Source organism: Monodon monoceros, unplaced genomic scaffold, assembly GCF_005190385.1.
Source record: "Monodon monoceros isolate NGI ecotype Baffin Bay Population unplaced genomic scaffold, NGI_Narwhal_1 Super_Scaffold_4, whole genome shotgun sequence".
Lineage (NCBI taxonomy): Eukaryota > Metazoa > Chordata > Mammalia > Artiodactyla > Monodontidae > Monodon > Monodon monoceros.
Genome location: NW_021703781.1, coordinates 61,063,868 through 61,135,956, shown reverse-complemented (window position 1 = coordinate 61,135,956; position 72,089 = coordinate 61,063,868).

Below are 72,089 nucleotides of genomic sequence, written 5' to 3'. Positions count from 1 at the left end.
ACCCATGTTCCCTGCATTAGCAGGCGGATTCTTAACCACTGTACCACCAGGGAAGCCCTCACCTGACCTTTTAAATTTTAATAGAATTGGCTTTCTTTAGCAAAACTTTAGCAAACTTATATTTTCCTTTTCTGATCAAGGCTCTGGTCCTGATCAAGAATGCAAATGCAGTGTGGCATGGAAGGCAATTTGCTATTGAGGAAAAAAAGCATAAGATGTGGAGGCAGATGGACTTAGGTTTGAATCTCAGATCTCCTTACTAGCTGTCTTTAATATAGGGAGACTGTCTGCTGTCTGCTTTCTGATGACGCATAGATGGTTGTTTCTCTGTCTGTCCATCCAGGTCTGACACAGTGTTTTAGTGTCTTCAACTTGAGAGGGTTGAACACTTTGTACTTATAAGTCAAGTTCTGGGGAAATAAAGGTGACACATTGATCTATGCCCTTGACTTGAGAGTGATCAAATCTTATATTTCACATGATTAGGTGTGTCCCTGTTGTTCCTATACATATGTATTTATAGAAATTCCTGAAATCTGAATGCCACTATTTAAATCAGGTACGGGTATTTGCAGTAAGATATAAAGGTGTAGTTGTTTGTTTTACATCATCTTTATGTTGGCAAATGTGGAATCTCTAGCAACAAAATGCATAATTTAAGAATAGAAATTAACCCCTTTTTGAAATTGCTAGTACCATCTAGAAAAGATAATTAAATATTGACTCTGGGAATGATTCACATTTTTAGAGTTATGAATAGAGTATAACTGGGCACAAAATACATGGAGTGTCTTCTTTATTTATGATAATAATTGCTAACATTCAGGGAGTACAAACTGTGTGCCAGGGACAAGCCAACAACCTTATATAAATTATCTTATCGACTTTTAATTCTACAGATATTTGCTGAGCACCTAATTTGTTCCAGGCACTGATCAAAAGGTGTGTGTGAAGTGGTACAAAAAGTTATGAACATTCCTATGAGGCAGTAGAAGATCTTTGTCGTCTGATGGCAAAACTGCTGAAGAAGTAAAGGTGAGATGGGAACCTTCTGACTGGGATGGTTGTGAAGGCTCATGGCAAGGGTGATGCTTGCATTGGACCATGAATAGTAATAAGAACTTTAAAAGGGGAGTTTTGGGCTTCCCTGGTGGCACAGTGGTTGAGAGTCGGCCTGCTGATGCAGGGGACACGGGTTCGTGCCCCGGTCTGGGAAGATCCCATATGCTGCGGAGCGGCTGGGCCCATGAGCCATGGCCGCTGAGCCTGTGTGTCTGGAGCCTGTGCTATGCAACGGGAGAGGCCACAGCAGTGAGAGGCCTGCATACCGCAAAAAAATAAATAAAATAAATAAAAATAAAAGGGGAGTTTTGAGATGACTCTAAGTACATGGTAGGCAAAAGAACCACAAGAGCAAGTGTGGAGAGGAAAGAGATTACAATTTCTTAATCTGTGACCTCAATTTTGAATGATTATAGATATATTGCATGCCCAATGAGAAACTGAAAATCTATGCCAAGAAAAAAATCTGTGCTATCCCTTAAAGATTTGATTGCCCTTATTTGCACATTTAAATCTCATCTTGGATGTTGTAGCTTTTTTTCTATTATGACTTCTTTCTCAAACACAGTTTTCAAAAAAAAAAAAAAATAGACTGTCATTTATTTAGTAAACTCTGTCAGAGACATCCTCAGCCAGGCTGCCCAGACTGCCATGTTGCTTATGTCTTTAAATTTATATGCAAATTCTGTGACCTGCCTTTTTGTGTATCTTAATTATTGTCCTATACCTCTAGAAAGTATGGAGACTACACCTTTGTCTCCAGAGGGGAAAATGGACAAAGAGCATCCCTGCAGTGGCCAAAGGTGATGGCCTGAAAGAAGTGTGAGGAGGAGCCAGACTCCTCAGAATATACTGGTTTCTGCAGAGAGGGGGGCTCTACTCAGATCAGATGGATGCAATAGTTAAAACCTTGGCGAGAAACAGAGGTGAAATCCTGCTGTTCAAGGTTTACAGTGAAAGAACAGAGCTTATTTTAAAGTGTAGGTAGGGATAAAAGGACCTGAATGCTCTTACATGAACTTTTACATGTACATAAAAGGTCTCATATCTGTCTGCTGAGATCTGCTGAATGTTTTTATACTACTTAAATCAGTAATGTACCTTTGCACTGTTCGAAATGACTCACTTTTGAAGAATTTTGTCATGTTACTTCAGTTTTATTTTTATCATAGTCCTAAGAGATTAGAAGGACAGATATGATTATTACCTACTTTTTGTGGGAGATGAGACAGGCACCACTGGATTACCTGTGTGATTTACACTTCAGTTGTTGGAGGAAGAGGGGCTAAACCTTAGGACACAGCGTTCCACTGATCCCTGGACTTGCTCAGGCTTTTTCTGCCGTTGGTTTGAGACAGAATTTATGTTTTGGCTGAAGCCTGCACTCCTGTCCATCAGGAACCTCAGTGGTTGGGGAGGAGCATGGAGATTGGGCACAGGAGAACCTATACAAATTACATGTGCTGAGCTTTAGAGTAAGTTGCTTGGTCCAGGTTGATTTGTGGGTCATTATTAGCCTTTAAAAAGGGCATATACCCTGAGAAAATCATAATTCAAAAAGAGTCATGTACCACAATGTTCACTGCAGCTCTATTTACAGTAGCCAGGACATGGAAGCAGCCTAAGTGTCCATCGACAGATGAATGGATAAAAAAGATGTGGCACATATATACAATAGAATATTACTCAGCCATAAAAAGGAATGAAATTGAGCTATTTGTAGTGAGGTGGATGGACCTAGAGTCTGTCATACAGAGTGAAGCAAGTCAGAAAGAGAAAAACAAATACCATATGCTAACACATATATATGGAATCTAAAAAAAAAAAATGGTTCTGAAGAACCTAGGGGCAGGACAGGAATAAAGACGCAGAAGTAGAGAATGGACTTGAGGACATGGGGAGGGGGAAGGGGAAACTGGGATGAAGTAAGAGAGTAGCATTGACACATATACACTACCAGATGTAAAATAGATAGCTAGTGGGAAGCAGCCACATAGCACAGGGAGATCAGCTCAGTGCTTTGTGATCACCTAGACCGGTGGGAAAAGGAGGGTGGAAGGGAGATGCAAGAGAGAGGAGATACGGGAACATATGTATATGTATAGCTGATTCACTTTGTTATATGGCAGAAATTAACACACCATTGTAAAGCAATTATACTCCAATAAAGATGTTAAAAAAAAAAGTGACCATGCACAGCATTGCCAAGATTTACTGCAAGCAAGGTGCCATTGCCTGTTGATACAAAGGTTATTTTAAGTGCCCACCATTGTAAATGAGTCATAAGTGCCTTCTTTTGCACTTGTATCTAATTGAGACAGGGTGGGGGGGTGGAGGGGGTTTTACAGACAAAGCATAGAGGACTTTGCTGAACACTGACAACTCTGCTCCACCCAGATGTGCTATCTACATGGTAACAGAAGCTGACTTTTAACAATAATAAAAATCTCCCGTATCTTTTGAGCAATTCTCTGCAAGCACATTGCAGAATATCACTACGTTATTTAATTGAGACCTCACAACAACCTTGTGAAGTAGGTATTATCTCTGTTCTAATACTGTGGAAACCCGAGGCTCAGAGGAGTTAAGAAAGCTGCCCTAAATTACCTGACCAGTGACACATCCGGGATTTGAGTTATATTCTAACTTTGACACTAAAGTGCTTTCTACTGGATCATGCCGCCCCTGTGTATGGGTTTATTTTGGGGTTCCTTAGAGAAATTTTTAAGTCAGTTCAGAGTGATGGTAGGGAGAAGTCTTGGCATGAGAGGAAAAATCTTAAGTGTGCCCCTTTTCAAGTCACCCTGTTCTCAGGTCCCTGGCCCGTTTTATTCCTTTCATGACCTCCAGTTATCCCTGTGAATGACTCGCATAGTGTCACTAATGTGTATTGTCTCCAGCTTGTTATCCTGGAAGATTTGTGGAAGCTGCCACTTGCTTTCTCCCTGCTGGCTGCTGACCCTAGAGAGGCAGCATGGACACCATGGACACTTGCCTTAAGATAGGGCTACTGAGACATATCAGGTATTTGGCGAACAATATTGGGTTGGCCAAAAAGTTCGTTCAGGTTCTTCCCAGAGCCAAAGGTTTGAGGGTTCTGGTCACCTTCCCTAACTAGAATGACGGAGGATGTGGAACCCAAACTCATGGTCCATCTGATTCAGGGCTTGCCTATTTGGGAAGTAAAAGGTCTTTGGTTTAGTCCTTCACTTCCTACCACTCTCAATTAGAATTATGAAAAGGGCATTTGTCACCCGGACTTGGAAATTCTGTCTCTAATCTCCACCTGACCTGCCCTGTATTTTGCCCAGTGGGTCGAGGGATTTTGAACTGGGCTCTCTTACAACAAAACTACCTTCAGGTAAGATCCTGAGGCCCCTGCTTTTAAGTGACTATCCTTTACCCTTTGAATTGTCTTTGTAACATTCTTGGTAAACAATTGACCGTATAATTGTAGGTCTATATATGAATTTCCTATATTGTTAAAATTATCATTGTTTTTCTTAGGGAAAAACACACCATCTTGAGTCCTTTTGCTTTACAGGAAATCTTAGTTTCATATAATAAATAAACAAACATATAAAGTTTTATTGGAACACAATCCCATTCATTCATTTTTACGTATCATCTGTTTTTGTGATACATGATGCAACAGCAGAGTTGAGTAGTTGTATTGGGTTGGCCAAAAAGTTCGTTCGAGATTTTCCGTATGGAAAACAGAGACCATATCTTCTATCTGACCCTTTACAAGAAAAATTTGTTGACCACTGGTCTAGATCATGGGGAGGAGATTTTTAACCATTCCTTTCATATTTGTCTATGCTGTTTTAAAATTTTTTGCCATGTGTATGTATTCCTTTTGTGATAAAGCTATTAAAACATTTTAAATGATTGTGCTACATACTAAAATGTAGCCTTTGCCCTTGAGGTTGCATATACTGGTGGGAATAGACAGCTATACAAACAGAAAAATTGCAGTTTAGAGTGATAAGTGCCTAATAAGCATAATAAGAATTGTGAAAAGTACTATGAGGACAAAAATGGGTGGGGAGCCGACTAATAATCCTCCTGGGAGAAGGAAGGAATGATTTTATAAGAAATTGGTATTTGAGCTGGCCTTTATTTATCCAGGATTAGGAATTTGCAAAGCAAGGGATGATTGGGAAGAGGAGAGGCTATCTATACCCCGTTTTCCCTCTTTTTTATGAGAATTAGGTCCACCTTAGTGGTTCTTAGTACATGTAACAATATGTGATCGATCATTCTTCCTTTAGACTCTCCTCCATCTCCATGCCATTTGGAACCCAGACTAACAGTCTTTAAATATCATGTTTGATTTCCTTTTTCCTTTTAAGCATCGTGTCTCTGAGTAGACCAAAGAATCTGAGCTCCCAAACAGATAAAGACTCGCCTTAAATCTTAAACATTTGCTCTCTCATCTCTTCACAGTAGAATGTCACTAGCATGGTGTGACAGTTTCTGCTTGATATTTGTGATGTTGCTGCTTCTGCACAAGATGGAAATGGGTGATCCTGTCATCTTCTTGGGCCTGTGGCCTGAATCAGTGTGGCTGTTGGGGTGATCATGACAAGTCGGTTGTCATTTTCTGTTAGTGCGATGTCGCTTCCCTAGGTGGTGTGACGGTATGTGATAGAGGGAATGACATCGCCGTATCCACAGTCACCTTGGTATATACGTGTAAATGTGAGGGATGGTGTACCTAAATTAGGTCAGTGCATAGCTCATGATTGTAACCTCAACAGCTTTCTCAAAGCTCCTCCTAGAGAAAAAAATTAACTCATAGAGGACTTTACATTTTTTTTCCCCAAAGACTCCTGTCCATCTCTTCTTCCTACTATGGATATTTTAGTTTTTTAAAGGTAACTGTACATTAAAAAGTATCATCACTGTGCTGCTTGTAGGATTTTCACAAATGAACACACACACAGTGTAGCCAGCACTCATGTCACTGCAGCGTTCCAGAGGCCCCGCTAATACCCTTCGTAGTCAGTTCCCTCCCCTAGGATAACATTTGATATGACTTCAAATAGCATAGGATGGTTTTAATTGCTTTTTACTTCATATACAGTTTATATAAGTGGAATTCAATTCTATGTCCTTTTTTATATCTGGCTTTTTTAAATTCAGCATTATGTTTTTTAATTTCTTCCAAATTGTATTTATTTGTGAATTACCTGAACTCTGTAATTTGAGATTTATACTCATATGTGTCTTTTTGATGAACATATAAAAAATAAAATGGGGGAGCCATTCAGAGTCCTCTACCCCCACCCTCCCACAGTAAAGTCCTGTAAGTCCTGTCTACCAACAAGTGTCCTAGGGATACTATGAAGTGAGAGGTTTGTTTATTTAATTTGTAATGAATGAGAAATGAAGCCTGCCCCTTCATTGCTGATTTTCTTCTCTCATGTCTTGCCTCCTCAGAGTTATCCTTCATTTAAGCATCTCAGGAGAGAACTTAAGATTGGAATGGGGTCTTGATATGGGAGACTGAGAGGGTATAAGAAATGGTGTATAAAGAGCATAGAGAATATGTGACTGTTTGTTATTTGACCAATGTCTCAGAGCACTGACTTTTTTTTTTTTTTTTTTGCGGTACGCGGGCCTCTCACTGTTGTGGCCTCTCCCGTTGCGGAGCACAGGCTCCAGACGTGCAGGCTCAGCGGCCATGGCTCACGGGCCCAGCCACTCTGCGGCACGTGTGATCTTCCCGGACCGGGGCATGAACCCGTGTCCCCTGCATCAGCAGGCAGACTCTCAACCACTGCGCCACCAGGGAAGCCCAGAGCACTGACTTTTAATGCTCCATTCCCTCTGGAAGTTATGAATGTGGCTAGTGGAAAAACGTAATTAAGAAACCAGCCTGACTACAGAAAACACAGCTTTTGATTGAATTTGGTGGGTTTCTATTAATAGCAATATTCAACTAAAAGTATCAGGGCTATTTAGGTAATGGCAGGGACTTTCTTTCACTGATGGATTATCTGAGGAGGTATTCTTTTCTATTTCAGAATGTATGGTGAGGTTGTTCCTAGAGTTGGCACCTCTGTATCCCCAGCGTCTCTGTCTGCTGAGCCCCTTGCCAATCTAGTATGTGTAGTTGGCTTCCAGCTCAAGTTCATTTCTTCTGAAAAACTGCTGTTTTAGACTCTTGGTGTTGCAGACTTCATGTTGCTGACTTCAGAGCTTCACTGAAAACATCTCTGTGGAATTGCTAATTCATAAGGGCTGGCTGAGTTCATTCCTTCCATAGTGGCTGCTTGTGTGATACATATTTATTCTCTGTATAGATGTAGATATAGCTCTATCTCTATCTCCAAAGGCTCTTTTTGGAAAGGCTTGGCTCCACCAATTTTACCTCATCTCTGGGTTTTGGGTTCCTCATGGTCTATGAGAAGGTAACATGGAGACCAAACCTTAGAGATGTCAACTCGCTTCCTTGAGAAGGGCAGTTACTTTTGTGGAAAGTGATTGTAGACATCAGTAAAATTATATGAGGGAGACTAAAACACCGCATTATAGTAGAGTCAGGATTATCCTATTTATGAGCTCAATTTAATTAATTATTAAAGGCTAAGACATTTAGAGAAAATTTTAACAGCATTCTATTAAGGTCAAAGTGGCTAAGATTCAAGTTTAAATGGTTTTAGCGATTGCGTTGTTTCAAGAAGTCTCTTCCATTTGGGGAGGTAATCTAAGATGTGAAGTGGAGAGGCCTGGGCTAAGGGTCAAAAGACTTATGTCAGGTTCATCCTCTGCTATACACTGGCTCTGAGGTCTGAAACATGGCACTTACATTCCACAAATAAGGAGATAAAAATACCATTTCCCGAGTCAGCTTCCCATAAGCTATGAGAGCATCCGATGGTGTGAGGGCCTGACTCACTGTAGATGTCCAGTGAACTTTTGGTTCAATTGTATATGCCCATCTTCTCAAAGAGAGTTTGTTCAAGAAGTTACTATGAGCCAGGAAGTTTCATGAGATGCTAATGGTCATGATTTGTGAGCGTTGGTCCAGGATATTCTTTTTAGGTAGGGGGAAGATCATCAGTCTTCTGATCTAGAAGATTGGAGTTTTAGCTTTGATTTGTCCTTCATTTGTTGTGAAATTTTGGGGCAAGTCACATAACCTTCCTTGAGTATTCAGTTTCCTCCCCTGGGCTATAAGAATAATACCTTGGACAGTTTACTGCAATTTCTCTGTGTATTTCCTTATCTCTAAAGTAAGCACAGTGATAGTAGCCATCTCAGAAGATCTTCAAGAGACTAACATGATTCAACACCTGGAAATGCTCTAGCAGAGTGCCTGTTGCATGATGCGTGCTCAATAAACGTTAACTGGAATGATTTTCACTTCTTCCTAGAACTCACTTGAATGAAATCACCAATCATGGAAATTGGAATGCTGAGTATGCTGTTAATACAGTGTTAATGCCATGATAGTTATCTGAAGAAAAAAAAAAAAAAGGAAAAGAAAAAAAAAGGAAAACCTGTCTACCTGTCTAATGCTGCCAGTTTTATTTTACTGGAATTTTCTCCTTCTCCTTCTCTTTCTCTCTCTCTCTCTTTTTTTTTCTCGCCATGATGTCCATTTGTGGTAGAGCGGCAACAACAGCAATAACAACTACAGTCGGGGGCCAAACTGCCAGAAACCAAGGATGAGAAAGACTACCCCCCTCCTTGCCCAGTCCTCTTCTGTGCCTCGGGGTTTTCTCTGGCAGGAATGCTTCACATATTTCCTCAAGAGCTGCAGAGCCGGGAGCAGAGCAGTTTTCCTAGAACCAGAGGCAGTAGGCGTCTGCTTCCGTTGCGGCTCATGTTCTCACTCAGCAACCAAGCATGTCTTTATCCTGGCGGAAGTTCAGACGGCCTTTCCCTTCCTGTCTCAGCAGCTCCTGCCCCAGCCTCAGACCCAGTCATGACAAGTATGGCTGCTGCGTGGAGCATGTCTTCTGAGCCCCTCAGAAAATTCAGAGAGCCTCTCAGAGAATAAAGCTTTGGATTGGACTGTGGCTTCGGCTATGACTCTTCTTCTTAGCAAACTGTGGTGCTGGATGAAACAAGATGCAAACTGTAATCCAGTCACAAAGGCCAAAGGTTGAGGAAGAAATTGCCATTTCTCCTTCCTGCTTGCAATTCAAGAGTCTGTCTCCCGAATCCTTGTTAGAGTTATTGGTATCCTGGCTTTATACATATACCCTGGTATTTGAGTGCATATACTGGTGCTCACGGCATTGGTTTGAAGTTAGTGGTTCTGTCACCGTTCTAGCTGTATGACTTGGACATTCAGTTAATCTCTGTGAGTCTCAGCCTTCTCATCTGTATGATGGGAGTAGTCATGTCTGTCCTGCTTACCTGGTCACATAAAATCTCAACTTTGTAAGTTTGGAACCTTAGGGTCCCATACCTGGGTAGGAAGCTTGCCTGTTATTTAACACAGCTTTTGTCTGCTGCAGGTGACCATCCCCTCACCAGCCTCCTGCACAGATGATCCTCCAGCTTCAGACTGAGGTCTGACTGGTGGGGGAGCTGCCCTCCTCAGGAGCTCTGACTGTGAGAAAGTTGTGCCAGGCTGAAATATGAACCCTCCAATAACTTTTACCTGCTGGTTTCTGTTTCATCTCTGGATCCAACAGTACATTTAATCTCAAGGTCTTCTGTATATTGAAGACTACTGTAAAAAAATACAGTCAATTTTTTAAAACTGGGTATGAAGTCATTTTTTCAGTTCCTTTGCCTGCTCTGCCCTTGAGATTCTGATCTGGATTGACTACGTGGAACAGAACATGGTGCCCGGTGTTCCTGAACATTCTCAAGGGTCCTTGTGGCATCGGTTATAAAATTTTTCCTGATGATCCCTAGAAGAAAGTGTGATTATTACTAATGATAGATGTCCCCACACATAGTGGGTCTACTCAAATCCTAGAGCCATAATTGTAAAAGCAGGTTTCTTAACATGTTTTAAATTATTTTAACTTGGAAATAATTTCCCTCTCTATTACCTTGGATTATTTTTTATTCTGAAAAATAATAAAGATTAATTAAAATTTAATAAAAGACCTAGAAAAAAAATCTAAAGAATAAAATGAAAGTTATTTGTAACCCATCTATTTGTAAAAAAATAAAATATTTTTATACCTTACACCTTGGTCATGTTTCCACATATATGATTGTATATTTATGTGTAATTGTTGAAATTATGTAACATGTGGTTATGTGGCTCTGCATTTTGTTTTGCTGTCTTATTGAACATTGTATTGTCTTTCCCCGTGTCATTATCAACTATTCATAAGTATCATCATAATGGTTGCGTCATAATATTCTATTGAATGAATACACTGTAATTTACTCAACCCTCTGTTGTAATCCCTAATTTGTAGCCAATTTCCAGGAGCTTCAGGGCTATTCTTTGAGAAATGGAAATAAGGGAGAAGGCAACACCTCTGGATTCCCACAGCAGGATTTTATTTTCCAAGTGCTGGGGTAATCCCTCCACTCCTCTCTTCCTACGTAGGCAGAGTTAACAGGACATATAGATCAGATCCTGTCAGAGCTGGAAAGCTAAAAAAACAGGTTGATTTGTGCATATGTATTAGTGTGTTGTATCCTCACTTCACAAATTCAAGTTTAAAATGCTATACTGGTGATTTCGGTAATCAACAAGATGTTCGGATTTGTTTCATTTACTGATGCAAACGGGCCCACCAAGGGCTTGAACTGCCTCTTTCCTCTGATATCAAGGATTTTCCCTTGGTCAAGGAAATTGAAGAAATCCAAGTACAGTATCAGGGAATTGCTGTCCTTCAATGTCAGGAAGAAAACTTTTAATGCACTGGAACCCAGAGCTGGAAATCGAAGAATCACAGATTTGTCTCCCATTAATATGATTTGGGACGATGTTAGAGCATAGCTCTGGCAGCAGGAAGGCTCCATTCTCAAATAATCAGCTCAGTCATCTGGGGTCATTATTAAGGGGGCAGTATCCCCACTCCTTTGTAAACTTGCAGAACCAATCACCAAGATAAGGGAATAGGAATCTCTATTGTCTACAAACTTCCCAAATGAATTTTGTTAGGTAAATTTAAGAAATGGATTCTGACCCATACACACAAAAAGGTTTCTAGGCCATCAACTTAGGCTGAAAGAGAATTGTCCTATCCCTACACCTGTATTTCCAACAAGTCGTAACACCTTAGATATTGAGCTTTACTTTGGATTTCATCTTTGGTGATTATCAAGATTACACAACTGGAAAATAGTAGCTGCATAAACCTATAGCAAGGGTGATGGAAGGGGTTTTTTCCAATTAAAACGTTATCATTTTTGAAAGAGGCATCCTACATCTCCCCAAAGGCCCTGCCACTAGTAGAAAACCAGCTGCATTCCTCCATTGGGGCCAATTCCACCCTTGTGGAATGGGTAAAAACTGTGTGTCTTCACCTCTGGGGACTGGCTGGCTTGAGGCAGTAGCATATGGTTGACTGTTGAAACAAATAAAAATAAAACCAAACAAACTTCTGGTTGTTTAGCCCCAGTAGAATTCTCAAAACCTAATACAAAAGGCTAAGCCCAGACAGTTTCACTCCATCCGTGCCTCGCCTCCAGGCCAGGGAAGCATTAACCTTATTTGGCCTGGTCGCTGGGGTGCTTCCAGCACTATTCAGATTTTTCTGATGTCACAGGTTTCTGTTTGTGCAAATGAGAAACTGCAAATTGTGTATCTCATGTGCTTATTAGGAAAGATGAAAAGTCAACCGACCAAGACGATCTCCTGGTGCCAGTAGTGAGGGTGCCCATATCTGATGGGCAGTTCCTCATGGTGCTGGGCTGTGGTGAAGAGGCATGAAAGTTCTATGTTATTCACTTTCCCGTGCTATGATTTCAACAGCCAGGGGAACCAGGTCTTAAAACCTCTAACTTGGGTCCTAACACAGACAAAGATAATAGGTAGGAATTATCTTATGAAAAGCAGGGCAGGAAGATGTTTATGGGAAGCGGAAGTGGGAGAGAGAGATGGCCAGTCTTTTCACATTAAAAAAAATGGGAAGTATGGGTATCCTGAGTCTGCAAGTTGTGGGCTGCTTGAAAATAAGAAAAGTTTCTCTTTTCCTTGTTGGGCCACCTGCAAGGGGCGTTTATGCTTCCTGTTCCCTGAGCACTGTGAGGCTGTTGGATTTCGTGGGTGGGAGATGTAGGCACCTGGTTCCAGCAGAGCAGGCACCACTGTAAACTAGGGTATCCCTCCGTTGAAGTGTTGTCTCCTTCAAAAATGCAGATGGACCTCAAGGCCATTTGTTCATTGTGTATATTTCCTGGAGCATTAAGGAAATGAGAAGCAGGTTTCTTAAGCATCTGCCCATTTCTCCTGTGGAGGAGGATAGAGGCGCAAATGGCCCCTGTGAGTTAACTCTGACTATGCTGGATCCATGAAAAGCCTTTACAAGAGCAGCTGGTCTCTCCCAGAGCCTGGGAGCCAGTCAAGCCCAGAGGGTTATAGGTCTTAAAGACCCTTTAGGTAAAGGGTATAAATGCTGAAGATATGGCAGGCTCAGTGCCCTGGAGCAGGGCCTGAGGGAACAGGTACATGTTCTAAGTAGGAGCAGAACCATGGGTCACAACTAGTGTGGGCACAGCCGGCACAGGACAGACTACAGGGACCCAAAGAGGAGGACAGGAGCCAGTGGGACAAAAATTCCAGAGGCAGAGCAAAGTAGGTGCTCCTAAGTCTCATAAAAAGCAAATGACTGTTGGAAGTTGCAAGGGCAGGCCTAGCAAGGAGGGTGGGGCACAGAATAAGAGGTCTCTTTCGATCTGAGTAGCCATTTGTTTCATCCCAAGAGCCTTTGTGTACTTCATCAGGCAGGGATACCGTTTGGAGCTTAGGGCACCTTTGGGCCTTACATGTGGTATTAAATAAAAGCATCCATGAGGGATGAGGGCTTCCCTGTCCTGAAGGAAGCACAGCTTGGGATTCCCCTCCTGGAAGCCCCACAGATGATGGCAGAGCAAAGACTGCTGTCTCCCTGGAGTCTGTTCTTAATGTTTGTGACCACAGTGTCCCACTGTGTCCCTCACACGCAGGAGTCTTTCAGGAAAGTTTTGCTCAGTGGATGCTGGGTCTGTCCCCTCTGTCCTTCTGAGTAAAGTGCTCAGAAAAGAATATGAAAAGTTGGGCATCAGGAAGCTCTTAACGAGGACCAGACCCACCTCCAAAGGGCATTGACATATTGCAACATTTTTTTTTTTTTAATATGCCTTGGGGAAAAAAAGGAAGAAAGTTAACATCTGACTCTTGATATCCTCTAATTTTTCTTTCCTTCCTCCTGAAATGTTTTGGGGAGTTTCATACTAAAAGTGGCAACATAACAGCAACTAAAATACTTATTCCATATTTTCTTGCAAACTTTTTGCTCCTATTTTTCTTTTGTGATTGTTGAGTATGATCCAAGCATAAAATGACTACACCAATTGAATGCTCACTCAGGACTGAAAATTTGGATGGGGGCAGCCCCTTGGAAACCTTGTAACTCTGGCCAGTGGCGGAAAAAGAGTCCGTGCTCCCATGTGATGGTGATTACTCACGATGGCCTGGATCTCATGACACTGTGTCTGATCAGTAAACACAAAAGAAGGGCTGTGCTTCCTCTCAGGCATCTCTCTGCCCACAGTGCCGTCCCCCATTGTCAGACGAACTGGTCTCAAGCCCTGGAGGCTGTGCCTGTTGGAGAATTTGCCATTGATGGGGCTTTTGTGGCAGAAGTTTTGCAGGCGAAACGCACCTCCCCAATCTGCCCTAACTTGAGGAGAAAACTCTGGCATCATCTCCTCAATCTGCCTGGCTTAACTGATTGCAAACCTTGTTTTCCTTTCTTATAGCACTTTTTTTTTTTTTTGCTGATTATAAAAGCAATATGTACTTGATATAATAAATATTAAGCAACATAAATTATACAAATCTAACATGACCATTACCCATTAAGCTGCCACTTATGGATAATCACCATTAACTAGTACATATTCTTCCAGTTATCTTTTGAGGCTTTCAGGAACATACAGAATGACTGCATGTGTATTTATAAAATAATGTTTAAACACACAAACATACAGAGATCATACAATGTATATTATACACTTTGCCTTTTTTTCATTGGCAATAGATTTGAGTCATTTTTTCCTATCCATCCATGCAAATCTACCTCATCCTTTCTTTTTAAGTAATAGATCTTATTTTTCAGTTTTAGAGTCATAGAAAAATTGAGCAGAAAGAACAGAGTACCCAGGTAACCACTCTGCTCCTCATGTACACAGCCTCCCCTGCATTCATCATCCCACAACATAGTGGTACATTTGTTATAATCCATGAACAAACATTAACACACCATTATCAACCATAGTTTACACTAGGAATCATTCATTGTGTTGTACATTCTGTGGGTTTTGATAAATGTATAATGACATATACTCACTATTATAGCATCATACAGAGTAGTTTCTCTGCCCTAAAGATCCCCTATGCTCCACCTCTTCATCCCTTCTTATCATAAACTCTTGACAACCACTGACCTTTTAATTTCTTCATAGTTTTGCCCTTGCCAGAGTGTCATATAGTTGGAATTGTACATTATGTAGTCTTACCAATTGGCACCTTTCAGTTTGCAATGTACATTTAAGTATCCTCCATGCCTTAATATGGCTTGATAGCTCATTTATTTTCAGTGCTGAATAATATTCCATTGTACAGATGTACCACAGTTTACTTGTCTATTCACCTACTGAAGGACATCTCCCTTGCTTCCACATTTTGGAAATCATGGATAAGGGTGCTATAAACATTTGTGTGCAGGTTTTTGTGTGGACCTGATTTTTCAGCTCAGTTGGGTAAATACCAAGGCATGTGAGGGCTGAACTATATTATAAAATACATACAGTTTTGTAAAAACACAAAATGCCAAACTTTCTTTCACAGCGAATTGAGCCTTTTATGAATCTTCCTTTGGTGATGTATCTAAAAAGTCATTTCCAAACTCAGTCATTTAGATTTTCTCCTAGGAATTTTATAGTTTTGTGTTTTACATTTAGGTCTATGATCCATTTTGAGTTAATTTTTATGAAAGGTGTAAGGTGTCATGTGGATTTGCAGTTGTCCCAGCCTCATTTGTTGGGAGACTCCTGTTTCCCTGGAATGGCCTTTGCTCCTTTGTCAAAGATCGGTTGACTCTTATGTGTGTGAATCTACTTCTGGACTCTGTATTTTTTCCCATTGATCTATTTGTTTAAACTTTTGCCAGTACCACACTGCCTTGATTATAGTAGCTTTGTAGAAACTCTTGAAGTCAAGTAGTGTCAATCCTCCAACTTTTTCTTTTCCTTCAATATTGTGTCAGCGATTCTGGTCTCTAGCCTCTCCGCATAAACTTTAGGATCAATGCATTGATGTCCACAACATAACGTGCTGGGATTTTGACTGGGATTGCATTGAATCTATAGATCAAATCAGAAAGAACTGACATCTTAACACTGTTGAGTCCTCCTATTCATGAATGTGGATTATCTCTCTGTTGAGTTTTCCTTTGATTTCTTTCAACAGAGTTTTGTAATTTTCCTTATATAGCTCTTTAAACGTGTTTTGTTCAATTTATACCTATTTCTTTTTTTTTTGGATGCTAATGTTACCTCATCCTGTTTAATGGCTGCAAACTAGACTATTATATGGATGTGTTTAAGAACCCTCATTCATTCTTAAGTGCATCTTTACTTTTTTTTAATATTTATTTATTTATTTGGCCCTGCTGTGTCTTTGTTGCGGCATGTGGGGTCTTCAGTTGCGGCCTGCAAACTCTTAGTTGCAGCATGTGGGATCTAGTTTCCTGATCAGGGATTGAACCCGGGCTCCCTGCATTGAGAGCACGAAGTCTTAGCCACTGGACCAGCAGGGAAGTCCCAAGTGCCTCTTTAATTTGGATGATTTTAAAAAATGAACAAACAAAAGCATAGTTCATTCACCATCCACCACCAAATCAGAGATGGTGATACATTACTTTGTCAAGCTGGAGGCCCAGATAATAAAGGAAACCAATCTATATTTATCACGCAGGGTGACAGTTGTCAAGTATACCAGCATAAATAGCAGCAAACTAGATTGTATGAAGTGGGTAAGCCTACTCTAAAATAAGTACTTAAAAAAAACTTAGCCTGGTATATAGATAGATAGACAGATAATGTGTGTGTATGTGTGTGTGTGTGTTTCTAAGAACCACTGATTCAAAATAGCATAGTGGAATCTTAACATTCTTCTACAATAATTCTCAGGTTACATTTGTAACCAAGACAGGGAAACCTAAAACTGTGTTTCACAACAGTAGTCTAAATTTTGACCCATTAGAGACCATTTCAGGATACCTTTGATTTATACTTGCTTAGATCTCTAATGTACTTCATAAGGTTAGACTGTAAAGGAGGCTTTTCCTTGAACATTTAGGAAGAGTTTTAATTTATTATTTGTCTGGTGTCCCCTTTAAAAGTCTGGAAACCTCCTCTTTAGGATTTAGGCAGTTGTCTCCATCATATCCTGAAGGCTTTTCTGTCCCACCTGCTCAGGAAATGTGAGCCCTGAGTTGTAGCTGATTTGGGGTTTAGACAGACTAACTCAAGTGTGATGGCAACTCTACTGTTTATTCACCAGACTGTTAAGCCTGTCATTTCCCAAGGCAGCCTACAGAGCAAAGTTTTATTTAATTGTTCAAGCACAAGAAATAAAAATATCCAAGTCCTCTGCTTGTCTGAAGCTTTTTTCCTGGACCTTGTCATCAGCTATTGTTTAAGTTAGAGAGAAATAAACTTGTTGAGATGGCCCCATGAAGACTAAGACCACAATAAAATTGTAATACACAAGATCTCAAAAAAGATGGTTTGGAGATAAAAATGTGACATGTGAGAAATGTTCTTCCTTACTTTTATGTATATATTCGAAAAAAATATTTAGAGAAAACGATCAATAGGCTAAAATTACAAAATAAATCCAGGTGAACAGACCCTATATCTTTGACTAGCTACTTTATCCTTAAAGATTTATTTATAAGACCAGCAATTAGTATGGGTCTAGCACTAACAGTACAGTCTTCTAACAACTGTCAGTCATTCTCATCAGATTGATTCAGAATGAGGAATTTAGACAGGCTGATTTAAAAGAAAGTGGATGAACCTAGAGTCTGTCATACAGAGTGAAGTAACCCAGAAAGAGAAAAACAAATATATTAATGCATATATATGGAATATAGAAAGATGGTACAGATGAACGTATTTGTAGGGCAGGAATAGAGACGCAGACATAGAGAACAGATGTGTGGACATGGGGTGGGGGGAAGAGGGGGTGGGATGAATTGGGAGATCAGGATTGACATATATACACTACCATGTATAAAATAAATAGCTAGTGGGAACATGCTATAATATAAAGCACAGGAAGCTCTGCTCGGTGCTCTCTGACAACCTAGATGGGGGGGATTGGGGGGCAGTGGGAAGGAGGTCTAAGAAGGAGAGATGGAGGTATACATGTAGCTGATTCACTTCATTGTACAGCAGAAGCTAACACAACATTGTAAAGCAATTATACTCCAATAAAAACGGGTAGTATGCAAAAAAATAAAGAAAGTGAGACTGTGATCACTGGTCTTAAACATGATCTTAGCCTTGGTGTTCAACAGTTGGTGAGTTTCCAGTTCTTTGGGGGGATCTAAAGGAACTCCCACAATGATCCTATATGAGTGACTTTGATATATTTTTTAGCAATAGTGCTAGCACTTTGGACTTTGTGGATGATGGATGATGTGTTTGAGAGGAAGATGTGTTTCGCTGTTTCCAAAGCCCTACTGTAGTTTGTAATTACAATGATAGTTAAAGGTGTAGATGTTAAGAATTAAATAGGGTGCATCATCTGTAAGGCCACAGATGTCAAGCAGATATGGCTTATGTGTTAGATTGGCAGGATCAGGAGGTGGTAGGCTGAAAAGTGATCACCTAAAGGGAGCAGCAGATGTCTGTCTCCAGCTAAGTGTTACAATATGCTAAAGAGAGCTCAGGGGAAGAGCTGAACATCTTCAGGTTTGTTTTGGGGCTCAGGCAAATGACTTGGTTTGGCCAATAGAACGTTAAAAAGGTATTTATTATTCATGCAGAATCTTGAAAAAACTGCTTTCATCTCCTCTTTTGGAATCCTGCTGCCATGAGTACAAGCTTAGGCTAACCTGCCTGAGGATGGGAGACTGCAAGAGGAAGGAAATGTGTCCTAGACAACCAGCCTTGAGCCAGCTAATTTCTAAACATGAGAGAGCCCAACCAAGATCAGCAGAAACACACAACTGAAGCTGACTGCAGACATGGTGAGTCCAGCCGGGCCTGGCCTAGATCAGCAGAATTGCTTAATCACCTCACAGATTCATGAAAAATAATAAATGTTATTGTTGCACAACACTGAGGTTTTATGGTTGTTGGTTAGACAGCATTGATGTGGCCTCAGATAACTGGTACGCCGGCCCATGGAAGTGGCCAGTAAATTTTAGCTATATGTACTCATGTTTCATTGACTCTAAGGTGCTTAGATGATGATGCCTTCTTGAGTTTTCCAGAAGCTGTCTATAGAAGGTTTTCGCTCAATAGCACTATAATTGCCACCTGGCTGACAGTGACTGTTATATCCATCGATTCTAAGATGCATCTGAATTTCAAAGATGTCAAAATGCAAAAATTCTGCTTATTGTAGAAAACGTGACCAAGACTCCTCAGGATAGTGATGATCTTGAATGTAGCTAAAGCCCAGGTCCTCGGAGCCAGAGCATGTTGTAAAAATGGAGGTAGTCAGCATGATACAATATCAAATCAGAATTTCAGGTTCCTGGAGCACAGGGGGACCTGGGGAGTGTGTGGCAAAAGGCCATCTCCGTTAAAGCAGGTCAGTGCTGTTCTCTTTGACCTCCTGGGTGACCAGAGGAGGAGCAGATTGGGTGACTCATGAATATTCTCCAAGTTGCCTAAACATTGCAGGGACAAAGTCTTCAGAAACAAAGCTTTCTTTCATGCTTGTAGTTTGAAGGTATAAATTACGTCCCCTTAGGTCTCCTAATGCTGAATTAGGATAGTGTTTAATTAAGCTGACTATAAATGATATTTGAACAGCCAGGGTGAGTTTAAATATTACAATTAAAGGCACTTATTTTATCTTTTGCTTTTTATGTTTCCTAAGGGCTTGTATGTTACACAGAGACAAATTAATATTTTATTCCATTATCTCAGTCTTCCTTAGTTTTTAGTAGATTCTGGTAAATGGGGTTAATATTGGACATTTACACCTTTAATGGATGTTTACAAGCATCACAAAAAATCTGTACTTTCATTTCATTGTTAAATATCATTTTGGACCAAAACATTCCCTAGGTTGAGTCCCACCCTTGGCTCCAGGTAATCTTCACCTGCTGACAAAAAATCATATTCTCCTTCAAAAAAACCCAAGACTCTGTAAACACCTTCTCTGAGAGTTACCGCAACAGTCTCCCCAAACTGTTTGAAAAAATGGTGGTGCTACAGGGATCCTGATTGTCCCTTTCATAGCAAAAGCCCTGAAGAAAGCAGTTCTCAGTTGAGAGCAATTAGGATGCTGTAGCTGAGTGCTAAGCTCATTCTGAATGCTTGTTCTGCCAAGGGATTCGTGTTCCTCCCTTGTGTCCGTGTCTAAGAGGGTACCTTTGACATTATTAATTATCAGGCTTGGGAATCAGGCTACTGAATTATTCTTCTTACCTAAAATACAGCTTTGGTTTCCTGCCCAGACCTCTTGTGATTTCCACGGAAGGCAAACCCAAACCTGGCTCCACCATATACCAGGACTGTGACCTTTCCTAAGTTCGCTGGTTCTGAACCTCAGTTTCTTTCTTTTTTAAATGGTTGGCGGTGGTTAGTAATACTGTCTTATAATGTGTGGTGGAATTTAGAAACAGTAAGATACAGCAAGCACCTGTACATAAAGACAAGACATAAAGAGGTTCCTTCCCATCTCCCATCTTTCTTTTCTTCTTTTCTGTTTTTTTTATTCAAATCCCGAATTTCTCTCTCTGGGCCTGGCTACGGATGCCTGCCATCTGCCTGAATGTCCAGATTTGCTCCCTCTCAAATGACACAAGTCTCTGTTCCTCTCATTTGGTGGGAGCTTTCCTTTTTGATGAATTTCCTTCAAGGGACCACCAGCCTAGATTACCACTGCTCATCTTACCCTATGACATAGTTTCTCTATCTCTGAATGTTTGTGTTGCTGACCATTCCAGTGGGCATACTGTGATCTCTTTCCCTCCCCAGGGAAGTCCTGAGACACACTGCCCTCCCCCTTTGCAGCCCTGGACTCAGCAGCAACCAGGTAAGGGAGAGTGTGGATGAGTCGGTGCAGCCTGTCACTATCCCTGGGAATCTTGTTCAAAGAGAACTTGGTATAGAAATTGAGGCACCCGTATCATCTTTATAGAACAACAGTAGCAAAAAGGTGACACTGCTGAGATTGGGGACATTTGTATCCACTAGGATCACTGTAAACACTGACCTCAAGGTCTCTGAAAGGTCATGTGTCAAAACAGAATAAAAGTGAACATCTGTTGAACATTTTCTGTGCCAGACTTTCTTCTAAGTGCTATATATTTATCATTTCATTTAATATGCACAACAGACCCATGATATGGATGGTAAAATAGCTCTATTTTACATTTGTGGAAATTGAGGTTTAGAGAAACTAAGTAAATCACAGAAGGTTCTATAGCTACTGAGTGGCAGAGCCAGTATATAACCTCAGGCAGTGAGACTCCACAGTTCTCTCTGCTTCCCTCCCTCCTGAAGCCATTCTCAGGTGGGCATCGGTCATTTTCAGATTCAAAGAGACTCTCGGGAACTGGATGTGTTGGAGAAGTTCTGGGGAGCTGAGAGGAAAGGGACATCCATGGTTCTGTTATGAAGGGAACTACATTTGCAGCCACAAGTCATCAAATTCGGAACCTAGTTAAGGTTTTAGGTTTCAAGGATCAGTAGAGTTTCAGGTGTACTGTGTCAAGTGTCCAATGGCAGGGGGGGACTAAATTCCTGTAGTCAAGTCTTTGGGCACCAATGAATGAAATATCTTCTGGGTATAAAGGAAAAGACAGGGCCACATTCCCTTCCCGCTCTTGGACTCTACCCTCTGCCCTACGGCATATGGAATTAGAGGACATGCATATATGAGCCAGATCTGATACTAATCACAAGAAACTTCCCTCCTTATTATGTGAACAAATGTATATTAATTTAAAGTGAATCCTCCCAGTGACTGTAAATTAAAGGGCATCAGGAATAGTATATCTTAAAGCAGAAACATAGTATATTCTTGTACTTCAATATCAAAACTACGTTATTTAAAAACATAACCATGCAAGGAGATTTTAAGATGCTTCTGTTTGTCTCTCTTCAGGAAACTTCATCTTTAGCTTTGAATTCTTCGTCTTTGAGGTCATCTAATAGTTTTTCCTTCCTTTTGGCAATGTCAGGGTGTGAAAACTATTTTTTTCAAACACCTGCTTTATTACCTGTAAAAGAAAATGTGCTTTTTACCTTTGAAAAATGAAAATGTATTAGGATGCACATATGCTCAACAGCTCATGCCTCAGAAACTGTTCTTGTTTGAAAGCCCACAGAAATAAACTGTACTTAAAAGGTGGGAGAGAGATTTATTGGAAAAATATCATTAGCTTGGGGATAAGGCAGCAAGAACCTCAACTAAGATTCTACCAAAGCGACAGTATGGTTTATGCATGTCTGAGCTTCAGGCATTCTCTTACTCTTAGTATCATTTAATCAAGGTTCAAAGTCCTAAAAAAGAAGATCCAGTTGACCAAGATTGGGACACCAACCCACATCTTGGCTTTTCCAGGAGATGGAAGAGGAACAATATGGCCTTCTTTGCTCTCATCAGGGGGAGATGGCAGAGGGAGGTTGGGCTTAGGTACTGCCAAGATCCCATACTTTGAAGAATTGCCCAAATAGAAAATGGACATGCTATAGAAACAGAGGTGAAGTGTTGAGTGCTAACCAGCCAGAAACAAACAAATTTTTTTTCTAGAAAACAATGTAAAGACGATATATAATGTGCGTGTATATGTTTGTATCTTGCCTTATATTGCAGGTAGGTTTCTGAAAAGCTTTATTTCTTATTTCCGTTGTAAAAGGGTAACCATTTATTTGTAATAATTTGGGTACTGCATCTTTTCGCAGCTAGTACTGAAAAACGGAGCCTCAGATTGATTTTGTTTAAAAGTTGAACTGACCTGTAATGCCTTTCTCCAAGGGAAAGAGGCAGAATATGTAATTGAGATCCCTTGGGGAAGAGGATTCTGAATTCTGCCAGCAGGAAGCTCCTCTTTTGAATAGATCTTGATGGAAGATTCCATCACGGATCTCATTACTTCAACCAGACAATTATCATTTAGGAACTGAATGTTCTATAATCCCTTTCTCTTTTCTTTTTCTTTGTGTGTATGAGCATGTGAGTGATTTTTCTTTGCAAGATGTATGTGATTTCAACCCTGGCTAGAATGATTGATTTTATCCTCTTCTTTAAGGAATCATGTTTGTTAGTTGAGTGCCTGCTAAGAGCCTCTACATTTTCTTTACAGTCTACTTATGGTGATGAGGCTTTCCTTGAGGGCCACCAGCCCAGGGCACATTTTCTCTTCTCCATAAACCTGGGACACAGAAATCTCATCCTTGGTATCTTGGTTCTCTTGTCCTTTGCTGCAAGTGGATCATGCACCTCCTCCTAGTCCACTGTTTCTGGCAATTCTAGAGGCCTTCTGGTAGGACCTAATCTGACCTGGTACTTAGGGAAATTGATGTTGTTATTTGTTTTTTAGGCACGTAGATTACAAGCATGAAAAATAGCTTCCTTTATGGCTCTCGAGAAAAATCAATAACTGGTAACTGGGATTTTTGTGGGCAACTCTGAGAATCTGCCCTTACGAGCTGACCATCGAATGTGGCTGTAACCAAAGCCCAAAGCCTCCAGCTGGCCTGTAAATCAGAGCCAAGAGACTTAGGGGGCTTCTAGCCCTAGGGAACCCATGCTTAGGGATTTCAAGGCCCAGTCAAATTTTACAGAGTTATAAAACTTGGGGCTGAATTTGCTAAGTTAGCACATTAAAATAAAGACAAAACAAAAAATAAACAAAACACTAAAACCAAACTTCCAGCAGTTAACAATGGATTTCAAAAGGATGCAAGCACATAATCTCCAATGAAAGGATAATCATTTATTTTGGATAAATTTAGTTTTATGAAAAACATGCTCTATTTTCTTATTTTTTCTTATATCTAAAACATGCATCATTGAACCCTTCAATATTATACTCTACAACGAAGATAAATCACACACATTTAACAGTGAGTGAAAGAAGCCAGACATAATATTGCTCATACTTCATAGCTTCATTTATAAAAATGATATAAACAAGTGACATTGACCTCTGCTGACCTGGGTCAAGACAGTGGGTTATCATCAAGGAGTAGATGGAGATTATCTGGAAGGGAATGAGGGTGGGCACATTTCTAGGATATTAGTAATGTTTTGTTTCTTAATCCAGGTGATGTTACATACGTCAATTCATTTTGTGAAAATTCAGCAAGGTTTCCAGTATTTTATATGTATTTTGTGGTATATTCTACTTAAGTTAAAATAAAAAATAAAGGCTATGCCATCAAAGCCCTGTATAGACCAACCTGGCATTTGGAAAGCACTGATCTGGTTTGGTTTCCTTTTTGACAGATGAGGAAACTGAGGACCTGAGAGGGAAACTGTCTGATTCAAAGTCATGAAACAAATTAGTGACCCAAGTGGGCATGGAGCCCAGGCTTCCTCAGCTTAGTCCAGGGTCCTTGCCATGCTGCAGGCTCCTTCATCCTGAGATAATCATTATGCTTGAGGCATCTCTACCAGGCAGGGCCCAACTTAGAGGAGGGTGCATGTTCAGGTGCCTGCACTTGGCAGACACTCATTCTATGCTTATTGACTGAGACCTAGAATGCATATTGCTGTCACTCATCTTCAGCCAGGGAGCTGAGTACTTCTTAATAGATAGCTGTCTCTGTCATACTTTTGGCCATTTTATTATCTAAGAAAAAATTTTCTTCCTTTTTCAAGAAAAACTTCCCTCCTTGAACACTCGAAGCTTTCCAACCATTCTTGTTTTATTTTCTCCTCTCACATTTGCATCACCTGTCTTTTTCTTTCTACTGGGTCCCCCCCACCCTTCTACCTATAGATATGCTCAGTATTCCCCTGTCTTAGAAAATGAGATAAACAAAAGCAAAGCAAAACAAACAAAAGTAGCCCCTTTCTTTGTCCCTGATAGTGATTTATATATATTGGGTATCCATCCTATGTCCACCTGCCAGCCCAGCCCACAGTCAGGCAAGTCCAGCCTCCCTCTCGAATTATTTCTTTACATCTTCAGATTGTTTGAGGGAAATGAGTAATCATTAATTCTTCCTTCTCCGTATTTCCAAGTTTCCCCTCAATCCATGGTTGCCTGGCTTCCACTTGCACAGCTCTGTGGACACTGTTCTTTGGAGTGATGACCGTGTCTCCTTGGTCAGGTGTCCCTATATCCTAATTTTCATCAGATAGTTATAGTGTGTGTCTGTTGTCCTGGAACTCATTTTAGTGGATCCCTGTTTTCAAATTCACAAAAATCTCACAGATTGGAGAATAAATTAAGTGGTCAAGACCACCTCTCCATCACCACATAAATGGTCATTACTAAGTCCTCATTCTCACTGACACGTCACATTGGGTGCATGTGTCTAACACTTTTGAGCATAAGCTTTGACACAGCACTCTGGATCCGTTTCCAGCTCTCTTGTGTAGGAGCTGTGTGATCCTACACAACTTATTTAATCATTCTGGTTCTCAGTTTCTTCATCTGTAAAAAAGAAACTAGTGATAATGTACTTGCATGGGATCAACAAGAAAGGTATTGAAAATGTGTTGTACTGGCACGGTAGTTAGCAGCCAGTAAGTCAGACCAGTTCTCACTCTATCTTCCTTGTTGACTCTTCCTCAGGTTCCCCACAGTGTCTTCTTGTCTCAGGTGATGTTTCTTGAGATCCTCTGTCCTCTCACCCTTTACTCACAGCACACTCACTATGGTTGCCATGTTTAGAGTTTCTGTGTTTGACACTATGCTAGTGCCTTATAGTTAATCTGTGGGCTGAGCAGCCTGACTTCATGGGTTTATAATCCCAACTCTGTCACTCAATAGCTGGATTTATTGGGCTGGCCAAAAAGTTCGTTAGAGTTTTTCCAAAAGATGTAACGGAAAAATCAGAATGAACTTTTTGGCCAGTCCAATACTTGGACAAATTATTTTACCTTTTGTTGTTTCGGCTACTATAATTATAAAATGAGGTTTATAGCCATTATCTAACTTCATAGCTGCTACCTACTTCAAAGCAGTTATTATAAAGATCAGTGAGCTAAGGTGTATATCAAATGCTTAGCACAGTACCTGGAACAGAGCAAGGAACCACAGAATGTAGCTATTGTTATCCTCATACACCAGATTAACTATTTTGGCCCTGCATTCCACCCTTACCGTAGTTCAGATCTTTATTCCTTCATTCTGAACTAGAATAACTTCATAATTAGTTTTCCTGCCTACAACCTGCCCTCCTTCCATCTGCTATCCTTGGGAAATGAGTTGAATTTTCCTGAATCACATTTCTAATCGTGTGATTCTTTGATACTAAGAAATTCTGTGGTTCCCCATTGTGTACTAATTAAATTTCAAACTCTTAAGTCCTGCTATTCAAGCTCTCCCCTATCTAGACCCTACTTATCTTTCAAACATTATTTCTCCTTTGCATACATTGCTGTACCCAGTGGCGCACCCTAAAGGACCCTTTCTCTCCTCCTCATGTCTGACTGCAGGTACCTCATTGGGGACATTGTTTCCATTGTTCCATACATCTCAGTATTCTCCCCTCTGTAAATACCCAATTACTACCATCATTTGAAGTTCAACTCAGATGTCATCTTCATTTTGACTGCCCTGATGTGTCCTCTACCCCTAAAATGGAAGGATTCTCTCCATCCCATGTACTCCTCTGAGGTATTGTCTGCCTCTTTCCAATAGGTGCAACACTTTCTGCTTTGTGTTCTGTCTGAAGACAATTACTTTTCCCCACAAGATCAGTTTGCATCAGTATGTCCAGGGAAGTAGGTGAAGGTAGCTTGATTTAATTAACCCCACTGTTTGCAGGAACTGAACCTTCTGTGGAGGTTACTGCAAAAACCATAAAGGGCTCTAATCCTGCCTTGCAAAAAGGAAATCTGAATTGAGGAGAAAGAGTGCACATACATGAAAATGACTTAAGAACATTCTCAGAGCAGCACATAAACAGGTGCAGATTAATGAAGTGCACATGGAGTTGATCAGTGCTGAGGGGATGCAGAGCAGGGAGAGCTCATAAACCTTGTAGTAAAATGTGTGAAGGCTCTTCAAAGAAGGGGAGTTTTCTGGAGAGAATAGAAAGAAGAAAGGCAAAAGCATTGTCAGAAAAGAGAGGGATAGTTATCCTGGTGGGTAGGAGTGACTGAGCAGGGTGCAGGATGTCTATTTCTTCTACTGCCTGAGGGGCAAGGTGGGCTCTGTATTGGAGAATTTTAGGTCCCAATCAAGGTATGCTCAGGCCCCAACTTAGAACATTGAGGAACTCAATCCTTCAGGCTTAGTGGTACCTTGGAGTCATATAGCTGGGTTATATCTACTTTTACTTACCAAGCATATGATCCTTGGAGTCAGATATGCTGGGTTACATCTTCTTTTACTTACCAGACATATGATCCTGGGCCCATCGTTCCATCTCCTTAAGCTTCAGTTTGTCCATAAGTCTTCAGTACAGCTTGAAGTTCAGAACACAGGATCTGGCAGGAGATTAAATTCTACCTCTCCTAAGTACTGGCTATGTGACCTTGGAAATGTCTCCTAACCTCTCTGCGTTTCTTCATCTTAATGGGATGGCCATGAGGGTAACTGAAATAGTGTACATAAGAGTCTGCCATATCATAAAGATCAATGCATTTTAGGTGATATTATAAACATTATTTATTACATTCTTATGGTCAGTATCTTTATCTATAAAATGGGAAAACTAATAATCATTTGCTGTCTGAGACTAACCAGAAAGATGCATCATCACTGTATTTAATCAATTGTATAATTTTGTGATTAATATCTATCTTCAATGCTAGAATGAAATCCCAAGAATTCAGAGCTTTGTCTATCTTACCTACCACTGGGTGCCTGGTACTAAAGACTGTTTCTAATATATTGTGAACTAATATACAGACAAATAGGAGGGACTAGGGAGAAAAAGTTTTAGTGGTAATTATGGGACATGCACAGCTGGTAGATGGTAGATTTCTATGGACTGATGAATTGTGCAAATTATTTCCAGAATTGTTAGAATGAGGCCATTTGCATTAAATATGCAGAGTATTAGTAATTAAGCTGTAGATTCAAACTTTCTTCAGTCTTTGTTCTTCTTTTTTATTTTTACCTTATTTGCAATAAATTCATGCTCTTGCCCCCATAATTCTCTAACTTTGTCCAATGATGCTTCTAATTTTCTCTTATGGATTTTATCACTTACTATACAATTTGAAAGATTTATGAGCAAAGAATCATCTTGGTTTTAGGAAAGTGCTTACTGTTAGAATTTAAGGCATGGTGTGTCTTCTGACAACTATTATAATTATTGGAAAACCTCAATTAGATTGTGGGAGGGGGGGACATTTCCATAGGGTAAGTTCCACAGGTGAGAGAGAGAGAGAGAGAGAAAACGAATTGAACGAGAAAATCAAAGGGAAAGATGTTTAGTCATTAATCAGCTTAGTTAAACTTGAATTTGTCAACTTGCCATCTTAAAAGTGGCTAATAACTTCATTTGCAAATATTATTTAGCATCTACTACATGCAATGTTGTGAAGTGCTGTACTGGGTAGTGTGGGGATTTAGAGAAAAGAATGGGACACAGTCTCTGCTCTCAGCGTTCTTCTGTCATAGTTGTGGAGGGAAATACGAATCAATAAAACTTGAGTAAGCCTCTGGAGTACCTTGATTTTAGTCCAGAGATGTAGGCCAGGATGTTGAAGGAGTTTAGAAACTAGTCATCTGAGCAATGATGAGAAAACCTCAGAGATACTGTCTTAGAAAGATTAAGTAGGAGCAGACCAGAAGTTTCAAGGACTAAATGGAAGTTACATAGAGGAGTGTCAGATTAATTTCATATGGCTCCAAGAGGAAGGATTAAGATTGATCTATTTATTATCTCATTTATTCATTTATCTATTAAATAATACCAAACATCATCTAAATGCCAGGCATTTTTGTAAGTGCCATAGAGAAAAAAATGCACAAAAGTCTGTACCCTAATGGAGAGGAATGCCCTAAACTAAGGTACAGAGAAGACCAGCTTCAGGAGCTGGACTTCTTCAAGACCAGGGCTTTTAAAAAATGGGTCATCTATGGATAGGGTCGAAAATCTTTCATAGAACTTTCTAATTGTTAATACACAGAAAGCACTTGACACATCCATTTATTGATTTATTCAGCAAATATTGATATTACTATTTACTGTAATCCATGAAACATGCTACCTACGTGTTGTGAACACAAGGTTAAATAAAACAGACAAGGTCTCTGTCTTCATGGAGTTTATATTCTAGATGGAGCTCCGGAGAGACACAATTATACAAATAAACATGACAGTTTCAGGTGATGATACATGTAAAAATTGTGAAGCATAATTTATAATTGTGATTAGGAGAGTCTGAATGGGATATATTAAATTGTATAGTCACTTTGAAGTTGAGTTTCCCCCTTTAGTGATTGCCTTCAGCTGAAGAGAACTGCTTCACCCAAGGTCATGTTTCCTTCCAGGAGGCCATTGAGGGGGTTTACATGTAATGAATCATCAAGTTGTCCAGTTGGCTTCCCGGAATCTGCTTTCGTGTGACCTGTCACAGACGTAATTGATAAGGAGCTGACGGTGCAAAAATACATTGCATCTACCCAGCCATTAGAATAAAATAATAAAATTGATGACAGTATGGTACCATTATTGATACAAGGCAGTTCAGAAAGATATGATTCCCAAACAAACATGATCCCAGCCAGCTGCCTTCTCGTGGATGTTCTCTCCTGACCAGATTGCCTTAATATTCCCTTCAGCTTGACTAATCTTCACACAAGTTTGCTTTTGAACATAGTCCCCTGACTTCCATTTTCTTGGAGCATTTACTTTAGAAAACTTGAAATTATAAATACTTTTTCTGCCCCTTTGAGATGTAAATCCTCCTAGCACTTGCCAGTTTTTTAACCCAGGAATGTCTTTCTCAAGGATAGGAGCTATTCCTTTAATTATCAAGAAAGATAGCAGCCTAATTTCACCGTCTCTGTGGAAGGGTAGGAGGCTGACTTTGATAAGCACCAGTTAGCAAACAGAGCTGGTCTAATCACATTGAGTAAATTCCTCCCTCATGCCCTCCACTATTTTCCAATAGCTCACCAGGTACTTAAAAACTCTCCTGCCTTTTATTTCAGCAGAGTTGAGCTCATTCTTTCTCCTCTTTTGCAATAGTCTTGAATAAAATCTCCCTTGCCTGTTAAACTCTGTCTACTGCAATTTTTTTTTGACACCCCCTTTCTCTATTAGACATTTTGACAAACTGGGCAGCTGGCAGGGAAAAGTGACTGGAGTTTACCAGAGCTTGATTGTGCCAGCAGTAAACTCATGTTCTGGATTATTCTTTTGAATTCCTCCTGGTTAGCACCACAGGAGACTATAAGAGTCCCCTTAGTTAGGCTTCTGGAAGGACAATAACATTATATCTGCTGATAACTCAGAAACCCAATTCGATAATGAGATGGCAGAGAGCTGGCCTGGGAGAGCCAAGCATGGGAACCAAGCCTGGGCTCTGGCATGGCCTGAATGAGCAATTGAGATTCAGGCCTTAAGATCTGCATTAGCAAGCTCTAAAATTGATACTGAGCATCTTAGAGTACGGTGAACTTGGCTATTTCTAAGGACTCTCTCCCTGCTATGATTTCATATCAACTTCTCTGAGAATCGACTTGGGCTTCAGAAAGCTTATTTGTTATGATTGTATAATGGTCTAGAGAGCTGACACACTGAAATTTACTTTACAAACTCCTGTTGTTATCTAGTTTTGCTATCTTTGTTTGCTTTACTATTATTTTTTCATTAGGATAAATTCCCAGCACTGAGATCACTGGGTCAAAGTGTGTATCATTTTTATGGCTCATGTTACCTGTTCAGAGTATTGCCCTTTTGAAAGATGGAAAAAATTTATTTTGCTGCCAGCACTGGCTGAGTGCACAAGTATTTCACAGTCTTGTCCAGTTCTTTTTACTTATTTAAGTTTGTTTTGTTATTTGATGGGGCCTGGTAATTATTCTTATATAATTGCATGTATTTAATTGTGATCTAGTCTATTTGTTCCCTCTCGGTAGCATGACAGAGACTCTGGAGATATGTTTCAGGTGTCTGTCCCTGGGCTCAATCCTCCCTTTTAATCTTTTCATTGATTTCTCATAATCTTCTCTAGGTTTAAGTAATTATTTCTGCAGTATTTAAGTACTGCAATGTCAAAAAAGGTAAAGGAGACATCTTAGTGGGATAAGTGCCAAGCATGGAGATGGTCTCTAAAGCAGGATTCATTTCTGGGCTGTGAGAAAGTGTCCCTTTAGGCCTGGAGAGATGCATGTTGAGCCCGCTTCCTGTATTCCTTCCATCATAACCCAACCAACTATGAGACATTATATTAAAACCAACTAGGAGTAGCTCAAAAAGGTAAGAAGCTTTCTAGGGTTGCTTCAGGATAAGGAAGCCAGATAAGAATGAGAAAAAGTATCTTAACGGGTGGTTCACAGGCTAACTGTGCATATATGAGGCTTAGGTTATTATATTTTTAAAAAAGCTATTGAATTCAGCATTTTGCAAAAAGATTACACATATTTTGAAACAAATTGAAACAATATACAAAGGTGTAAATTTTTAAATTATGATTATTTTTCATTTTTAAGTCTGGAAAGCACATTGTGTTAAAGTTTTATGTATTTATATAGATTTTTAAATATTATTTGAAATATTATTATGAGTTATAAGCATACAAGAAACAATAGAGAATAGTCTATTGAACACTTCTTTACCTATTAATAGCCAGCTTTATCAAATTCCCATATTTCATATTTTTCCATGTCTGTTTTTTCTATGCTCATACACATTACTAGATTGGCAAATGTTTCATTCTTTCTTTCTTTTTAGTGTAATAATAGTCTGCATAAATTCTTCTCCCTACACTGACATTTTCCCAAGTCAATACTTCTAGGATAGTAGTTTGCAATACATTATAATCATATGGAGAACTTAAAAAAAATATTCCCATATCTATGTCAAAATGTTTGAAAATGTCATTTAGGACTACTGTGTTGTTGTTTCTACTATGTCGTTGTTGGATATCTACATAATCTCAAATTATTTTCCCCAAATTACCTGATTATCACAAAGAGGAAAAGGGTGACTTCATAGTGAAGAAAACTGGACACAATCTTAATCATATTATGAAAGCTAACATAACCAATATTGGGACAAAATGACATCAGTGTATCATCTGATATGATGCCCTGAAAGCACACAGCATCCGTTTTCTGGCATTCTTATAAAAAATGCATATACTGGGTCTAATCATGAGGAGAGCTAAGACAAACTTAGCTATTGAAGGGCATTTTACAAAATAACTGGCTTAATTTTCAGGGCCAAACTCTTTTTTGAAAAAGTAAAATGAAAGAAATACAAAATCTTTCTCCCATTTAGTGAGTTCTCATAAGGTATTTGCCCACTGAAGGTTCAGTAATTTCGAAACTAGTCCCCAGTTGGCCTCTACCCAGAGCATATTTGAGGAACCTGTGAGATTTTGAATCTGATGCTACAGAGCAAGATGCTGTCCTTCAGACCACCTCATGGTGCAATATTCAGGGTTGGATCTCTCCGTCAAAAGGATACAGGACTGACCTAGAGAGAGGGGCAGAAGCCTGGGACTCAAAGTCTGAGATCAATCCCAGATTTGTCATCAATTTACTGTGACCTCAGGCAAGTCACAGTACAACTCTTTATGCATTGTCTTCCCTTTCTAGAGGAAATAAAAATAGTTGCCTAATATAAGGAGGTTGAGTTGAAAATGAGATAAGATCATAGCTGTGGAACCCTTTGGGGTAAAATGTTAAAGTTTCTACACGATCAAAAGAAAATAATGTCCTGTTATCAGGTGTGTTGCATTAAAAGATTAGAACTTTACATTGACTGAGAACAAAGTGTTCTCACCTTGTTCCTTACTGATAACCCCTCCTGAAGTCAGAATCTCAGATCCTACTACCTCTTTCTCCTCTTACTGTTCATACCCTTCTTCACCCTCCTCCTCTGCCTGAAGCCCCAGCTTTACTACTGGAAACACAATTATCTCTTCCATAAAAAGCCCCATAGTTTCCTTCAGATAAGTAAAGAGGTCTTGTCATCCTACAGCCATAGTATTGTCTCATCCTACAGCTTCACCCCCAACATATCTTCGTTGTTGATATGTGTTTTACTTACACAATTTGAATGCTGCAGGTAGTATGTACAGTTGAGCTTCCAACAGAAGTAGTTGGTGGCATAAAATTTACTGAAAAACTTTCTTCAGCATCACATTGTCTTTGATTCAGTGTTTCTCTAGCTTATCACCAGCAGTCAGGATTTTTTTTACTCCTGGGCGCAAAGAACGAGGTAGTTTCAACCAACTCCCTCCACCCCCAAACATTTTCATTTTACTCTTCATTGAAGTCCATTCGGGAGAAGACATATGACTCTGATCACGGGCTGATTATGGAAAGATTCTGGATTCCTCATCATTCTAACACTGGGCTCTTCACTCCCTAAAAGGGGAAGATGAAGCCAGTTCAAGATGAGAACAAAGAAGCTGCCAAAAACTAGCAGCATGGCTTTAGGCAAGCTGTTTGATCTGTCTGAGCCTCTGGTTCATTATCTAAAACAAATGATAGTTTTGTATTGTGAAATTACCTTCAACTCTGGCACTTCTAATTCTGGCTTCATTGGGAAAGGAAGTAAAATTTCCTACAACCAATCTGCATGCACTCTGGTCACATTTCAGATTATCCGTGTGCAAAGGAGAGGAAAGGAGTGCTGATGTGTCAAATCCTAACAGAGGGAGCCTCATAAACTCTAGGGAGAAAGTGTGATTGGTTGGCCTTGTTCTCTCTCGTATCTCCTGACCTGGAGGACTAAATGGAAAGGGAGATACCAAGAGGCCATTACAGTGATCCAAGAGAACAAGGAGGAGGGCATAGACCAGAATAGGAGCAGCAGGCACCCCGGCCAGCACCTGCCTCACCGTGGGAGTTGGATAAACGTTTACAAAAAGAATAAATGCCCCTTCCCTTCTCCCTCTAGTGGGAGGAATTCCAGCTTCCTTGTATAAAGTGTTGTAGTGAGCTGTTCCAGGCTCTTTGACATTTAGGGCTAGAGGGTATAGTATGGGCCTCGGACTGCAGGACCATATGCTGTCAGTCTATATTATTCATCCATCTTTTCCTTCATTCAGCATTTACTGAGCAACTTAATGTACCTCCTATTGCCAGAATTTTTTCATGTTAAAGAGATAACAGTAAACAAGACAGTTAACAGTCCTTGTTCTCATGTAATTTATTGTCTGGATGGCTCACCCCATCTTCTGTACTCCTCAAATCATGCAATCTTTCTTAAAACCCTCTGGACCAGTTCACGTGAAAATTTTCTTCCCTGAACTGTTTATTTGCCCATTGCCTTTACCATAAGAATTCACAATGAGTCTGCTCAGGCTGCCATAACAAATACCGTAGCCTGGGTGGCTTAAATAACATAAATTTATTTCTCATAGTTCTGGAAGCTGAGAAATCCAAGATCAGGTTGCCACCATGGTTAGGTTCTGGTGAGGGCTGTCTTTCTGGCTTGCAGACAATCATCTTCTCACTGTGTCATCACGCAGCAGAAAGAGAGAGAATGAGAGCAGTTCTCTGGTTTATCTTCCTATAAGGGCACTAATTCTATCAAGAATGCCCCACCCTCATAACCTCATCTAAACCTAATTACTATCTCTCAAAGGCCCCATCTCAAATACCATCACATTGGGGGTTAGGGCTTCAACATATGAATTTTGGAGAGACACAATTCAGCCGATAACAGGTATAAAGTGAACTATTTAATCTGCAAAATGGGCATACAAAGCTCTGCTCTACACAATACAAAGAATTATTGTAAAACAAAATTTCACTTGAATATTTTCAGATTAACACACATATGTCAAGGTGGCATGAAACTTTAAAGCATTGTCATTAACTTTCATTTCTGCACCTGCTTTATTTGAGCAAATGGAATGCTTTTCCCCAAGAACATTAAAGTCTCCTTGAACACAAGGATAATTCTTTTCCCATAGTATCCTCAGTGACAGATAACACAGTGCAGGCACATAAGTCTGAAGAGTGTAGAAAGGAGGAAGAGAGAGGCTTCCAAGGTCCTTTATCAGCAGGTCTCACTGTGTTGGTAGAATCTAGCACTCTCCATCCTTCTTATCATTTCTCACTAGGATTTAATTTTTCTGAAGAATTAATACCAACATTTTAAAGAATCCCAAAGTTCAAAAATACCACCAGGGTAGAGCATGTTATTATTTCAGAAACATAGTAAATAGAAGATAAGCAAACTAAATTTTAAACAATGCAATATTCCTGTTGGATAGTCAGATACACTCAGTATCTAATACTAATCACTTTGAATCCACATTTCAAATGTGTGCCTTGGCAAAATGCTGTTTCTTCATATTCTGAAGCTTCAAGAGTCATTCTCTAATGATCAAAGTTGGATGTGTGAGACCCCCTACTACCTGTAGTTTGTCTTAACCAATGGCTCGGAAATGCTAGGTTGCCTTTTCTGAGTTCCTATAATTACTAGCGAGAACTATTAAAATTGTACCATGAGGTACCACCTGGGTCAATCTCTTACCTGATGGAGTATCTTCTACTATATTCTCTAATGATGATTTAGCCTCCAATTTGTAACTTCCTGCTTTATAAGGTACTACACCCCTTTGTTGGATGGTCTTACGCTTAGAAAGCTCTTTATCTTGTTGAGATGAAAGTTTCTTCCCTCTGATCTTTGCCCTTTTATCCTATTCAGCCACACATAAGGTCACTTACAGTCAGTGATAAAAGTTTTATTTCTAAATCATGAGAAGTCTTTAAAAATTTTATATACACATATAAACAAATGTAAAAGAGGGAGATAGTGGACTATATTAGGCATAATCTCACTCTCCAAACATAATTACTCTTAACTTTTCAGTATATGTTCTTGCAAGTTTAAAAAAGCAATTTGGCCTTTTTAATGTTATTATACTGTAATATTCTTCTGCAGGTACCCCCATACGCACACAGAGTTATCAATACAGTATCATCATTTGGGGTATCAGTACATTTTCTTCTAAAAGTGATTATTAAATGTTTCATCGTATGGATGTATCATAATTACCTAAAATTACTCATGCAGGTCTTATTAAATAATAAAAAATATTTTATGAAATGCTATTCTGTTTTGGGTAGCCTATATTCCAATGACATTTACTTAATTTTTGTTTTAGGATAAAATGCTGGAATTGGAATTACTGATCAAAAATTTTTTTTCTTGATTGTTATTCAATAGCTAGGGCAGTCACCTAAGTTTTATATTATCTGTAAATGAGATAAATGATTCTTTTGTGTATTTATCTAAGTCTGTAAAAAATGTTGTACTAGAAGGATCCAGGTAAAAATATTTCTGGCAGAATTCTAGATACGAATATTTAGGTTGATCCATTGAACAATTGATGGCATCTGTCAAATGTGTATATATATCAAATAGTGTCCTTAACTGTCATTGATGTTCTTCCAAGGAGACTATTATTTTATAAAGAGTCACCATCAGACTCAACAACTAATAATTTCTATAATGGATTGTTGTCCTATTTTATAAAATTATAACAGCAACAGCGTATTATTTTGAAATGCTAATGTAAGAATACATAGTTCATTTCCCTCCTTGGCTCTTCTTCCTTCCCTATTGGGTGCATTTCAAATCATGTGGTTGCACAGTATTGGGTGGCAAAGAAAGAGAAACATAACTTTTCATTTTAAGAGTGTAATTCATGCTGGCTCCCAAAGATCATATCTAATTTTTCTCCTTCCCTCCCTGAACTTCCTTATGTCTTTCCTTCTTTCTTTTCTTCCTTCCTTCTTTCCTTCCATGAACTTGCAAACTATCTTCTTAATAATTAGCTGTGGAGTTTTGAGAACTGTGTTTGGACTGTACTAGGTGGAATAAGTCCATGTTTTATTATTAGAATTGCCTGATAATGCTATGTATCCATTTACATTCATTATTATTAGACTTGTATTTGTTTACTTGTTTTGGTTCTTGTTTAATAAAACATTGGATATCTCCATTCTTTCGTAGCAGTAGAACCCAAGTCATAGAACATCAGGGTTGAAAGGGGTTATAAAGCATCCCATCCAGTGTTGGAATTTTTATTTAATATGGAGCTCAGGGATGGATGTGGCTTGAGTAAGGTCACAGGTCAGCCAGTGGTAGAGCCTGGACCAGATTCCAGGTCATTCTGATGCTTAGCTTAATGCTCTTTCTCCACCCTTCCCCCTCCTTTTTTTTTTTCCTTAATTACTCTTGGTTAAGTCAATGATTATGAATCCCTTATTGCATCTTCTAAAGAGTCTGTCTTTTTCCTTTCTTTCTTTTAATTTCTCCATTTCTCTTTCCTTCACTGCAAAAAAACTTAAAAGGATCCAAAGAAAACCTCAGATCCTTCCATAACAAAACCTGTCTCAATTCTTTCCTCTTTGGATTATACACAGACTACTGTGTATAATAACCAAGATGGCTCTTGCCTAATTTGGCTCCTAGGAGTGTACATGATCTGCAGAACATTCCGTCAGTGCTCACTGTGCATCAGGCCCTATGCTAAGTTATATCTGCACGCATTATATCCTTAAATGCAATTTTTATAACAATCCCATTAAAGAGATGGTATTATACCTAATTTATAGATTGTAGAAAACTGAATCTCAGAGAGGAAAGAAACATTTAAATTTTACAGATAATGCATGATGGAACTAGAATCTGAGGAGCAGTCTGTCAGACTCAGAGCCAGCTTGATTTCTTCTCTCTAGAGTTTGGTGTGTGTGTGTGTGTGTGTGTGTTTATGTACGTACCCCCAAGTATGTGTGTGAATGCATGTGTCTCAGTCCACATATATGTGATGTTTATGTCTGGAATGTGTGCATGTGTGCATCCATACACACACCTAAACAGGTGTGTTAGGACAACGGTGAGACAATCTTGTCATTTCAAGGGATGTGGCTACTGATAAGAAAAGGGAGTGCCCTTTAAATAATCTGAGCACCTCTCAGCCCAAGTAGAGTAATGCTTATTCTCAGTCTTTTCCAGAGGGGGGATGGCCTCTCATTTCATTTTGTTAGAGGAACATCTATCCCTAGCCTGCAGTTTATGAGAAACATTCTGTCAGTGGGCGGCAGCATGGGCTCACTATAATTAATCTCTTTCTCACCCCACACTTCTGAGAGTGAGAAACGAAAGGGCATTAAAGGGAGTGCAGTTACAACCCAAGAAGGGACCACATAAAATGTTACCTTTTGGCTCAACACGCTGCTCTATTCATGAGTCCTAGTCCTGCGTTCTTACCTCAGCAGGGCAAGCAGGGCGTGTTGCTGGCTGAGACCCAGTCTCTGTGATTTGGTTGGGGTATTAGCTAAAACTTTGCTGAAAGTTAAGATTTTGTGCCAGGTGTTTGTTTGTTTGTTTGTTTTTTCCTTATCCCATGTGTGTTAAAGGTAAGATGAATAAAGGCAAAGAAAAGAGATGAATTATTGGTGGAATTTAAACTTTGGAGTCAGGGAGTGGAGTGTGAGTTCCTACATTTCCATGTAATAACCTAGAGGTTAAGTCCACTTAACCTTTCTGGACTCAGTTCCCCCATTTGTAGGATAAATATCATGACATGCGTCTCCTGAGGTTTGGGGGAATTTGCATGGGTTAAGTATATGTGCTGCTTAACGGAGTACTTGGCACAGTGAGGTAGGGACATTAAATAGTTATCAATTATGGGGGATCAATGCCATGTAGACGTACAGGGGGACATGAGATTGAATCACAGAGACAACGAGCCTAATCTGGAGAGGCAAAGATATGTTCCCAGAAGAAGGAGATGTAATGGGTAAGTAGAGGATTGGCTAGGTGACGGATATCAGGGTAGCACTGGGGCACTTTGAGGGTTTCCATTTTCTCCAGGCAGAATGATTATAAGTTTAATTTTACAATAAATATATGGGTTTCACTGTGTCAAACATGAAAGGCCAAAAATAATAAAACCAATCACCAGGATTCTTTTCATAGCTGTTTGTGGTGGTTCCTCAGTGAGGAACTAAGGTCCTTAGTCTTATAGCCTCTGAGGAACTTAAGGCTCACAACGACCGTATCAGTGAGATTGGAAGGGGACCTGCCCCTGTTGAACCTTAAGATGACCATAGCCCCAGCCCGCAGCTAGATTGCAGACTTAGGAAAGACCTTGAACCAGAGGGTCCCAGATAAACTACATCTAGATTCTTATTCCATAGAAACTTTGAGAAAATTACTGTTCATTCACGCTGCTCGCTAGGGGGAAATTTGTTATGCAGCTGTAGATACTTAATACACTGTTTGTTACTGGGATATACACATGCTCAGTCTCATTTTTTAAATATCTTCTCTTGAAGTTTTTGTGCAAAGTCCTGAAAAAGAGGGTCATGAAATTTCACCTCATAATTTTTCTTAGTAAAGAGACAGATATATATATATATATATAAAGAAATTAACTACACAACTTGAGACTATTGGGCTTTTTCATAGTCATATATGTCTGAATGGAGTCATAGAAGTCTGCTGAAGGTGATGGACAAGGAAGCATCCAGTTATTCAGAAATTATGCCTTAACACTGATAAGGTCTCATGTTCAAACAAGGCCCTTGGGGGTTCTCAGGCCTATGGTGCGCTGCCCCTTAGGCTAAAGAGTATGAGCAGAAGATGAGAAGCTACCTCCAGGAGAGCAGAAGATGCTGCTGTATTGATCTCAACACAGCCTTTTCTACCACTGTGGCTCCAGAAGGTGTTGGTGGATGCCACACGTTGTTCCCCGTGAGTCTGTTTCCCTGGCTTCCTTTTGTTCTAGGGTCCCAAACGAACAGAGAGGAGATTTGTAATCTCCTGGAGGCCTGTGGATTAAAATAACATTATTTTAAATGTTTTAACATCATTTTAAAAGAATAACATTATTTTATGTTAATAACTAAGGCGACCCTCCTTCCCTTGGGGATTTCTGATTCTTCTCATGCCCTGCACCTCCCACTTCTCTAAGGGGAAGATATACTTCCCTTAGAGTCCAGTTGTTTTTGGTTTTTTTAAAAAAAACAAGAACGAAAAGATTTGTTTGCAGCACAGCCCAGTCCCCATCCCTTCATTACTGCATAGGAGTAAAAAGAGTGGTGTGGTTGGGAGTGGGAGTGAGTAAAGAGTATAGATTAAAATAAATGAGCCGATAATTGTTGAGGATGAGTTAAGGTACATAGAAGTTCATCATTATTCTCTTCTTTTCTGGATAACTTTGAAATATTCCATAATTAAAATATTAAAACAAAAAGAAAGAAAAAACTCTTGGTATGTAGGCTTCAACAATTGTGGGAGAAGCAGGAAATTTGTATAGGCTTGATTTTTCTTCTCTGCATACATTTCATATATTTTTGTCTAGAAATAGCCTATCCTCATTCTTGCCTTTATTTCTGCCAGGACATGTTGCTGGATATGTGTTTTTTAAAGCAGCTCTAAGAATATGCTTGGCAGTAATATTTTCCCTTTAGAGAATATTTCCCATTAGAGCCAACAGTGGATGTGGACTCTGGACTAGTTTTTATGCATTTCCAAGACAGTATACCACTCATCCGAAGGTATGTGTGTATATGTGTGTGTGTGTGTGTGTGTGTGTATGTATGCACACACACATATATTCTTATGGTATTTCTTCTTTTCTAGTACCGTGGTCTGAACTGAGTCCATAGGTACTAAGTTAATATGACTTTGCCTAGGTCTTATGTTTGTTAAGCATTGTCTTAGTGAATCCTCACAATAAGCTCTGAAGACTGTACTACTGTTAATTCCATTATATAGTTGTAGGAGCTGGTCTGGTGAAATGAAGTCACTTGCCCATGATGTGAAAGGAGATCTACCAGAAAACTGATCGGTACACTTTAACAAATAATTACGTTGTTTCCTCAAAAGTTTTCTTTTTTCTTAAAATAGGTTTGTTGTTTGTTTTCCATGCAAAAGAAAGCAAGATGAGCTCTTCTTTTTTTACTCTTTTCTGAAATAGAAAAGAGTAAAATGCCCAAGGGTCTGACAGTGATTGTGCTGAAAGGATTTTGTGACCAACAACTTTAGGTCGGCTCAGGATATCCATCTGAAATAATGGGGAATAAACATAGGGAAGGAGAAGTTTATTTCAGCTCTAATCAGAGTAAGAGCAAGTGGATCAATGTTTACCAAAAGAAACTTGTCTAGAATAGCACTTATTTCCTATGTCCCATAGGTATTACAAACTGAAACAGGAAATGGAAAGCTATTAAAATAAATGATCCAATAGTGCTCTTTAAACAACTGTAAGCACTTTGACAAAAAAGGAAACCCATACCCTCCTTTTCTTTTATATTCCCTAAGTTCAAACTCATGTATCTTTTTTGATAGGTCAGCACTAAATTTGGGTAATGACTGCTAAGTCCTAGACTCTATTTAAAAGAAAGTAGAAGTTAAAAAAAGAATTTTCAAAGTATGTGGATGTTAAGCTTACAGGTAATCTGTAATTGGACCTACGGGCAGTTGAAAATGTGGCTCTTAAAAAATATGGGTCAAGTATTGCATTTTAATTTAATGTGCTGGATAGAAATGATTACGTGAGATTTCCAGAATTCCTCTTTCCCATTTCCCCACGAACTTTAAAGGAGGTTTTGTGCTTCTCAGTGTTTTTTCTTGCCCATGCTTCATGGAAGTGTCTGTTACAAAGGGCAAGGGGAGGAGGACAATAGAGGTAAAGTCAAAAAAAAAAAAAGGTGTTTTCTCCCACAATATTTAGTTTTCTAGGGCTGGGAGCTTTTTAAAGGGGTTTTAAGAAAGACAGAGTAAAGGTTACTGTAGTAGGTGTTTTAAAAGTATATGAATAGGGCTTCCCTGGTGGCGCAGTGGTTGAGAGTCTGCCTGCTGATGCAAGGGACATGGGTTCGTGCCCCGGTCCGGGAAGATCCCACGTGCCACAGAGCGGCTGGGCCCGTGAGCCATGGCGGCTGAGCCTGCGCGTCTGGAGCCTGTGCTCCGCAACGGGAGAGGCCACAACAGTGAGAGGCCCGCGTACTGCAAAAAAAGAAAAAAAAAAGGTAAATCAAATAGTGTAGTAGTTAATCATATGAGTTCTGTAGTCAGTGACCTGATTTAGAATTCTAGATTCCCTCCTGCTAGTCCTGTGAGCTTAGGCAAGTAATTTAACCTCTTGAGACTTAAATTTTCTCACCTGTGTGAAATTATGATATATTAAACTGACCTACTGAAGTAAATGAGAATATGAAATAAGGCCTTCTGTGTAGATCGTGATGCTTGTACATAATGGAGAGTCAATAAAATTTAGCTATTATTTTTACCCATCCAACCACTTTTAACTGAGTTAGGAGCCATAAAGTAGTATTTAAAATATGACTGAAATTTTCAGATAGAGTGTGGTATTAAGGTATTTTTCCCACATTATTTGCCTTTTGTAAGAATAAACACTGACTCATATTCCATGAGTCTGTTTATTCTTTACCCTATTATGCCTTTATCCTATTATGTTTTGGGGTTTCTTTAAGGAATACTTTGTTTCACATAATATTTCCCTTGTGAGAAATTTAGAGACCTAAAGGGAGTGTTCTTACTGATTATTTGCTTTCCATTCTGTTGAAGAGGGGACTTCTAGGTAGCCTATTCAGATCTATCAGATTGTTAAACCCAGAGCTGTTGTGTATTTATTCTTCAAATGGTTATTGAGCACTTACTGTGTGTCATGTAAACTTCTAGTTGCAATAGTGAATGGTGAGAATAGTAGGGAATCTAACTTTTCTCTAGCCTCAGTGAATGAAAGTCTGCTACCTACCTCTATTCATCACTATGAATGCCAAAATTCAGATTCTTAGGACCTGAAAAAGCTCTCCATGAGCTTTTTTTCCTTCCCTCTTCTTGGATTCTCCCTCTCTTTTAATTTTAGATCTCTGATTTACACCACTCTTTGCATTTTCTTTTTCCTGACTCTCTTCATAGAAGGAATGTTGCAGAACATGCAATTTTTAAAAAATAAGATACTGTCTATTATACTAATAAATTCTCTTTGGGTTTGACAGATACTTTCAGTGGGTCTGGAGAATTTATATGGAAATCAGCGCAGCACTACATCTGTCTAATTAGATAAACTCATAAAAGAAGACAAGTGTCTCCTGGAATAGGAGCAGGATTGAGCAGGAGGGGAACTCCTCCTCAGCTGTTTTCATAGGTTAATTTAGGGGCTGTTATTGCACAGACTCCAGTCTCTTGGGACACTTCCTTGCTCCACAGGAAAGGGGAGGATACATTCTTTATCACGTCCAATAAAGAACTCAAATTAACCTCCCCCCACCCCCGCTGCGCTGTGACATAATTAATGTCAAATTTAAGAAAAGCAGGTTGCAGATTTCCCGAAGAATGGCAAAGACCTAACTACTTTACCGTATAGAGGTTCTAAACCCTGGTTGCTTGTTAGAATCACCAGGGGAACCTTTACAAGTTCTTATGACTAGGACCCTACCTAGGACCAATCACTGGTCATTCAGATCCTCTCAAATTCTATTTGAAGAATAGGGTATAGATCTCAGTGTTAAAAATATCAGAATTTAAAACCATTGGCCAGTGTTTCCTACCATGCCTGTTTGAACAATTTAGTAACATTAATGGACCAAATTAAAGTTCTTCCACCTTCTGTTTTGTAACATAAATACTCATACAAATGCTTAAAACTGATATGGACTCACACAAACACATGGCATAGACCAGGCACAGAGACAAACACTAGCATGTTTAGCAACCTGCATGGCATAGGCACACTCAGGCATCCAGACTCATTCCTAAAACCTTACAAACAGGCTCATAGATATATATGTTCAGGTATAAACAGGCACTAAGATCCCATAGGAAAGAAATCCACAGACACATGTTCACACAGACTTAAGTATTGGTACACAGAGACACAAACATATACAACCACATACATATTTTGGATGCATTCATGAGGATGTGTGTATAAACTTAGTCCCATACACACAGAAAGACCATCAGAGATACTCAAAAGAGATGAAGAAAAATCACAGGATGAAACTCATGGTTTGTAAATTATGTCTCAATAAAGCTGTTGAAAAATTAAGGAAGAGAATCCACTGAGCTGTACATAGACACCCAGCAAACAAAGATATAAGAGGAGACACACATATTCAGAAATTCTCCTTTAGTAGTTTTTGGGTCTTTTTTACTTGCCTGTGTTTGTTTGGGTTCTTGAAGTGCCATTGACATGTTATTTGCTGCCTCTGGGTGGATGGGCTTTTGCTGAGCTCACTTGCAAAATCCCTGGCCCCTTGCGCAGGTGGATCATGTAGAAGATATGATTGGAATTATAGCCTCCAATGAGAGAATTAGACATATTTTGCCGGAAAAGGAGATTTTACCGAAAATATTCCTTTCATGGGAACCTGAATATTGTAGAAGCAAGTAAACTCAGGTTTGGATGCTGGCATAGTTCCAGAAAGCATAACAAACAGCCTGTAATAATCATAATTAATAAGTAATGTCTCTGTGGCCTTTTATAATAAGTTCTCTTGTTCTTACTAACTCAGTTGATCATATCAGAGCTCTTCAGTGTGATCTCATTTGATCTTCAGAGCAACCAAGCAAATAAGAATTATTATTATAAACATTTTATAATTGTCAAAATTATTGCCAAGAAAGGCTGTGTAATATTTTCAAGGTCATCCACCAATAAGTTGCTTGTTTGAAAGTCAAATTCATGTCTGATGGACTCAGAGTCGGTACTCTTGGCAATTGTGCAGCATGGCCTCTGCAAACACTGAGTTTGGGGTCCATCTTATGGCTATTCTGACTTTGCATATGAGAAAACTGAAGATCACGGTGGTTAAGTACTTTACATCAAGCTCCCAGGGGCACACACAAGACTTGAATCTATCATTCTGAGGCCTGTTCCAGGGCTGATTTCACCAGAGAAATGAGCCTTTGGGCCACTCTATGAACTATATATGAGCTAGACTAGGTGAAGAGATTGAAGCTTAGGAAATATGACTGAACTGAAAGGGCAATGGCCGTGCCTTAAACTTCCTTAGAAAGAGCCTGGATCCCCCTAGAAGACAATGAGGCCTCTCTCCTCTCCGTGCTCCTGTGTTGCTGCTTTGAGGACTGTGAAACTGCTCTCCCTGGCGTTCGGGCCAGTGACATCTCAATAATCTCTTGAAGGGGAGGGGCTTCCCTGGCGGTCCAGTGTTTAAGACTCCCTACTTCTACTGCAGGGGGCACGGTTTCAATCCCAGGTCTGGCAACTGGGATCCCGCATACTGCGTGGTGTGGCCAAAAAAACAAAACAAACAAACAAAATAATCTCTTGGAGGGGATTGCATCCTAGTCTCAAGAACGGAGGTATGACCTTGAACTTCAGGAAGAGGTTTTGCCTGTTTGCCATTTTCTCAGGGTCTGTATCTGGCTGGAATGAAAAGTGCTCAATAAGTGGGAAACCACCTTGATTATATTTTAGAATTTCCTCTAAATTCTCTTATCAGAATCTGAATGTGATTATGAAATTCCCTGTTATTCCATAATTATTGAGGATGTATCAAGTGTTTGACACTATATTAGACTCTGGGTACAGAGTAAGAGTTCCTATTCCCAACAAGCATATGATTAATTGAGGGAAAAATAATTATTAGATGTTAATGATTAGAAACCATCACATCAGTCTTAGCAAGGCAAGAGTTGGTTCTTGGGGGGCATAAAATTCTTAGATATTACAATGATTTGTGACCCTTTCTTCAGATCTCAACCTTATCTGATAAAATCATATTCCTTAGAATTTAATTCCATGGGTAAGTGATTAGGACAAAAAAATACCTAAGGCCCCTTAGGGAGGTGATAATGACAAAAAGGTTGAGAAACACAGCATTAGACCACACATCACAGATCTGCATGTTATTCACTTAAACATTTCAAATTGTTATTAACTTTAAATGTCAAGAGATTTTATATAAAAATCTAAGTTCCTGGTTTTGTTTAAAAACAAAAATCAGAAGGTCTGGCAACTCTGGGTCCATAGTTCCCGTGGAATTAATTGGCCTGACTTGTGTAGGCGCTTCATCCGTTAGGTAGGCCATGTCCACCACAATCTCCAACATTCTCCCTTCATTATATTTATTCTCACCCATTTCACTTATTTATGTTACCTTTCTGGATCTTGTAAGTATCTATTTACATTCCCAGTATTCAGATAAAATTAGTTACAATATCAGAGACAGATATTTTAGCAGTCTAGGGAAGGAGAAGTTAGCAAAGGTTTGAGTGTTCATAGATGGCTTCATAAGGAAAGTGTGAAATAAGCTTTTTATAACAAATTAGGATTTAGTGAAGGAATAAAGGTGGGAGGGTCCTTTAGTGGAGGGTCCATAAGAAGAAAAACGAGATTATGCAAAATTAAACTCTGATGGATGAAAGACCAGTTGTGCAAGGTAATATTTTAAACATTGAGAATAAAATGTAAAACATTATGTTTATAATCTTAAATTTGCAAGGAATTTCCTTTTTAAATGACATAGAAAAAAAGACACACCATAAAGGAGAAAGTGGATAAGTTTGAATCAGTCAATGAAAAACATCTGTTCATCTAATGTGTCATAGGGTAAAAGGCAAGCAAAATATTTTGAGATGATATTTATGCATAAAACTGACGAAAGATAAGTATGTAAAATTTATAGAGATCGTCTACAAGTTGAAATGAAACAAGATAACCCCCTGAAAAAATGAGCAAAATTTATGAAAATGTCATTCATAAAAGATAAAAGACAGATGACCAATACGTACATGAGAACATGCTCAATCTGATGTCATCAGGGAAATGCAAACTAAAACAATAGTAAGGTATTATCCCATACTGAATGATTGTCACATAAATCTAAAGTCAAGTAACTCCAAACGGCTGGGTAAGAATGTGGCAAATTTGGAAACTTCATATAGTGTGGGAGTGGGAGTTGGTACATTCTTTTGGGGGGCAATAGACAATATTTAATAAATTGTATTATTTATAGACTTTTTAACCCAGCAATTCTATGCTAGGTACATACCTTGAAGAAATTTTCACACATGTGCAAAAGAAGATGTATAGTTAAATGCCCTTTATATTATTGTATGTGGTTGGGAAAAAATGAAAACATCTTAAATGATCCTCAGCAGCAAAAGTGATAAATATTGAGCATCTTTTCATGTGCCTCTTGGCCATCTGTATGTCTTCTTTGGTGAAATGTCTGTTTAGGTCTTCCGCCCATTTTTTGATTGGGTTGTTTGTTTTTTTGATATTGAGCTGCATGAACTGTTTGTATACTTTGTAGATTAATCCTTTGTTGCTTCATTTGCAAGTATTTTCTCCCATTCTGAGGGTGGTCTTTTCGTCTTGTTTATGGTTTCCTTTGCTGTGCAAAAGCTTTAAGTTTAATTAGGTCCCATTTGCTTATTTTTGTTTTTATTTTCATTATTCTAGGAGGTGGGTCATAAAAGATCTTGCTGTGATTTATGTCAAAGAGTGTTTTTCCTGTGTTTTCCTCTAAGAGTTTTATAGTGTCCAGTCTTACATTTAGGTCTTTAATACATTTTGAGTTTATTTTTGTGTATGGTGTTGGTAGTGTTCTAATTTCATTCTTTTACATATAGTTGTCCAGTTTTCCCAGCACCACTTACTGAAGAGGCTCTCTTTTCTCCACTGTATATTCTTGCCTCCTTTGTCATAGATTGGGTAACCATATGTGCGTGGGTTTGTCTCTGGGCTTTCTAACCTGTACCATTGATATATTTCTGTTTTTGTGCCAGTACCATACTGTCCTGATGTATCACCTCACACTGGTCAGAATGGCCATCATCAAAAAATCTACAAACAGTAAATGCTGGAGAGTGTGTGGAGAAAAGAGAACCCTCTTGCACTGTTTGTGGGAATGTAAATTGATACAGCCACTGTGGAGAACAGTATGGAGGTTCCTTAAAAAACTAAAAATAGAACTACTGTATGACCCAGCAATCCCACTACTGGGCATATACTCTGAGAAAACCATAATTCAAAAAGACACATGCACCCCAGTGTGCATTGCAGCACTATTTACAATAGCCAGGACATGGAAGCAACCTAAGTGGTGTCCATCGACAGATGAATGGATAAAGAAGATGTGGTACATATATATGTAATGGAATATTACTCAGCCATAAAAAGGAATGAAAATGGGTCATTTGTAGAGATGTGGATGGACCTAGAGTCTGTCTCACAGAGTGAAGTAAGTCAGAAAGAGAAAAACAAATATTGTCGCATATATGTGGAATCTAGAAAAATGGTACAGATGAACCTGTTCTCCAGGGCAAGAATAGAAAGGCAGACGTAGAGAACGGATGTGTGGGCACAGTGCGGGAAGGGGAGGGTGGGATGAATTATGAGATTAGGCTTGACATAAATACACTAGCATGAGTGAAATAGATAGCTGGGGGAACCTTCTGTAAAGCACAAGGAGCTTAGCTTGGTGCTCTGTGATGACCTAGATGGGTAGGATGGGGTGGGGAGGGAGGTCCACGAGGGAGGGGATATATGTATACATACAGCCGATTCATTTCATTGTACAGCAGAAACTAACACAACATTATAAAGCAATTATACTCCAATAAAAAAAATTAAAAGTAAATTAAAAAGAGGATAAAATAAAAAGTGATAAATTGTGATAGAGTCACAAAATGAAAAGCTGTAAAACTGTTAAAATAAATGTACTGATACAACACATATCAAATTAGCTCAGTCTCTAAAAACCTTCTAAAATCAAAATGCAGAGAAATACACAATATTATAACTTTTACCAAATACAACAACATGAAAGATAAAAGAGTGAATAACATGACTGGTAAGGAACCTGTAGGAAAAAAATATGTTTATGTGAAGGGAGATAAGGTTGCCAGCATCTGGCCCAGGGTGTGCTGGGGCCTGGAGTAGGGAAGTACATATGTGAAAAGCTGACTTTGCTGTAGAAGCTTTGAATGTTGCTGTACTTTCATTGTCTGATGAAGCAACTACTTGCAAGGTTTCTTTTCAAGGCCTGGGGGAAAATAGCCATCATAGATTCATATGGAAGATGGTAGTTTCTAGTTTCAAAAAATTTACCTGAAGAAACAAGGGTCTTTGCAGCCAGTACTGAGAGACAGAAAAATCAGCTGATGTTCTCTTTGGTGTGGACATCAGGTAGAGGAAAAGACTTGGGCTCCCACAGATCATTCACTAAGCAGATCAACTTCACTTCTTTCTTCAGATGCTTAAAATGACCTTCCCTTAGTGAGAACTATCCACACCTGGCCGCTGCCTCTTGCATACATACACACCTTCCAAAAGCAGAGCTTTGAAAATTATACTTCCCTTTTCAAAGTATCCCAGATCTTTATTATTCTGTGAATAGAGTCCAGAACCTGCATCCTCTGACTTTTTTTCCCTATTAAATAGACTATATTTTAGAGCAGTTTTTGGTTCACAGCAAAACTGAGCAGAAAGTACAGAGTTCCCTTACACCCCTGCCCCACGAAAGCACAGCCAACCCCACTGTTAACATCCCACACCGGAGTGGCATATTTATTACAAACGATGAACCCACGTTGACACCTCATTAGCACCCAAAGTTCATAATCTGCGTTAGGGTTAACTCTTGGTGTTGTATGTTCTCTGGGTTTTGACAAATGTATATCACATTATTCACCATTATGGCATCACGCAATGTAGTTTCCCTGTCCTAAAAATTCTCTGTGTTCTGCCTATTCACCTCCCTTCTCCAACCCCTGGCAACCACAGGTATTTTTACTATTTTCATTTTTTTCTTTTCCAGAAAGAGATATAATTGGAATTACACAGTGTGAAGACTGTTCAGATTGGCTTCTTTCACTTAGTAATACTTATTTAAGTTTCCTCCTTTTCTTTTCATGGCTTGATAGTTCATTTCTGTTATTACTGAATAATATTCCGTTATCTGGATGTACTGTAGTTTATTTATCCATTTACCTACTGAAGGGCATCTTGGTTGCTTCCAAGGTTTGACAGTTATGAATGAAGTTGCTATAAATATCCATGTCCAAGTTTTTGTGTGGCTATAAGTTTTCCACTCATTTGGGTAAATACCAAGGAGCACGAGTGCTGGATCATATGGTAGGAGTATGTTTAATTTTATAAGAAGCTGCCAAACTGGCTTCCAAAGTGGCTGTACCATTTTGCATTCCCACCAGCAATGCATGAGAGGGTTCCTATTGCTCCACATTCTCGTCAGCTTTTGGTGCTGTAAATGTCCTGGATTTTGACCATTCTAACCGGTGTGTAGTAGTATCTTACTGTTGATTTAATTTGCATTTCCCTAATGACAAATTATGTGAAGCATCTTTTCATATGCTTAATGCCATCTGTATATCTCCTTTGGTGAAGTGTCTGTTAAGATCTTTTGCCCATTTTTAATCAGGTTGTTCATTTTCTTATTTTTGAGTTTTAAGAGTTCTTTGTATATAGCCTAGATACAAGTCCTTTATCAGATACGTATTTTGCAAATATTTCCTACCAAGGAGAAAATGGTTCTTCTTCTCATTCTCTAGATGTTGTCTTTTGCAGAGCAGACATTTTTAATATTAATGAAATCCAGCCTCTTAATTATTTCTTTAATGGATCATGCTTTTGGTGTTATACAGCCTCTGACTTTTGACTCCAGCTTTACTTTCTTCCCTCCCTCACCTATTCACCTGTCATGTCAACAGATTTTTACTGTGAACTTTGTTGTGAACACTGGGAATTGAGAGAGAGCAATACAGACAAGGGGGGTGTTCTCATGGAGCTCATATACCAGGGTAGAGACAGACCATGAACACATTGACAAGCAAATGAGAGAATTTCAGAAAATATAAGTGCTATGAGACCTGTAAAACAAAAATACAGTTTAACTAGGGACATTAGGCAGTGTGCTCAGGCAAGGCCATATTGCAGAGATGAAATCTGAGCTGACAAAAGGTAGGGTATGAAAGAGTCATTTAAACTGTGGGAGGGATGGGTCAGTCTTCTCTCCTGTGCTCTGGTCCAACTGGCCTCCTTGCCCTGAATACATGCTATTCTTTCAGGTCACTGTGACTTTGTCCATGATTTCTTTTTCGGCATAGAGTGCTTCCCCACTGATACCTACATGTGAAAGCCCCTCTACCTTAGATGTCACCTCCTCTGGGACATCATACCTGACTCACCTAATTCAATACTATTTACCTTGCTACTGCCGGTCGCCTCTGAGGAAGGTCAGCATATTCTCTCTGTTAGTCAAGGTTATTTTATGACAAACTATTGGACCACTGAAATGGGCATAAGGGAAAAAATAGATGGCATATGTTGGGTTAGTAAGATGCCATTTAAAACTGATGACTACAAAATGACTGAATTTTGTTCCTTCTTATGAGTAATATTCCATTGTATATATGCACCACATTTTCTTTATCCATTCATCTGTCATTGGACATTTAGGTTGCTTCCATGTCCTGGCTATTGTAAGTCGTGCTGTAATGTGGAATCTAGAAAAATGGTACAGGTGAACCTATTTGCAGGGCAGGAATAGAGGCGCAGATGTAGAGAATGGTTGTGTGGACATGGGGTGCGGGTGGACGGGGAAGGGGGGTGGGATGAATTGGGAGACTGGGATTGATATATATACACTAGCATGTATAAAACAGATAGCTAGTGGGAACCTGCTGTATAGCTCAGGGAGCTCAGCTCGGTGCTCTGTGGTGACCTAGATGGGTGGGATTTGGGGGGCAGAGGAGGAGGTCCAAGAGGGAGGGGATATATGTATACATTTGGCTGATTCACTTCGTTGTACAGCAGAAATTAACACAACATTGTAAAGCAACTATACCCCAATTAAAAAACAAAAACAAAAACCCGATGACTAGTAAGAGCTTCCTAACCCCATCTTCTAATTTTAGAACATATATTTTGAGGGTAGAAGTTCATTATCTCTGGCACAATCTGTCACTGTGTCTTATACATATTAGGTGCTTATAAAATGTATGTTGAATAAATGTTTGTATTTCGTTAATCTTTTAAGATTTTTTTGATGTGGACCATTTTTAAAGTCTTTATTGAATTTGTTACAATATTGCTTCTGTTTTATGTTTTGGTTTCTTGGCCGTGAGGCATATGGGATCTTAGCTCCCCAACCTGGGATCAGACCCGCACCCCCTGCATTGGAAGGCGAAGTCTTAACCACTGGACCGCCAGGGAAATCCCTCATTGTTATTACTGACTAATATTTATCCAGAATTTATTATGTGTCAATGTGAAGAATTGCTTATGCATGGTCTTATTTAGTCCTGCATGTATCCTGTGAATTAGAGATTATGATTATTTCAACTTTATAGAAATGTTTTCAGTAAAAATAATCACTATAACAGTAAGACCAGGTATTAGTCTTTGGATTAGAAAAATTTGGGGAAGCACTTGCCTTTTAAAAACTTTAACCAGCCATTTCCTGTTGATCTAATGAAACAAATCAATAGTGGCCAGGGCTAACCTGTTGGGTTATTTCAGTTGGTCCTCCCCAAGTCATCACAGCTCATGGGTTATGTGCAAGGTCATTTTATCGGCTTCTATTCTTTATCCCTTCTTTCATCTTTTTTTCTCCTTTTCTTTCTCACTCTCTCCTCTTTTTTTTTTTTTTTTTTTTGCATTGCACACTTCCACCCCTTTCCGAAAAATGGAGAATGGAGGGTGTATTTTTCCCTTCTGCTTGCCTTTATTCTTGGTGTTATGACCTGCTTTGGCCTGTGGAGCATGTGGGGAGGTGACAGGGCTCCATTTCTAAGTCTAGACCTTGGAAGACCTGATGTATTTCCACTTACCCTGTTGTACCCATGGCATCTCCCTGAGAAGGGTTTTCCCTGAATATCTTTTACCCACTCCGTCTGGGCCCCAGAGTGATCTCATGCAAATCAGGGCTGCCCCAAGTGACCACACACCTCAGGCTGCAGCGCAAGGTAGGGCAGCAGCAGCCCCGCAGCTGAAGCTGAGCCATCCTGTGAGAAATAATGCATATTGTTTCATGTCACTGTTGGTGCTTGTTGGTTATGCAGCAATAAAATTCAATATACCTACCTAATTTTTTTTTATTAGGAGTGGAGGTAGAAGTGTGTGAGGGGAGTGACAGGAATTCATATTTTCTGTCATCACAGACTGTTTATCCCAAGGCACAGTGTCATTAGGTTTCCTTTTTATTAGGTTTCCTTTTTCTTTCTCTAGCCTTTTTCTTTTGCCTAAATCAGGTTTAATAGGGTTGTTAGTGTGAGCTAGCACGGTAAATTTTTTTGCAATAAAGCATGTCACAGTGTGCTGAATTAAGCCACAGAAGGAACAACCAAGGTGACAAGACAGAAAGATAGAGCTAAGAGGAAGCCAGTGTGGATGAAAAGGTTTGATTTGCTATCTGAGAATAGATAAGGTGTAGGCACAGGTTATTTTCATTCATTCTCCACATTGGCTGGCTCTTCTGCTGGTTCCAAGTATAGAGCTTCAGAAAGTATTTTTGGCAAAGAAAGACATTCTGAGGCACTTATATATTATAACATCTAGAGCATGTCAAGATATTATTAGATGTTGGTCAAGTAAATGAACAAGAGAATAAATGGATGAATGAACAAATTAACTAACTAATCAATGAATGCATAGAAAATTGTCCAGAGAGAAGGTTATCAGTGGTAACAACAGTACCACCAACATTACGATTTATTACACATTTGCAGTGTGACAGGACCCAAGCTCAGTGTTCTTCTTCCTTTTCCCATCAAATCCTCAGAATGCCCTGTTGATGTAGGTGAGATTGATCCTACAAATGAGAGCATTGAGGGTTGAGCAATTAGGTTAAAATGAAATAGGTAGCAAATGCTAGGTTTGAGATGCAATTCCTAGTTTCTCTATTCCAAGTCTCAGGTTTACAGAAACCCACTCTTTGAATCGCTTTTATTGTTGTTGGCTTATTCCTATGTTACAGAGGAGACAACTTAACGCTTAAAAAGTCATGGGAGCCTCACGTAAGCCACTTGAATGAATGACAGTGGAGAGTATGGAGATGGGGAGGACCTAGGACTTGCTCTACAGAAATAGCAAAATTAGGGGAAAGAGATGTAATTCAAAGACCAGGGGTCCCAGGATTGGAAACAACACCAATGCTACGTTCTGAAACCAGATTTTGATAGCCACAGAAGGCTCAGCCACTGGCGATCTTTGCTCTGCCATGCTCACTCTCCCTTCCGAAGGCGAGAATCTATATTCTGCTGCTTACTTAGACTGCCTTTCTAGGAGAATGTCATTGCCTTTATACATCATGATTCTTGTGAAGAAGGGCTTTGATTTCTTGTCAACAAATATTCTTTCTTAACTCTCCTCAGTGCCAAGTATGCTGAGAATTATACTGCTTAGTGCTTTGTTCCCCTAGGCTGGGATTTCTCAACCTCATCTACCTCATCATTACTAATATTTGCACTCATATAATTCTTCTTCTTCTCTTTCCTCCTCCTCCTCCCCTCCTTCTTCTTCTCCTCCTTCTCCTCCTTCTTCTTCAAGGTTGGGGGGCTGCCTTGTGAATTGTAGGATGTTTAACAGCTTCATTGGACTCTCCTCAATGTTGCAAGAACCTCCTATCCACCACTTCTCATTTGTGGGTTGTGGCAACAAAAAGTATCTAGCTCGATTAAGAATTTAATTCTTAAGATTCCAAGGTGGTTATTAAGTCAGCTCATCAGTCAATTACATCTTTCTGTGCATGGGGCAGTTTCCTTCATCCATCAATCCGTTCAATCATTTGCATCCACCCAAGAGCAGGATGACTGGTTGGCCCCACTTTCACTGCCAGTTATTTTTCAGGACAGACTTTTTCACATTTCACAGGTTCTGTGGGGGGAAAAATGCCATTCTGACCATAGAGATATGATTCTTTGTCCATGTCACATTTCATTGATGGGTCCATTAGCCACTGGAAATGATACCCAGGAGGGAAATTCTCCTTAGGAAAAGTGTGGGTGATTTGCCATTGACAATGCTTTCCTCTGGATCAGAGAAGCTTACTTGTGATGATATTCTAAGACATTCCAATAAATAAAAGAGCTTCTATATATTTACCATATTGTGCCCTATGTGCCTTATTCTTCATGTCCCTTTATATTTATCATCATATTTTCTTAAGCATTTTTACATTTTTCTCTTTCATGTAGAATCATGAGGCTTGTTTATCATGGATTATCTCCATTTTATAGATGAGGAAACCAGAGCTCAAAAGGGTTAAGGGACTTGCCCTGCTTTAGTAACTCACTCCTCCCATTTATCAAATGATGGCCAGAAGGATTGTATTTGTTTCCTAGGGCTGCCCTAACAAAGCATCTAAAGTACCACTAACTGGGTAGCTTATAAAAACTGAAATTTATTGTCTTATAGTTCTAGAGGCTAGAGTCTGAAATCAAAGTATTGGCAGAGTTGGTTCCATCTGAGTGCTGTTGGGGAGGACCTGTTCCGGATCTTTGTCCTCGGCCTGTTGATGGCCTTCTTCATGTTTGCATGATGTGTACACATGATGTAATTCTTGTATATGAGTCTGTCTCCAAATATCCTCTTTTTATAAGGACATTAGTTGACATTGAATTACAACCCCCCCAATGACCTCATTTTAACATTAACTCTGTGAAGACACTATCTCCAAAATAAGGTTTCATTCTGAGGTACCAGGGATTAATGAAGACTCCAACACATGAATTTTTGGGGAAACAATTCAATCCATAATAGAGAAATTCATTGAAATAGATCTGATTAAACCACTCCTCACTGCCTATAGAATAATGTATGCATTTTTTACGATGGGCCACAAGCCCCTTCTTGATGTGGCCCTTGTCTCTAGCCTCAGCCTGGTCTCTTTTTCTTTTTTTTCTGTGTGTAGATTTTTCTTTTTAATTGAAGTATAGTTAATTTAAAATGTGTTAGTTTCAGGTGTACAGCAAAATGATTGTTATATATACATATGTATCTATTTTTTTCAGATTCTTTTCCCTTATAGATTATTATAAAATATTGAGTATAGTTCCCTGTGCTATACAGTAGGTCCTTGTTGGTTATCTATTTTATATATAGTAGTGTGTGTATGTTAATCCCAAACTCCTAATTTATCCCTCCCCCCGCTTTCCCCTTTGATAACCATAACTTTGTTTCCTATGTCTGTTTCTGTTTTGTATATAAGTTCATTTGTATCATTTTTTTTTCGATTCCACAGATAAGGCATATCATATGATATTTGTTTTTCTCTGTCTGGCTTACTTCACTTAGTATGATAATCTGTAGGTCCATCCATGTTGCTGTAAATTCAGCCTAATCTCTTACTACTGCACAGCAGGAACTCTAGCAATGCTAAACTACTTGGTAAAAATAATTCATTCTTATCAAGTGCTTAAAGACACTCTGCTAAGTGCTCACATGTGTGCATAATGTAAATATATTATGCTGATCCTGTTATTACCACCATATTATGGATTTATTTATTCATTAATTCACATATTATGGATTTATTTATTCATTAATTCATTCAATCATTCATTTATTCAAAATACTATTTGGATGCCTGTTATTAAGAAGCTTTATTCAAGATGCTAAGGGTGCCACTGTCAATAAAATGGAAAAAAAAAATCCCTAGCCTCACAAACTTATATTCTAGTTAAAGAAAGCAGATAATAATAAATTAAAACATTATATATTAAACAACAGGAAGTGCTATAGAGAAAAATGGGACAGGGAGGAAGGTGCTTCAGGGGCAAGTTGCAAATTTTAAAAATTATGTGAAATAAATTTCTACTTATGGGAAGGTTGCATAAACTCTGCATCCAGAATCCACAAATGTTATTCTGAAATAATTTCAATTGTGTAAAGAAGTTGCAGGAAAAATACAAAAAGTCATGTATCCCCTTAATCCAGAATTCCCTGTTGTTCATTTGTCAGCATTTACTCAGTCTTTCCCTTCTCTCTCTCTCTCTTTCTCTCTCTGCAGTTCCATATTTCACACACATGTGATACCATAACATTCTTCTTGCCGGATTATACTACTGATAACCTTTAAATAATATACATTTATTACTTCAACAAATTAGTATTCTTAAGAGTTTTTATTAGGGTAATATTAATCTTATCTTAGCAAGAACTTGGCTATGCTTTTACCTTATACATCAACATAAAAGTTCAATTATTGTTCAAATTATTGAGCACTGCACTCTGCTCTTACAAATTAGATGCTAATTAATGCTCCTTCACTTGCTTATTTATTTGGAATCTTCTTTTTTTTCCTGTCAGGGCCAATGAAAGTATGTAACTTCCATTAATTGTTTTTACTAACTCACTAAATAGATTCTAGAACAAAATAGTAATTTTGAAAATTATAGCTATCCAACACCACATTTGAAAAAGTTGCAATATTCTAAAGGATATTGGTTAACTAGACAGTAATGAAAAATTGCAAGGAGAATGCTTCACAGCAAGATTTGTGATAATTTTAATGAATTTCTGAAATAAGATAAACAGATTTTCTAAAGGACGTACCTAACCTTGAAATTCCATGAAATTACAACCAGTGAAATGGTGGAAAGGAATATATCATTAAGCATGTTTTCATATGAGGAGTATTAGAGGATATCTAAAATGTTTGAGCATATTTAGAGTAATTAAAATTTGAATGTACAATACTTGTATTTCATAGTTTTAACAACTCGAACGTTGTTTTATTTCCATTTTAAACATGAGACAGCTGAGCCCTGTGGCTATTCAGTAATTTATGCTCCTCTAATGGGAGTATTCCAGGCAGAGAGACACATGTGAAAATGTGAAGCCAAAGGAACATGGGGTGTGGGTAACAAACCCCTGCCTGGTGTGTAAGGATGGGGGGAAAATGGTCTGAGCTGAAGCCCATGGGGTAGGAAGGATGGCACATGCAGGGTTTTCTAGGAAATGTTAAGGATCTGGGGCTTCAGCCATTGTGTTTTGAAAAACCACGCTTGCCACATTGAAGAATGGCTTGGATGGGGTGAGTGCGTGACAAAGTGCAAGGCAACTGCAAAAGTCCTGGGGAGATAGATGGTGATGATGGTGGTGGTGGTGGTGGTGGTGATGGTGATGATGGTGGTGGTAATAATGGTGATGGTGATGATGATAACAATGATGATGACAACGATGATGGTGATGATGATAGCATGGTCCCCGGAAAGGGGGAGCTCGTTTGTGAGCAATTTAATAGGAAAGAGTGATAGGGATCACACATTGATTGCCAGGAAGGTTGATGATGAGGAAAAGAAAGATGTCAGGATGATTGCCCGGGTTTTCAGAACTGCTCAACTGTGTGGAAGATGGCAGAGGGCACTGGAGAAAGAGAAATGGGAAGATAATTTTCTAAATTTGTTCTAGGATGTGAAGCGTTGAACTGAGACAGATAGAAAAGGTATTTGAATGTACAGATGAGTTCACAAGAGATGTTTGGACTGAGGATGTAAGTGTGAAAGCAAAAGTAAGGAACCTTTAAAAAATTTAGTGTTTCTCAAGGAGTTCTTCAGACTACTCAGAAACCCTTGCATATTTATCTCATAACTCAGTGGTTTTCAAGCTTTAATATGCATTGGAGTCACCTAGGTACAGTGTAGTAAGGAAGATGGAAGCTCTGAATTTCCACTACTTTAGTTTGAATCAGCTTGGACACTTTCTAGAATAAACTTGAGCAACTTAGCCATTGTGCTTCAGTTTTGTTTTGTTTTTTTCTCTGTAAAAATGGAGTTAATGCTTACCTTATTGGGTTTCTTGAAGATTACATAAGAAAATAATAAGTTGGTTTATATAACGTCCTTAGAACACTTAGTAGCAATTAGCAAATGGTCACAAAAGGCTAAGTTAGCCATTATTATGGTCCAGATAATTTATTAAAATGCAGATTCATGGACCCTTAACTCAGGATTTTGATGTAAATGTCAAGTTACTGGGTAGTGTGGATATTTCAGTGTGGATTTGGTTGTGCTTCGAGTTGGAGATAGAGGTTGAATTGGAATTCAGTGGTTCTGGCCAGGATAATTCTGAGCCCTAACACACTTATGAAATTACAGTGTCTTTGTTCACTGGCCAGGATCTGTATTTTTAAATAAACAGACAAAGTCTCAGTGATGCTGGTCTATAGGCATGCTTGAGAGGGATTATAGTAGATACGGTCTTGTGGTTCTCATTATGTCAGGGCTGGATGTCTGCCACAATGTTCAGTCCCCCTTTTACAGCAGACATTGTTTTGCTGGGAAACAGCTGGTCAGCCAGTGAGCACATTGCATGCCAGGTATGAATATATGACTAGTACTGACCAATAGATCGTAAATGGAAACGATGTTGTCATGGCTGGCCCAAGGCTTCTAAGAAGCAGTCTAGTCCTTACCCTTTGGCTCACCTATGCAGAGAACAGCAAGCCCTAGGTGATGCTAGAGCCCTAAGATGAAAGGAATCTAGGGCATTGAATTGATGACAGGTTGGTTTGTTGTTACATGAATAAGAAAAAAAGATTACACAAATGAGAAAAAAGTTTCTAATATGTTATGTTAGGGAAATGTTGGCAATTACTTCTTATAGTAGTTGGTGTTACCCTAGTAACTGCTCTTGAACGTGAGATTTCTCCTCGAAGACAGTATTTATCAAAAGCTCCTTGGTGAACAGTATCGCTCCTTCACAATCAATATGTTAGACTCTTAAGATACAAAGAGTAAAAATATCTCTTATTTGGTTCTTAGAACTCTATGTCTGAACAATCTCAGTGTTTCAGTTGTCACTGGTTGCTTGTATTTTTTTTTGTTGAATTAGAGTATAGTTATTAGAAAAAAAGTGTGCATTCAGAGGAAACTTTTACATTTTTCTTAGTAGAATTTGAATATAAATTACTAACAATTGGTAGCCTTCTGTTTAGTATCACCACGCTTCTCTGTGAGCTTGGGAAACATTCCAGTGGTTTTGTTTTCTGCCTAAAAGTAGGAGATGGATCTGCATCTCTTCAGACAACCAACTACTTGTTTTTATATAAAAACAATGTTGTGTGTATGTGGATCATTACTTAAAGTAATAAAAAAATTGCCAAGCAATGTAAAAATCAATACTCGTGAATTATTATTCTTTTAAGATTGTTGGCTAAATTTACATATAGATTAAACTTAGAGTTTATTTTCTTTCAATCTGATGGTGTAATGCCACTGCTGTTTTATGGACAAGGTTCCTGCACAGAATGCTCTATGTTTTTCCATGGGACTGAGGACATGGAAGATGGCATCACTGGCAGACACCGTGGCATTAAATTGCAAATTGAATCTGAGATGGCAGAAAAAGGACGTTTTGGAGAGTGACTGAGAGTTGGAAATTAGAACTATTGTACATGGAGCTAACACATGTTCCTGGGAAACATAATGAAGCGTCTTCCTCTCGAAAAGAGGTTTACAGGGAGCAGGTTTCATTATTGAGTCCGTATGTCTGCTGTCAGCTTGTGATCAGCACCAACACAATTTGTTCTATGGAGAAGATGTCAGTCTGCTTTCCTGGAGGCTTATTACACACACACACACACACACACACACACACACACACACACACATACACACACACACACTCTTGGGCTGGGTCCTCTCTCCCACATAGCCTGATTGTGGATAGAAACGGAATCAGACCCTCATGTTTCACCTTGATTTTTAGTGCTTCACACACTAATGACTTTTACTTGCAACTTTGGTGACAGAATCTAACTTCTTTGGCAGACCCTATAACATTAAATTGCAAATTGATTTTGAGACGCAGCAAAAAGATGTGGCAGAGTGACTGGGGACTGGAAATTAGAATGACATGGAGTTAATACATGTGACCTGAGAAACTCATAGTGATCCTTCCTGCTCTTTAATGCGGATTTATGAACAGCAGGTTTAATTATGGTTTTGATTTGATATCAACCTTTGATCAACACGGACTCAGCTTGTTCTCTGCATGGAGAAGTCGCTAATCTCCCTTCCCGATAGTCTGTTACACACACACACACACACATCTTTCACACATAGCCTGTGGTAAAAGGGAAACCAAATCTTCATGTTTTCACCTTGATTCTTTCATGCTTTATATCCCAGTGGCTTTCTCATTGTGACTTTGGTGACAAAACCTAACTTTCTGCTTCTTTATTATATTTTTTCCCAGTGCTGTGTGATTTAACAGTCAGTTTCTGAATGATCATTTTTTTTTCTTGAAACAACCAGTGTCGTAGAACCCACACATTTTGCGCTCTTCCTTCTTCTCCCACTCCTCTCTGACATGGGCTTTGTGCATTTTTCTTTCCAAATAATAGTTTCCTCAACTGTTAAAAGGGCATCTGTAATAAATTGGAAAATGGATCTTCTTGAATCGTTGGGATGATGAAACAATATCATTGTCACTTAATTGCTGAGAGAAGCAGGGATGGATGGGGGGACTTTTCTACCAGCCACCAGCTTAACCTCCCCAAATGGACAGTGGGAATAGGAGTGGGGCCCGTGGGAGAAAAGAACAGGAATTGACCAGCAAGTCATACACAGAATATTAACAAATCAATCAGCGAGTTTTGATTACTATGTGATTTCTCAAAATGCAGGTCCCAGCCTAGCAGTCTCACCTTGTTAAATACTGAGATTCTTAGACCTGACTCCAGACTCATAGCAAAAGAAGGTCTGGAACTGGGGCCTGGGAAGCTGCTTTAAAAACAAGATTCCCAGGTGATCCTGGCAGTCATGTAAGTATGAGGACCACTGACCTAGTTTATACCTACTGCAGTGGTAGTTTTAAATGGGAACAAATAAATCAAATTCTCAAAATAAATGTATTTTTCATTATATTAATGAAAATCCCTTTCCTCTTCTGCTAACCACATCCATATCCAGAGCACTCTTTCGCTGGAACTAAACAGAAGCAGCTCTCACACCTCCCTCAGAGCCATGACAGTGGTAAAATAGCTCTGCAAGGTATAAAAGGAAGTATGCTTTAAACCATTGCAAATTCCTCTTGTAAGTAGAAAGGCATAAGTTATGAATAAATAAATTACAGAATCAACAACATCTCACTAAGCTCTAAAAGGAGCCTTGGGCCTCTATTCATTGGATCCAAGAGTAGCTATGAAATTGGCAAAGTAAGTCACAGTCCTTGCAACCTGCCTCAGAATTATTGCCAGCTCTACAAAGTAGGTACGAAACCAAACCCTTTTCTTGTGGGAGAGTATTCTGTCTTATCAGTTCCAAGCCAAAAGCTACAGTTAAAACACCTTATTTATTATCCCCAATTTTATATGTGTTTTAACACCTGCATGATGTGATTCTCTTTCATTCCAGGGTTCATGTTCATCAGTGCTGTATTACTGATTTTTGTTTTTCACTAAATTAGAAACAAGCATCACTATAGTCTATACATTTATTTTCTATCCCCAGAGTAAAGAGTAAAGTTTTTTGGGAGGTGAGGTGCGAAAGATACCTTCAAATTTCTTGATTTTTCTGATGATTCTAGGCCTCTAGATAGACTGTAAGGAAACCAGAGATTAACTTGTGTGGCTAATATACTCAGGTACCTAAGTCATGTTGCCCATTCACTCTACATGCATAATATCTATTCTATGTGTGTGTTTTTTTTTTTTTTTTTTTCCTGCGGTACGCGGGCCTCTCACTGTTGTGGCCTCTCCCATTGCGGAGCACAGGCTCCGGACGCGCAGGCTCAGCCGCCATGGCTCACGGGCCTAGCCGCTCCGCGGCATGTGGGATCCTCCCGGACCGGGGCACGAACCCATGTCCCCTGCATCGGCAGGCGGACTCTCAACCACTGCGCCACCAGGGAAGCCCTATTCTATGTGTTTTGGTGCACATATGTTTTTACATACATAGCACACGCAAACATACACACACCCTCACTCACTCCAGAAGATGTGGAAACTGGTAGATAATTGTGAGAAAACAAAATTTATGACTGGACTGTCTGATACTTGGTTCTATGAAATAAAAGTCTAAATTCTAATAGCGCTCAGCATCAGCCTGAGTCTTATTATTTCATTATCTTTTACTGAGGGTCAGTCAGAAGTCTAAGATTTGTATTGTTGGTTTTGTTTTGTTTTGTTTTGCTTCCTTTTGTTTGTCTAAAACAGGGAAGACACACTCACGATAATGGAAATAAAAGATGGATAGTTTTGCTTTGTTTTGTCTTCTTATATTTAGTCCCCTCTACCTTTTTCTTGATGCCTATCTCCCTTTCTGAATTCTATGAGCTAATACTGATTGGACATTTAATATATTCTAGTATATTCCCTAGACTGTGTAGCTTTATGCACATTGTATTTCATCCACATGGCTACCCAGAAGCGGTACCTGAATTTAGAAAAGGAAATGATTTACTCAAGGTGATAAAGCTAGTAAATGAAAGCATTCATTCATTAATTCCACCAATATTTATGGCTCACTTACTATGTGCCACTGACCTTGGTCCAGAGATGCAGCAGTGAAATAAAGGGCACAGACTCTGCCTCATAGAACTTTCATTCTAAGCGGGAGAAGCACACACACAAATGCATATATATGGACTATAAATACTGTGGAGAAAAAATAAAACAACATAAAAATTACAAGCTGGTAACGGTGGCCTGTTAGTTTATGAGACTGTGACAGTAACATTTGAATTAAGGGAACTGAATGTGAAGGAGTGAATTGTGGATGTTTGGAAGATTTGAAAATCTTAATGTGGCCAGTAAGTAGGTAGGATTACTTCCTTGCCCTTCCCCGTAATCTCATTTTTTCCTCTATTCTATCCCTTATTCTAGGTATTCCATAATTTCTCTTTGTTTCCAAATGCATTATGCACTCTCTTAATTTAGAATTTTTACCTGTGCCATTCCTTTCTTTCCTACTAGAATTCTGTATGCCCAAGTTCTGTCTGGCTATTTTGTGCTTCTCTGTCACAGGATATATGTCCTGGTAACACAATATTCAACAGTTGTCACTTATCTGCTCTCTTTTTCCTGTTAGAGAGTAGGACCCATGAAGGAAATAGATTTGTACCCAAAAGAATGGAAAGCAGGGTTTCAAACAGATGCTTGTACACCAGCAATCATAGTAGCATTATTCACGAGAGCCCAAAGGTGAAAACAACTTGTGCCCCTCCTCTTCCTTTTTTTTTGATAACGTGAACAAGAAACTTGAAGCTTAGGGCCTCCTATGGGCAGCAACACTTAGCTGTAGTGTTGTTGTTTTACTTTTTAAGTTTTAAAAGTGATACTGGCTTCTCATAGGTGGTTCTACTAAAATGTTTACATAAAAAGTATTTTAAATGATCTGATTTAAAGAAAATATTAATAACAATAATAATACAGATAGATCAAGGATATTGCAAACACCAGGAAGGTGTTCTAAGAATGACTGAGGTGAATGAAAAGTCACCCCTAACTCTGGGGCCTCTGAACATCCCTGAGCTTGGGTCTGCCTGTCTCTTTGTCTGCAGCGGTGTGGTTGCTATCTGCATCTCCCTCTCTGTGTCCATGTCTGCCCCCGACTGTGTGCTGTGCCTGCCTCTCTCTCTTTCTTGCCCCTACTTTCAGTTTGTGGCCCCATCTTGCAACTCCACACCTTGGTGCATCTCAGACTCTGTCTTCGCATAACTGTTACCCCCATGATGCCTGGGGATAGGAAAAAATGTTGCTTTTTTCCTGTTCCAGATAGATCCCCAATGAAAAGTTCATAGCTGCTTGCTTTATTTACCACCTCCAACTTTTCCCTGAAAACTTCCGAACTTTCTTCCTTCCTTCTTTAATTTGCAATGTGGATTCAGAGTGAGTGGATTCTGAAAGAGGTTATGAAAATACGAAGGGGTGACAACTCTGTATCACAAAGGAAGTGCATTTACTGATTTTATCTCCCCCACTCCTCCCAACACACACACACACACACACACACACACACACACACACACACAGTCCCTCTTATGTTTTGGAATTTAGACCAAACCACAGTTATAGATACCACACCAGGGCGGATGAACTGTTGTAATTGGCTGGATGATTAACTGAGTCCTCTACTGCCAAAGAGCGTCAGGCCACTTCAGTTGAGGTGGGGACCTTGGGAATGGGACATGAGGGTTTTGTGTGTGTACCATTTTGGAATGAAAAGACATTAATAATTTTTCCTTCTTTTTTAACCTTTGGAATCGTATTTCCAGAACAACTCCCCAACTCCCTTCCTTCCCTGTATTCAGCAACAGGGTGACAAAATGGATTGCAGGGGAATGAGAGGACTTTGGCTTATCTAAACTCTGTTTCTACTTCCATGTCACTTTTCATCCAAAGACGTCATGATAAAATTATTTTTAAAAGTATAAACTGCACAGAGGTTTACAAACCCAGGGCAGAAATGCACAGAGGCAAGATGGGCGTCAGACACGGGGCACAAAAGGTTTAACCTCTGACTTTTCCCCCAAAAGACTCGCTTTCATAGAGACAGAAACTAATGCACAGATGCATTCTGAATTAATCTCCAAGGAGAAGCTTTTCAAGCCTCACTGCAGACAGCTCGATGCAACAGGCTTTACACTTCACAGAAATCAAGACAGTCAGAAAAGCTCTGAATGGAATAAATGCCCCCCTCTTCTCCAGCAAGAATGTTGTGATGAATGATAGGAGAGTGGTCCAGGCTGCCAAATCCGCCCTGTGTTCAAGTTATCTTCTGGTCTGCATCCTTCTTAATCCTTTCCTTTGGCCCCGCTTTAGTGAGACGTATATTCCTTGGCTCTGCTGTTCCCTAAATCTTGGCCTTGCCACAGTACACCTGACGTATGGTCCGCTAATTCCAGTATTGTCTTTCTATCAGAGATGATAAATGGAATGGCATATCTGTCACCCTTAAAGTGTTAGGGCTATGTCCCACTGATGTCTAATATCTTGTAATCTTGTGGCTCAGTGGTTCACTTATGCATTATTTAAAACAATCTTAAAACAGTCTTCAATCACTTTGTATTTTCAACCTGTTTAAATCCTAGGTCAGTGTCTCTGTGGGTAAAGATGGCTTTCTTTTCCCATTACTTGCCGTATAATCGTTTAGCTCTCGTAAATGGTCCTTGGAACATCCCCTTTATCAGGTGAGGGGCAGATGGGAAGAATACTGACCTCCGAGTCAGGAACCTAAGTTTTGTCCTCATCACCAGGTCCCTGAGTAATCTTGAGTAATCTTGGAGGATTTCCTCACTATTTTTGAATCTCAATTTTTTTTACTTGACAAATGGAGCAACAAACTTTGACCTCCCTATATTATTATTATTATGTCCCAGGTAGAAAATAAGTGTGAAAATTTATATTATTATTTAATTAACTTAGTTCACATTCTATACAAAATCATGTTTTATTTTATAGCCATATTTTATAGTATCTTTAATAATTACATTTATCAAAGTAATACATGGCATAGTTAAAAGAAACTATTGATTTATTATGAAAAGCAACAATTTCTCACCCCACTGCTTCTTGCCTATACCCCCCACTCCCTGGAAAGATTTATTTGAATAATTTCTGGCTTTTAATTTTAATAATTTCTGTTTTTAAGTGTTTTGGTTGTTAATTCATGGGTCTTCAGCAATATTCTTAAAACTCTGTGTGTTAATTTGTTAAATTTAGACATATTTGTCTTTATTTTTTTATAGTTTTCCATCTCATCTTCACAGAGCCCTTCTAATTATTTTTCTATTCCAAACTTATGCCCAAAAGAGAAACCAAGTGAAAGACAAAGATAATCTTTCCTGTTCCTTTCCTACATCCCGAGATCTATAGCATTTTTGTCCCTGGCTCTAGAGAGCCCTCACCTGAGAACAAAGGTCAACGTGGAGGAATCATAAATGGGTATCAAAGGAAATGTGTGGTCCGTGTATGACAGGTGTTAGTGGATTATTTATTTATTCAATGGTCATACATGGAAAATCATTAAGAATCCCCTTCATAGTCATTAATTTGCCAAGAACACAGAAAGTAGCTTGGTGTCCTACTCAAGCAAAATTTAGGTCCTTGAGCTGCAATGAGAGTTGCTTTGACAGTAACATGTCTTTTCGTTTTTGCCAGCCTCTGCCTGTAGTTTTAATAGCAACACAATGGGACCTGGATTATTGTACCTGTCAAAATGAATGAGATGAAGCATGAATTCCATTGCTTTATCCTGCTGCATTTTGGGTTGGTTTTCTAAAGTAATTATTCACAAGATGTAGCACTTTGCTTTGCTTCTCCACGGCAGTGGATGAAGACTCCCTGTAAATCAATATCCTGTTCTTATCTAGAATTACATAGGAAGAGAGCCCTGAAGATAATAGGAGTTGTTTGGGAGACAGAGATTTCTTAAAAGGAAAAGTGAAAAGAACTGCTTAGCTTATAGTGGAAAAGTTTCAGGAGAAACAATGCCAAGGAGTATAAATGAAGGACAATATGCAGAAAGCCATTAGGGTATCTCTGTTCGCTGATGAGTAATAGCTACAAAAAATAATGTTGATAAAAGTAAAGCAGTTTTTTTGGCACAACATTTAATCTGTAAGAATCCTGTTCCATTTAGCTAGTTAACAAAAGATATTGTACCAGAGTAAATAATAATAGTAGTGATAGGTAAGAAGAGAATGGAAATTGAAAGTAAATTAGTTGGTTCAAAATGTTCATCACTGCACTCAAGTCAAAAGGATTCATCTGACACAAACCTTCTTCAATACACATTGTTTGCCAGTCCAGCTAGGTAACCTTTTAATGCGTGGCAGGGCTACCTTCATGATAGAATTACTGTGCATGTTTTGGACTCTTGTGGCCTGCAAAAGTCTGTGATAAAAGATGTATCCTTCTGCTTACTCTTGAGGGGAACATAATTGACTGTTTTTTCTTAGCAGCCCTCCTTCTCCCCCCTGCCCTGCCAGACTCTTTGCTGCCCTTCTTCCCACCTGCCCCCCCACTGCCAGACTCTTTGCTGACTAAGAGGTAGTAAGGATAACGTTTGTTTCCTTTTGGATTAAAACCTAAAAGTTTGCTGCCAAGACTGAAATGTTTTTGCAAACGTTTCTGTGAAGCTTAAGAGGGGTGTGTGTATATGTTAAGATGAGAAGATGTTGCATTGTGTGCGTCGTATGTGTGCATTCCCTGTGGCACCTGAAAATTCATAAGCTTAGAAGCCCATGAGTACACCCCCAATCAGTGCTAATGTCTGCAATCAGTGTGGTAGACAGACCTTAAGGTGGCTCCGTGTACCTCGTAGCTCAGCATTTACACCTTGTATGGTCCCCTTCCCTTGATTGTAGGAGGACCTGCTTCTTACCCATTGACCATAGGAAAAGTGGTGAGAGTTTACTTCTGTTATTCTGTTACATTATATAGGACTCCTCTTGCTAGCTGATTCACTCTTGCTCTCCTGCTGGCCAAAGGAAGCAAGCTGCCTTGTTGTGAACTGCCTGTAAAGAGGGCCACATGGGAGGGAACTGTGGGCAGCCTTTAGGAGCTGAGGGTGCCCTCCAACTGATAGTCAGTAAGAAACTAAAGCTCTCAGCCCTACAACCACGTGGAAATGAAATATATCAACAACCCAAGTGATCATGGAAATGATTTCTTCTCCAGTCAAGAATTCAGATGAGAACACAGCCTGGCCAACTCCTTGATGCAGTCAGATAAGACCCTAAAGCAGAGATGCTAGCAAAGTGGGTCTGAATTCTTAGCCCATTGAATTTATGAGACAATAAAGCTATGTTTTCTTAAGCAACTAAGTTTGCAGTAATACATTATGCAGCAACAGATAACTATTACCACAGACATCAAATTATAAATAGGATGTTACAATTTATATAGTTTGTATAAAAGGGTGGTTTGCAGTCAAATCTTCCTGGTTTTGAATGTTGGTAACAGCCTTTACTAGCTGTGTATGTTTTTCAGAAACTTATTTGATATCTCCAAGCTTAGCTCAGATCTCCTAAACTTAAAAAAAATAAGAAAAAGAAGAAGAAAAAAGGCATACTGTGATATTGTGATTTATAATAAGAAATACATATTTGTTCTTTGTCCTCATTTCTGGCACATAGTTCCTAAAATCCTTGTCATTTCCTAAGTGATGTGAACCATAAAGGTGTCTTTTTTTTTAATGTTAATCAGGTGACTTTGGACCACACCTGAGGATGGGGGCTGGTTGCAAGGAGAACCAACCATGTGATTCAGGGGTTGGAATTTTTAGTCCCACCCCCACCTTCCACCTTTGGGGAGGGTAGAGGGGCTGGAAACTGAATCAGTCACCAGTGGCCAATGATTTAATCAATTGAGTCTATGTAATGAAGCCTCCATAAAAATACAAAAGGATGGAGAGCCTCCCAGTTGGTGAACAAGTGGCAATCTGGGGAGAGTGGCAGCTTGGAGAGGAAGCTCTGTGCCCTTCTACCATACCTTGCGCTAGGTATCTCTTCCATTTGGCTGTTCCTGAGTTGTATCATTTTATAATAAACTGGTTATCTACCAAGTAAAATATTTCTCTGAGTTCTATGAGCTGCTCTAGAAAATTAATTGAACCTGAAGAGGGGGGGATTGTCGGAGCCTCCAATATACAGGTGACAACGTGGACTTTCAACTGGCCTTTGAAGTGGTGGGGCACGGGGGTGGGGAAGAGTCTTCTAGGACTGAGCTCTTACCCTGTGGGATCTTTTGTTATCTCAAGGTAGAGTGTCACAATGTAGATGAATCACAGGACACCCAGCTGGTGCCCAAGATTTGAATGGTATGTAAGGAAAACCACACACACACATTGGAATTGGGTGCTCAGAACCTGTATATAGCTATAGTTAGTCAACTCACACTATAAACTAAAAAATGAGCTAATTAATATAGTAAGCTCTTAAGGAATGTTGCCTACTTCTTATCTTTTGGATAATCTCTGGTTAATGGCTAACCTCACTTCCCACAGTATTTTACTAATACCTTTATATTCAGCCTCATAACTGGACTGTGAGATCAAGAACTAGAAAATCCTTTTCTTGTTTACCTTAAAATCGCTAGCAAAAGCATAGCCACCTTGGTTAACAAATAGCTTTAATAAATAATTCATGAATCTACATTAGGGGTTCTGAGTATATCAACATGGCGTTTGTTGAACTTGACAAAGTGATAATTTATGTTTGTGTTTACTCTTTCAATCCCGAGGCTAACTGATGTGCCAAGAATTTAAATTAAAATGGATAAAAATATTAAATTAAAAGTTGAGTTTTACAAATATAGTTTATTGCATTGCTGACCACTAGGAGACTCATTGATGGTCACTGACTGACCATCAGTGTTGTCTGATGAATAGAACATGGTGTTTATCTCAGAAAAGAGCTATATTTAAAGATCTAGGAGAGATCTAAAATATAGTAAGTATTGACCAGGATGTCTTTTCTAAATCACTTTTTACCTGAATCTTGAAGTTTAGGGTATATGATAGATCACAAAATATGGCCACAGATTCTTCCCATCCCAGTGTGCACCCAGGTCTTCAGTGTGACATTGTCAGTCCTTTCATTAAGGCATAGAGTCTATTTACTCAACCTTGAAACAATACCGGCCTTATGACTTATGTTGACCGACAGACTTACCCTGACGTGACTTTAGGAGACTTCCAAAGCCAAGTCTTAAAAGGACTTGCAGTGTCCACCTTTATACTCTCGGACACTTCCCTGAGGCCAGCACACAAAGAAGCTGGGATAGCTTCATGGAGGATGTGAGACCACGTGGAAAACTGAGCTTCCCAGCTAACTGCCTGCAACAATTCAGCCACGTAAGTCAGACCTGGAAAAACCAACTTTGAAATCACCCAGTCAACCCACATAATCATAAATGATGTTGATAAATCATTTTTTATTATTTATGTAAATAACAATCATTGTAATTTAAACCATTGACTTTCAAGGTGATTTGTTACATAGCAAAAACTAACTTTGACCCCTCCTCCCTAAATTTGCACACACATGTAAAACACTCAGATTCATCGCTAGTTACTCAGTGACTCTGACAGATATGTTTTCTATCCTATAAACATATTTAAGTCAAGGAAAAATAAAACAAGCAAACAAAAAAGGAGTAAGAAACAAAAACACATTTTCTGAGGCTATTTTTTTTGTTTGTAAAATAAATGTCAGTGTTGACGTTTTAGTGATGAAAATTGTAGAGCCTGAAATACAGTAAGGGTTTACCTGGTTTCATTTGCATCTGTTAATACTTAACGTTTCCTAGTTTCCTGCTTTAATCCTGCTAGCACGCCATTATAAACATCTTCAGTTCCCAGTGTCTGCATTCTTTCTCCTTGTTGTTTTTGTTTTTGTTTTTAACTTAAAACTGTTCCCAGGAAGGGATCAGAACGTTACTCAAACTCTAGCCTGAATGTCAATCATTGCCAAAGACTTGTTACTCATTTAGTCTTTTCTGCATCCCTTCATTTGGGGTACTATGCCTTTCAGACACAATGTGATAAAGCAGAGGGGCAGCTCATCAAAGGGCCCTGCCTCCCAATCAGGGCCATTAGAGTCCTCTTTTATGAGATAGGCTTAGATTCTGGGAAGGGTAGGAGCTCTGTTCTGAGATTGCAAGCAGCCTGCGAACCTGGAAGGTTTATTGTCTTTCCCACCAAGAGAAGAGAAACTGCCAGAGAATGAAAGTGTCCCAGAGAAAAGCAGGAGAGAGCGAGAGAGAAAGATAATGTATTGAAATGTATTTCTACATTTCTTAACATAATTTGAACCCCTAGATCCAGCTATTTCTGATTTTTTTAAGTTTTCAGTAACATAGTCAAATGATATTTTTTTCCTTTCAACAAGCTTGAAATTATGTTTCCATCACTCCAAGTAAGAAACCTTGTGGTTAATATACTGACATAGACTTTTCAGGCGGATTTGCCTTACATTTAAACCCTTGTCTATTATAATTGATGCAAATGTTATTTTAAATTAAAAGTCATTTCAAATATGAAACTAATAAGGATATTTATTTGGGGGGGGTGCATCAAGGATTTTCACGGGATTCCTAAAATTACATCTGTAGAGGTATTAGCTCAGTCCCTTATTTTGCTGTTATTTAATCTAAGATTGCTAAGTACAAGATAAAACGGTTTGAATAGAGTGAGAAGGCTTACTTTCCCTCAAGTCAGAGGGAATTCCTCTGCCTGACTACCTTGAGTTGGGACACTGTTTGTTTTCCTGTCTTCAGACTGGAACTACACCATCAACTCTCCAGCTTGCTGTCTGCAGATCTTGGGAATTGTCAGCCTCCATAACCATATAAATTAGTTCCTTATAATAAATCTCTGTCTCTCTGTCT